Below are 72,089 nucleotides of genomic sequence, written 5' to 3' on the forward strand. Positions count from 1 at the left end.
ACTTCAACACCCTGTAGCAAAAAAAAAAAAAAAAAAAGAAAAAAATCCCAAACCTATAGTGTTCCCATGGGCAACAAAAGCTTGAAAAGAAGCAGCAACATGTTGGTAATAAAAAAAATAATTCAAAGGACCATATTTCAAGCTGTGGGAGTGCAAGGAATATCATTTCTTATGATAATGATAAAATGCACATCATCTCTTGTGAATGGCAGCTGAGGAGACTGCATATGCTCCTCTCCTACTTCATAGGAATTATCTAGCAGATACAAATGAAGGCAGTTTTGATAACTAACTTAATAAAATTCCAAAGAGTAGGGGTGGGCAGCTCAAGCTGACATTTTAAAATTTCATGAGGTAGGGTGATGGGTAAAAGAAGGAGGAATGTCAGTTTTGCTACAGACAGAAACTTAATTTCTTTAGTTTGGATGAATTCCAAGCAGAGTTACAACATTTTTACAATCCTTCTACCTCTTATACAAAGCAAACAGTTTTCTTCTGTTTATTTAAGCACACTGAGATGAAAAAAAAAAATCCAGAGGCTTACAAGACCACAGCTGTCTGCTCTTCAAATACTGGTTCAACACTTTGATGAAGGGTAGTGTTGTTTGCTTTCTGTGCACTGCAGGTTAAAATGAAGCGGGTTGTTCACAGGACATAATTTCTCTAGGGATGTTGCTTCCTGGTTGAATTAGAAGATAAATAAAAATTCATAGTTCATTTAATTTATTTTTCCCATATCCCAAATACTTTGATATTTAGTCTAAATCAGGGCTTGAGTCCAGAGACCTTTAAATCAGCCAATATGATTCTTCAAAATTATAAGTAATTAAGAGTAAATTTATGGCAGATTAAGGTCTTTTTTAATTTACCTTCCTCATATATTTTAAAGGCCTGGTGCTCTGAATCATTACTTTCATCACTTTTCATCATCCAAGTGTGTAGTCCTGACACAGATGGTCTTGATTCATGCCATCCTTTCCAGTGTTTTCATTGAGATTACTTGACCAATTAAAAGCTGGATAGGGATTATTATACCATCTTGTGTCACTCACCTTCCTGTTTCTTCCTTTTGCACTCTTTATTTTCCTTATCCACATGGAATTCTGTCTCAGTCAGCATAGGAAGGTTCTCAGCAGAGTTCTTTGCAGCCCTGTTTATTCACCTCTGCAGCCTAGGCTATGAAGAGGTGTAAGGGAGAGCTCTTTTACTACGAGGGTTACAAGACACTGGCACAGGTTGTGCAGAAAAGTGATGGGTGCCCTATTTTTGGGAGCATTCAAGGACAGGTTGGATGGGACTTTGAGAAACCTGATCTAATGAAAGGTGTTCCTGCTCATGGGGGCAGGATGGGATGGGGGAGGCATTGAAACCAGACGATTTTTAAGGTTCCTTCTAACCAAAACCATTTTGATTCTGTGTTTCTATTTGATTTGTGCAGCTCAGGACCCGAGCAAGAGTAATGTTACATGAGACAGGCCTGTCATTTGCATAGAATATAGTACTTAATCCCTAAAAATGAAGTGAAGAGACCAACATTTCCAAAATGGACCATGCTTGTGATCTTACATAAAATCTTATGTATGCCCAGGTGAAAAATGACAGCTTGAGGAGTAGAAGTAATTGTGTAAGTCCAACAAACCTTATTGAATTGGCACCCAACAAACACACTTAATTTTTCATTGTTCTCTGGGGTTCTCTGGAAAAACACTACTATCAACAGGGCTGTGCATAGTCTATACTTACCCTCTCCTCAGCTGAGACGTTTGGACACTTTGAATCTCAAGGCTTTGTGTTTATATATATTTTTGGTTTAAGAAGAGTAGAGGTGACACGAAAAATTTCTAATAGTGGAGTTTGGAAGCATTATCATTATGTTTGTTTAACACATGCACCTTACATCTTTAACTTTTAAGAAATCACAGGATCAAAGATATATATATATATATATATATACCTAAATATATACTAACCTACATAGATATTGGCATAAATATTGCTAGTATGAATTCAAGGAAAGTTCTTGTGATTGCACAAACTCTCATAAAGAAGAAGTTATGTAACAAATATTACACTTAGTTCTTTGTATGACTCATCAACAATTAATTTTTTGTTGGGGAATGTTGATTCTGAAATAGTCATCTGTACACTTAGGGAGACAATATTAAATTTGTGCTGGTTATAGGAATTGTACTTTCAAGTACAATTCAAGTTCAGCAACTATTCTTTTCTTCATACTAAAGGAAGAGAAAAAGTAAATCAAAGTATAGATTCAGCAGTCTCCTCAGGAATTCTGTTACTGATGTTCTCAGAACACATTACTGATGTCTCCCTTTTTTGTAGACTGGCAGGTGTGAAGGACATATTGTGGACCTTACTTGTAGAACAGTATTTACACCTAAAACTGCTGGGTAGACTGGATTGATGTGAAGAGAAAGACTTTCTGTGCTCTTCTAATATCATTATCTCTTCTGATTAGGTTATAATGCAAATATTATTGAAGACTCACAGCTTATCTGTAATATTGACATTCCCAACACTGACATTCTCAGGTCAATATACTAAAATTATAATACACTTCCTGTGAGTTAGGAATAAAATTATCCTGCTTTCTATACATAAAACTTAAAAAATTAAAAAAAGAAAAAGTATGAAAACTAATTCTTAATAAAGCATTACTTGAAAGTAAAACCTTGGATAACAGTGTTCTTCACACACCTGCAAAAAATTGGAGATATCAGGTTCCTTGTAGAACTAGAGGAAGAAGTGTATGGATATCTATGAGCCTTTTGGAAGAGAAGAGGAATGCAAGGGGAAGACAAATTTTATTTAATGTGGGAAAGTTTATGGTATTTTTCTGTAGGTGTTTTTAAACATATATAAGGCATACTTCTTCTGAATTAGTTATTTTTTAGTATATAAGGTGACTGACTATGTAGATGAGGAAAGCACTGGCTATCGTTTACCTTGTGTTAGGGGCATCTAGTCTGTCCCTTTTGGCACTAGGTCCCACAGTCAGGGAAGCAAATTGCATTCATGGGGTACAGCTGGTACAGGGTTATTGCCCTACTACTGCCACACCAATCTGGATCATCAATGGGGTCTGCAACCTCTTCTTTACCCCTCCTTCCCAGGTGTTTTGGCTTCCAGTGCTCAAGGCCAACTCTGATTTAATGCAGCAGTGGAATCTTGGATCGGATTTCTGGGAAAGATGTGGATGTCAGTTTTGAATGAAGCAAGGTTCTGGGCTCCGTTTGTTCGGAGCAGCATTGAAGGTTTCTCATCCAAGCTACATTGTTGATATATCTGTGCCTGACTCATGAACCCTGTTCATTCTGACCTGTAGACTTGATTTTCCAGCTTGACCTCAGATCTCCCTTGTCACCATGGACACATCTAGTGTTCCAGACACTTCCTGATTACCATCCTCTGTTCTGCTTTGCTATTCTTGTTCAGGTACTGTGCGACTGCCTTTGTTAGTGAGGGCACAGCCCTGCCAGTTTTCTTGCTTTATCTCTCAGTTCCCCATCCTACCTGGAGAATAACCAACCTTGCTTCTCTCAAACAGAACTCTCAGACAACCCAGTTAAATTATTTGCCCTTCAATATTCCCTTGTTTCTCCTTTTCCTCAACAAACAATCTGTCCTTTTTACTCTTTCTTTGCTCAACAGATTTTGCAAATTTTTCACCCTTATTTGGTCCTAGAATCTCAGTCTTTGGTTTTAGACACCCCAGTAAACCTGTGCTTTCCTGTCCTTTGACATCTTCCACCCAGAAGCAGTCCTAGAATCAGAGAATGGTTTGAGTTGGAAGGGACCTTAAAGATCATATAGCTCCTGCAATGCTGCCACAGGCTACCCTTGGCTACATCAAGTTGTTCAGACTCCCATCCACATTTCTATCACACTAATTGGATTTGAGACTAGAGTTTGCCCTCTGCCTGTGTACTTGAGCAACTTGCTTAAGAAATGTTTTCAACAAAGCTTCCAATGTGTTTTAGAGTCAGGTTTGTGAGATATAAAATACGTTGAAAATTTATTCTCTGTGCTCAAACTGTGGTGAACAGCCATAGAAAATTCTACTGTCATCTGGTTACTTAGTGGTGCTCTTTCCAGCAGATACTGAGGTCAATGTTGTTTAATATTTTTTAGTTAATAACAGGATGATGCAATACATTGCACTCCACATATTTCCAGACAATACCAAATTGGCTAATCATCAAAGAGTAGAGCTGAAATGAGGATGTAAGGCAGGAAAATGGGTTGACGGGAACCTCATGAATTTCAAATGGAATTGCCAAGATCTCCACTTGGGGAGAAATAACCCCATGGACTATCAGAGATAATGCTTCATTCTGATTATTCTGGCAGTATGCAATTTTTAGCAAAATATTGATTATAAAAATATGTGCATAGATAAGCATATATTATTCCATTGCAACATAGAATACTACATCTAAATCAATATGTGTTAAAACTTGAGCCAACAAATATTCATGCACTTTCATAATTTTTAGTCTTCCAGTTTACAACTTTTATAATAACAACCTTACCAAAAATGAGATTTTTTTTTTCCAGTTGAGAAGTTAGTGGCTTCTTAATTGCTGAGTACTTTCAACAGGATAGTAGTTAGGCAGAATTATGGCAGTGCATATATTGGCTTATGTGTAGTTCAATACCATTGCTTAACAGATGTCTGATTTAATTATAGGCACCTCATATACATTTTCATTGGTGTCATGAACCTACTTCTATGGTCTCAGCATTTCTAAGCAATATTGCAGCCAGCTAATGCAGTTGAACCACATAAAAGACCTGTTTTCTTCTGCACTCTCCTTTTATTTCTCCTTCCAGTTCCAAAAAGCAGTAACTCAATAACATGCCATTCTGTGTCAGCTAGCTGTACGTCCATCCTTGTAACCACACTTCAAAATGTTTTTGTTGTGTGGTAATAGGAAGCTCATGTTTGGTTGAAACACTGGTTGCATTTCACTATTTGACGAGTTGTTGCTAATATATTCAATTTCAGCTAAGTCACTACACAGATGAGGCTCTCAGTGATAATATTTTTTTTTCTAAGTCTTCAAGATGATGTACATCCAGAAGGAGTGAACTGGTTTTTCAGTGTTGTTCTGAGATCAGGGCACTAAGGCATGAATGGAGAAACTGAGGATCTGTGCTTTCTGTTCTACCTTGAAAAAGGGATGTCAGTGTCTCAGGCTCTCCGTTTTTGAAGTGAATACCATACACTTGCCTTTCTCCAAAATAAGCTTAGATTCTAATGTATTAATGTAAAAATGTAACATATCCTTAATTAAAATTAAAGTTAACTGGTAACTTAGAATACTTCAGTATCTGTTATTCTGAGATATACTTCAGTAGCTATTCTCATACTTCAGACCAGAATTTGATAGTTCAAAATGCTTCGGGAAGAGGAGAAAGGGACATGCTTCTGTAGGCATCAAGTTTAAGCATGAGAGAACTACTAAGAGAGTTTCCTGTAACAGAGAAAATGGAACTACTCATTACTCAGGGAAAAACCCAAAAGATGGTGGAGGATGAGAATGGGAAACCAAATCTTGGAAGTCCACTTTATTCAGTTCTGCTGTATAAGCAGATTGAGAGCCTCAGCAGTACATAAATCAGAGTGTTTTACTGAAAGAGTAGAAAGAAAAATAATAAGCAGAATAACTATCAGGAAATGTAGTATTTGCTACTATAAACTAGTATTTATTACATGTGTATTATTAGGAACCAAGAAATGTGAATCCCAGAATTTGAGTGGCGTGTCAATATAGTTGGTTCTTTTCCCTCCCTTCCTGTGTCCTCGTATTTAATCCTTTTTCTACCTATAGAACCGTAGAATTGTAGAATATCCTGACTTGGAAGGGACCCACAAGGATCATCATGTAGCCTGCACAGAATAGGCATTTTAATTGGATAAAGTGACTGCAGCATGAGATAATAAAAGGCTGAAGAGCAGGATGGTGCCATGTGTGAGGATTTCAAAGGCGCTGCCACTGTCTAAAGTGAATATGGACTGTGGTGCACAGGTATTGGAAGATAAAATGCTAATGCTGCAGTCTGCAGTTCTACACTGTCAGCCTGATTTTAGGTGGTGTTGGATTCTTAGAAAGCATCACCACTCCAACCACTTTCAGCTAGAGTGAATTGAAACTACACATAGCTGAAAAACCAAATAACACAAAGGCATGAAATTTAAAAATGAGATAGCAGAGATTCAAGTAAAGGTATTTACCTTGCCATATCTGCCACAAACTGTCTGTGAGTCAGGACAAGTTAACACAGATTCTCTGTTAAAAAAGCATCAAAGAACAAAACCACACAAATACTTTCCCCTGCTGTTTCTCTTCTATGTCCATATGAATCCTCCAGTCCAAGGTTATCTTATGTGGTCATCCATAGACCACTGGGTTAAAATAGAAATAATATAAAAATAGTATCTTGTGCCTGATATCAAGAAGCCAAAAATTTGCTTAATTGAATTTGTAGGTCAGACCCTCCTGCTCAAGTCAATTCCCCATTGATCACACTGAAGTGGGGGAGGGAGCGCTGGGAAACTTTCACATTTAGAGTTATGTGGAGACATTTTCACTCCGATTAAACTGGGGCTCAAAAGTGGCTATTTATATGCATGAGACCAACACAAAGTGCATATTATGCCTCAGGATTAAAGCATTTAGTTTTTCAAGAGGGAATAGTTCATTGATCAATGCTTTATGCCCACATTTCTCATGTTGATAGAGCTTTGCCCATGAACTCTCATTAGATGTCCTGATTCCATCTTAAAACTTAAATTTGATTTCAACATCAGCAGTAAAATGTTATGAAGGAAACAGATTGCTCCATATATTCATCTAAATACAGGTCAAAACTAGGTATAAATCAACAGCATTTCATCATCAATAACATGTGCCACCAAGATGAATTGATGCTGAAGGCTGCAATTTCTAATCACTAATAATAATGTTTGAAATTAATTGTATGTACAGCTAAGTGTATCTCAGTTTATTTGCTAAGGCAATTTTGCTTAACCAAGTAATTTTAATGCTAAATACAAACACTGGAAAAGTTATGCCTGTTAATATGACTAGTTTCACTTGTCTAATATATGGTCTCACAGTTAACCAGTCTGATAATTTAATTTCATGCTACAACTGCTTTTCACTGAATATTTGATATAAAACAGATTAAAAGTTTGATTTCCCCCAAATATATTTCAGTTTCCTGATCGTTTTCTGCCATAGGAGTACAAACTGGTATTTTACAGTAATTTTTTTCACAAAAAAAAAAAAACAAACAAGCAAAAAGAAACATGGAACACATTGGCTTCAGAGTTCCAAAATAGCTAAAAGGTTTTTTATCAGACAACACTCAGTGATTTAATGGCAATTGTGTGGCTAAATTTAGATATTGGTCTGAATTCACTCCTTACATTATATGCCCTTTTAACAAGTTTCTGCCAGAAATTATGTGAATAAGTTGTAGAGCTATGGCTCAGGAACTAATGCACACTTATTATTTTGATGAGTTCCAGTACATGGCATTTCACCCTTCAGAAGATGTGCATTTAGGTTAGTGCATTCTAGTCTAAATCCCAAACCTCTCACAAATAAACACTAAAATATGCTTAATGTACTCATTATGTATGTTTCTGCAGTTAGAGGCTCCCTGCCATATTCCAAAAGTATTGAACCTGGTACCAGACTAATACTTTCAATTCTGCTGTCAGTCACTACTGTGTGCTGCATCTGACCCATGAGCTGCTTCCAAGTTCTGTACCTGAGAGCCATGACATTTCACAGACAACAGCTCTGAAATCCCTCTGACTTAAGTTATTAATCTTGATTTATTTTAATATAAGGCACAGTGTTAGAAATAAGCTACCTTTGAACAATTTTGTAGAAGGTTAAATAGTGTAAATAGATCTGTAGTTTTAGGACAACAGCACTACATCATCAGAAACAAATCTGACAAATAAAAAGCTATTAGTCTACCAAAACTGTAATGAGATCATGATTGATAAACACCTCTGAAAGGTCTGCATCAAAGTCAAGGCTTTTCTGTGATAAATGTAAACATGCAGACCTTACTTTGCCAAAAGCTGTGTGTTCCAGTTATCCAGCTCTACTGATTGATTTGTTCATTAGACTAATAAATAATTTATCACCTTGAAGAGGACAATTTGTTATACAGATAGCATGAACAAGTAATTTTAAGCAGCCAAATCTTTAGAAGAATTAGCAGTGTTAAGAGTGCCATGAAGTCTGATGCCATGAAGATGAAGAATCCAAACCAGCATAAAAACAATGAAATTGTTATAAAAACAGGTAATTTCAGATAGCTTCTAAGCAATTGCCCATGGGAATTCACAGTGCAGCTCCATCAGAAATCTCATGTGTCATATTTTTAGGTTCTTTTACTCTATCCTGCCATAGACATTATGCTAAGCTATGAGCATTCTTAAAAACAGGCACAGAAATAAATTACAGTTTGTAATATACCCTATTTTCTAAATTAGGGATAAAGACTTTTAGATTTACAGTATTGATTATTTTATTCTATGATTTTCTTTCCTAAATGCCTTTAGGATTTTTTCTAGGAACAAGTGATAGAAAAAGATCATATGAATCAGACAGAGTGGGCCTTTTCTCCAAGTGTAGGAACCATCATTCCAAAAACTAACTGTAACCCATTCTCTAGAATTTCTTATGTATTTGAAGTAAAAAAAAAGGGAGATAAGGACAGTTGTATCATGTCAACACATTAGGGGATCAATTAGACACAATTACTCACCACACTTTCCCCTAATAGGAACACATGGGACTATTATTTTTATTACTATTATGTAAGTTTTATATATTTTCTTTTTGTAAACCTTTAAATGGATGTAATAGTCCCTTTGTTGAAGATGGAAAAAAGTCTACAAGTGTTTTTGTAATTAAACGTGTAACTTGTCTAAGAAAAAAGTTTGTTAAGCTTAATTCATAAAATTAATAGCACCACAGCCTAAAGCCATTTAGCCATGTTTTCTCCCTCAACCATGCATGAACAGAGATATTTTATTTTCCTTTTTTTTTGTTTGTTTTTTTTTACACTATTTAATTTTATTTCCCCCAGCAATAAAAATGGGCTGCAGCTGGGGTACTCTACTGCAAGAGAGGAAACTGGGAGCATTTAGAGAATGACCTGCTGTGTTTCATCCAGTGAAAGTCTTAGTTTTCTTGGGAATTAGTATCTACAACAGCAAGCATATCACCAGTCTTGGAAAACCAGCCTGGTCCCAGAAGTCTCGTTCAAAATTACAAACCAGACACATTTCCTGTCATCACTTACTCCTTTCCTGAATCTAACAGATATTTCCTCAAAGCAAAGTCTCTGTACAGCATTATATTGTGCTGCACGTTGCAACACCTGTAAGATTGTGATGATCAAAGATTATGCTCTTTGAGCCCCGATTTTTTTTCTTCTTTTTTTTCCCTTGAATCATGGATCTGGCTTGGGGAAGCAAAGGGTGGTGAATACTGCTCTTTCGGCTTTTTCTGTCACTATCCTAAAATTTGGTCTGCAGGTTCAAGTGCAGTGTTTTCCTCTCCCTAACTATAGTTGAAGCTGATGAGGTTGTTGTTGCATACTCACAACAGCAGCAGGATGACTCAAAACTGGGATACTTCATACAGGTGCTTCATAATGCCATTTATATGACTTCTACCTTCATTCAGGGGGACTCACAAAGGCAATGCCTCAAAAGAAGATGCTGTAGCAGTACAATTTGTACAGGATTCAGAAAAATAATATCAGGAGAAAGCCAGAGAAGCCAGGTGGTAGTGCAGAAGGTGATAGTCTCCTTCAGATCCAATGGAAACTTCAGGGAACTAAACCCTTGTCTTTTGCTGCAGGGTTAGGTTACTTGTGTCTGGTTGAATTATTCCAGAACCTTTATAACACAGGGAACCATTGTTAACCAAAACCAAAGCTAAGACACTTCCTCCTCTCATGTACCCTTGTGAAAAATGTGGCCTCCTGGGATGATGAATCCTATTTGCTCCTATGAGCCTTCACTGACTCAGTGAGTGTCACTAGGCAGATATGGTGCACTAGACAGGATAAGAAGGAAAACATATTTAGAATCGATATCGAAAAAAGAAACCCAAACACCTGTTGTATGACAGTATGTTGAATTTTGTCTGATGTGCTTTAATTAACTAAACATAAAAGTTAACATTTTTTCCATTATGAAAAAAAAACTTTTAATGAAACTGTGTCTGCCAGGTGGATGTCTTCCATAATGTTTTATTTCCATATACTACTCCTTAGTTATTACAGAAAGAGTGTGAGAGAGAGAGAGAACTTTATATGGAAGGGATATGACCATGGAATGAGCAGAACAAATTAAACTCTGAACAAAGGTTTCCTCAAATAAGCCACAGTGCAAGCAGTAACCAATAAGAAATGGGACACGAGCTGATAAGAAGAAAGCTTGCTTTATTGATTTTTTTCCTTTGTCCCAATTAGGTTAGGTAGCTCCTATTCATCTGCTGACTTAAATAGATATGAATGTGAACTCTCTAAGGTATTCCTAAGAAGTTTTCAGTAAAAAATGTTTCCATATCACTGCACTAAGAGGGTTTGGAGGTAGCAGACAGCTGCGGCTATATAAATTAAATGGAATATTATTGATGTATTTGAAAAAAACAAACAAAACACACACACGAAAAAAAAACAACCACCAAGCCAACACATTTTTTCATCAAGCTTTATCTTTCCAAAATAGTTCAATGGTGTAAAAGCAACATTGTTTCATATTTTATAGCTCCAGATTTATGACAACATGATTCTTTGTAACTCTGCAAAGTAAAATTATTTGCCTTTAGAGTGATCCACATATTGTGTTCGCAATATCTTAGCTACACAAGTGTCTCAAAACTTGTCTTTGCATGATTAGGGCTTTTTGTTTAAACTTGTGAACTTGTCCCTGAACCCAAGTGGGCAGCTGTTAATGACAAAATCGTTATGGCCAGCTCTAGAAAAAGGAGAACCTGACAAATGAGGTCCTGATCCTAAAAGGGATGGTTGAGAAGTATGAAGTATTTGTGCTTTTTGGAAAGTTTCTACAGAATGAGGTTTTAATTTTCTCATGTGGTAGGAAGCTAAATCGGAGCCAGGTCTCTTGGTGAAAATAGCAGAATTTGGTGCCTGGAGAAGTGCCACAATATCAAATGGCTTTTGCAGTGAGAAAGGATAAGTCACTTTTTCTGCTTGCAAGGTGATAGAAGCTTCAGATGCCTCTGAGCAGCAGAAAGAGGCAAAATCAGCCCTGCCAAATTGTGTGAAGGCAGCTCTGAGAGCTCTGGAGCTGGCTTGGTTGTCACTGAGAGAAGATGGTGAGCTGGGAAAGGAAGCCCAGTGAAACCCCATCATGGTCTGGAAGATGGATGCTTCATGCTCATCTGTGATTTCTTTGTGCAATAAGGCAGAGAGTGGAGGAGGGAGAGGTTTCTCCTGAGCCTCTCTGGTCATGATATTCAAAATGTAACTAAATTATGGAGGAAGAGAAAGGTCTGAACACTGTCCTTGGTTGGGACTGAAATGAAAATCCCACAGTGGAAGGGAGTATCCACCCTTGAAAAATGAAAGGGCAGCATCTTGGAAGTGCAGTCATGGGAACTTTGTCACCAGGGCTTAAGAGAAACTTCACTAGATTAAATTAACCCCTTGCATTCCACACAGGAGAGGGCAGGCTTGGTCAGAACTTCTCATTATCTCCTGAATTTCTCTGGAGAAAAGGGAGGGTAAGAAGAACCAGTGTGGGGAGCACCAGCCCTGACCTCTTAATCTACCAGCTTTCTCTGTTTTACATAACTGCATTGCTTCCTCTGAGGGACCTCTCATCTCTGCTCTTTCCAGGCTGTAGGGGTGGCTGAAATGCCATCTGTAACATGCACTGGTACTTGTTTTTCTATGTGATGAGTATTGAACCAAAAGAAGGCCTCTTCCGTTCTGCTCTATAATATCTTCTAATAACCTACTAATGGGAGCAGTGTGACAGCAATAGAAGCAGCATTTACCCTTTCACAGACAGAACAGCTAGCTACAACAACCTGATGGTCATTACAAACCATTCCAGCTTTCAAGAGACAGCTCTCGTGTTGTCATTTCACTGACACTGGTTGTGTAACTAATGTAACTTAAAATACTTGCGTGCTTACTTCACATCCACTTACACAGGCCAATGAGTGCTCTGTTAATCTATGTTGCAGGAATTTTTAACATTAAGAATAAAAGGGATTTTTCCTTTGGTTTGGGTCAGGCTTTGGGTCTTGAAAAGAGCTGTGCATTAATTCTGCATGCTTGCTAAATTAATTTTGAAAGCGAGGATATAGTATTATTGCAGCAAGTTTGCTGGTAAAATGTGATAAGGAGAATGCTGCTCTTCCAGATATCTGCCAAGGACTCTGGACAGTAAGAACATGCCTGATGCACTGTTGCAGAGGCTTAGCAAAAAAAAAAAAAAATTTTTTTTAGAAATATTTGTTTTAACTCAGTGGTTTACACAGCTTGTGGGAATGAAAGCACAAAGGTTACATTACTTGATGTTCTTACATCTCTAAAACATGCTCTAAGCTCCTTCTCTGTTCTTTTCTTAGGAGGCAGTAATAATAGACACCCAAAGAGTATCTCTCATAAGGAGAAAACAATAAATTTCATTTAACAAACTTAGTTAAATTTAGTTCTATAAGTGCCTTTTGTGGGTTTTTTGGGGGGTTTTTTTTGGGTTTTTTTTTTGCTATAGTGCAATCATGCCTATAAGAAATGGGTTGCACTGTAATTATGTTTAGATTTACCAACCAATTCCATTGAATAGGACACCATGGAGGTCACTGCACTGCAACCTCTGGGTATTGCAGACCTTTTAAACATCTGGCACTGCATTATCAGAACTGTCACACGGAATTAGAGAGCTTTGAATACCTATTATCATTCATGCAGGTTACGACTGATGAGATGAGATGTGAGTGGGTTTAGAGTGATGTTTCTCTTTTCTCTTTCCATTTTTTCTTTTCCTGAAAGAATACAGCACATAAACATTGTGTACTTTTCCTGTCAATAAAAATTTGAAATTAGACAGGCTTAGAACATGTTTGATCCCTTACTATAAATTGTACACCATGAGTTATTTGCTGGGCTTTTCTAAGCTGATTTAATAAATACCAAAAATGCATAAAGCATTTGGATTAAAACCAGATTTTCTTTCCTTTCTTGATTGCACAGATTTTCATACCCCCAAAAGATCCCTTTCCTACAGGGAGTATAGAAGCTTTCATATGTGTGTGCATATATATTTTCTTCTTCTTTGTGTGGTTTCTTCTTCATTTAATATATATTTTCCTCTTTTTATATTATATAAATTATTTTTTTAAGAAACTGATATGGACTCCACAGTATTTAATTACTGACTTAAAAATTACTTTTTAATTTGTAGTGACTACAAATTACTTTTTTGACTTAAAAACTGTTGCCAGCTTCAGGATTTTTGACTCTCTTTCAGAGGAGTTCTTAAAAATGTGTTTAATTTTATACCAGAATGTAGATTCCAAGCCTACTAATATAGCTCAGAGAACCTGCAAATAGCCCCTCAATTTGGGACTTTTAAGAGCAGCTAGAGAGAACAAAATCTTGAAAAGTGTTTATGGCCAATGTGAAGATCACAGATCTCTATTCCTAAGAGGAATAAATGGATGAAAATTGAATACTGAATACTAACACAATTTAATTAAAACAGTTTTCATTTAGCTTAGTCATGTTCTTCCATTAGAGACGTATTAGAACCAATTGTAATTCTGAAATTAATTTTTACTTATTTACTTTAGTTCTGGGAAAAACTCAACTTACATTTAGCCATAGGTTCCAGTCTTTATTTCAGGGCTCAGCTTTTCATGGAAGGATGTGTACAGTTTGGAGATAGTGGACATTTTATGACATTCTGCATAGGATAGTTTATTTGAGAATTTCTGGGGGAGAATTACCTCCCCAGAAATAAGGGATGGTGATATACACTTGGAAGATCAAGGAAAACAAAAGAAATGGAGAAGTAAGAGATAAAAATGATGGGAAAAAAATCATATCATAGAACTATAAAATTATTTGGATTGAAATAGACCTTAAAGACCATCTAGTTCCAACCCCACTGCTGTGAACAGGGACACCTTCCATTAGACCAGGTTGCTCAGAGCCCCATCCAACCTGGCCTTGTGTATCTATATTCAAAGAAAAGCATATCCGTCAATTTCTATGTGTTTTGAGGTTAATTTAATTTGTTTTGTTTTTTAAGAATATGTTTGCTGACATTTCTAGTTAGTCTGAACTCTTACTCTAAGTCTGAATGGTTTAGATACACACCACTGAAGACTGAGTTCAGTATAAAATACTGAATTTTTATGTCTTATCTTCAGACTTTGAAATCTTTCTAAACATATATTTTAATCAACATGAAATATGTCATAAAATGTCTCTAAGGGTTTTTTTGAGGGGTAAGTAGAGGTGAAAGAAAAGAAAGCAAACAAAACCCCTTGTCTAGCCCATACCATTCTCTCCTATTCATTAGAGAACACAACACAAAAAAATGCCCAACATTTTTTATAGTGGGAAAACAACACAAAACACCCATCAAAACAAACAAAAACCCAAAACAGACAAATGAACCCCTAAAAAACCCCAGAAACAAAACAAAACAAAACACATACCCAGGTTAAGCTATCTACAAGTTACAGATATTACAGAGCTACCTACCAGACCACAATGTGTCTTGGTGGATATTGTGCAAAGCTTGCACAGGCTTGTGACAGATAAAGGACCACAAGATCAAGGATGAATAAATTATTGCCAAATCCAGAAGAGAAAACCAGAAAACAGGAATATTTGAAAAATAGTCCTTTGTGTTATATCTGCAACAAATTATCTGCTATTTGGTCTTATTCACAGTTCAGTAAAATCAGTGGAATGGGGCTTGGAGTCAACACTGGTCTCTCTATGTAGTTTTCATATTATACTGAATCAAGAGATGGAAGACTGTTACTGAATGCAGCACAAGTTTGCTAGGCCAAGAAAAGATCTTTAATTTATGCAAGATTTAAAAAGCATATTTTCTGTTAAAATATCTCTGATGAGATTTCAAAAGTCAGCCCTCACTGGCTCACTTATTTCTTACAGAACAAATGGGATCATGAAAAGAGTAAACATGACCATGAAATGAACAGTCCATCCCCTGCCCGGTTGTGCAAGGGGATCAGAGAGTGCAGGAGCAGACAGAGCATGAGAGATGGGTAAAGCATCCTGGTAAAGAGAAGAAACTCATCATTAGGCATAGGTCATGCTGCAGAACTTCTTGATTCACAGAGCGGGGAGAAATTGTCAGATGGAATGTGCCTCTTGAGTGCTGTTAGCAAACAAAGTCTGTTATGTTGTAGTATTGAGCCCCTGTGAGGTGGTGTGTGGGTGCTCCTGGGGTTTTAAACTGTAAATTACAGGGGCATACTAAACTGGTGTGTGTCTACACAGGTAGTTTCACTTAATTTAACTGTCAATCTAAATCATTTTAACATCATCCCTGAAGTTAAACCATTCATTCTTGGCAGCCTGCCTTTAAGACCTAGTTTTGCAATGAGTCCCTGATGGATCCTGGTTGAAGCTAATGGGGCTGTATGTGGTTGTGGAATAGCAATTGCATCAAATTCATTAAAGGGCTGGGACTTATTTGGGTAAGCCCAACTCTGATACCTATGCTTATTGGGAGTTCTTTACACAATAATTGTTCCTCTTGACATCAGTGGGACTATTTATGGGTTAAAGTACAGCTCAGCAAGAATTTGGTTGCATGCAGGTAAAGATGTTTTTTACCTTACTAATATTTCTGATCCTCTGGAAATCAAGGTGACTATTAATGACTGTGGGTTACTGGAATGATGAAGAGTTTGCAGGAGGGAGATATTATTTTGCCATGGGAATATCAGACATTTGCTTTTAGATTCTCAGAAAGTCAACCAAAGGAAAAAGAAAACTTAGAGAGAGATTTTTAATTTTTTTTTAATGCTCCATCACGTACTTTGGCAATATTCCTGGAAAAACTGGGAATAATTACTTATGATCTTAATTTCTGGACTAGAGAAAACAGTTATTACTCTTCAGATAAAAAAAGCCCAAAAGAATAGCTCCTCTTCTAGTCATCTACACTTGCATTTTAGAGAGGAAGGTGCCACTGGTCACAAATATATACACACTTCATGACATAAATACCATACAAACTTCATAAAATTTAGATCTGGGCACAAGGGTTTATGCTTTCCTGTCCAGGTGCAAAGCAATACAGCTGAACTGATTATTTTAAATAACCCACTCATTTTAAGAGGTTAACACATTAAGCACAGCAGCACTATGAATGGAATTACTTATATAAGTGTTCTCTCATATAAAACTTGCAAAACTTAATCTTGCCATGATTTCTTCACTATCCTTGCTGTTCAGTGTAAACTGGTGAGTCAGGTCTGTCTCTAAGAGATACTAAAATATTCCAATGTGGAAAGAGAGGACTGCTGTCCATGGAGAAAAGGAGTGCTCTGCTTCAAATTATTTTGTTGTCACCCAGATTTCAGCTCAGCTGCTGTTCAGTTGGTTAAATCATATAAGAGATAGAAATTTTAAAAAAATATATAAGATGAAGACAAATAGCTATGAGAATATGCACTATTAGTGCATTTGTATTATACAACATTAGACACAGATACATTAAGTCTCTCACCTTTAAATTTTGCATATCAACTCCTCTTAGAAGTCAAGGATGTGAGAATTCACTTAAATGAGATATATTCTGCTCTCATTCATGATGGAAAGAAAAATCAGAGAAATCACATTGACTTCAGTGGAATTACTCTAGATTTGCCTTAAATAAGATAATTCTTCCCACACTCTACAAAGCACCGTGGATATAAGTGGACATCTTCATGACAGATCATCTAATCCTGGTGTCTGTGGAGGGTGTACAAAGAAGGTTGATCCAGGGATGAATAGCTCCAGAACTACAGATTTTTTGCCTTTAAGAAAGAGGAAGTAAATCCATGTACTTTAATCTCATTGAAGTTCATTCCTTGATTTTCCACTAGTTCATAAATGTACTGGAAAGCATCAGAATTTCTGTTCTGCATAAACCTGGAAAATTCTGTCTCTCGCAAATACTTTTACTTATCATCACACAAAGCCCGCTTAATGACATGAATGGCTGTAAGATTCCAAATCTTCAGGATTCTATAAGCTTTTATGTATATTAAACAAATCTTTCTGTCAAAGGATATGTTTTCATAACACAGTGAAAGATTTTAAGTATCTGGGCCCCAATAAGTCATTTAACACTTCAGAAAACTTACTCCTTCATCATGTAATGAAAATTAATCACAGCATCCATATTCAAATTGTGTCCTGAAGTTAGTTGATAATACAAAGGTAAAGGAAAGACAAAGGGGTGATCTTTGAATCCTGAATGCATTTACACAAGAAATTAAGATGATATTTCACAAACACCTTCACCTAATAAAACACACGTAGAGGAGAAATGATTAAACTGAAACAGTATCAGGCCTGAAGTAGGAGTATCAACACAGAAATTCATCATGGGAATTAATGTTGTTGTATGAAGAAACAGAAGGATGAAACATCAAATTGAATCGCCTACTCCTTTTCTTGGAAGAGCAGGGGAAGAGGGCAATGCATTATGTTCTGTGATTCAAGGCATCTCTGTTCTTTACCTCACCTCTGCTGCAGGCTTTCAGAAAAATCAATGATTTTGTCACTGGACTTCAATTCTGCACCTGTAAAATTATAATAATTGCCTATTTCTTGCCTAGTTGGGCTACACAGGTGTAAAAGGAAGGACAGTAAGGTTCTTATCTCCCTCAGACTTTTTAGTATTCCTGTAATAAAAATATGAAGAAACATTGTCATTCCCCCATTTTATCTGTGGAGAGGAAAAGAATTTCCAAACAGCTGTGCTGACATTATTTGTCGTGTTCTGATTGCCTATCTTTGCTAGACCACACACTTTGCTATTGGCTCTGTACAAACCTTCTGGTGTCTTTTTGCCCATTTGGACACATAAGCACCTCTTCTGTGTTTGATGTTAGTATTTTAACTTGATTCCATGTTAAGCCTGTTTATTCATCTTACACATCAAATGACAAAAAGCCAAAACCTTTAGCAGATGGAAGGTTTTCTTGTGTATTTTCTGACTTTCCAGGATGCTGATTTCTGAAAGCCAGGAAATACAGGATATCTGTCTTTCCTGGGGCAGTCCATCGCCAATGGGATTTATCTGCAAATGCTTCAGAGGTAAACACCTTGTTAGATACAGCTGTACTGAACTAGTACAGCTGTACTGAACCAAGGATTAGTTGGAACAGATTGACAGAGCTGTGCTTATGATAAAGAAAAAAAAACAAAATCTGGGAGGACTGCAGGAGGGAAGGTGAAGGGAAAAGTGAAAGAAAGGAGCATGTACACTCTCTGAAATACCTTATAGCCCTTATTTCATGCTCAGTTGAGTAGGCTGTGGCAGTAAAAAGGTAAGAAAGTTTTCCTGTGTGGGGAACTGTCTGAAGTTGTTTACCCATAATTCACAGGATGACAAAAACCTTGAGTCTGCATTTCCTATTTTCAGAGCTATTAATTTAGGTTACTTTCTGGAAATTCTTGAGTCTAATTGTACGGAAACTGAGGAGAATTCTGCATAAGTTTCCATGTAAAATGTACAACACATGCCCTCCAAATCTTACCATGTATCCAGGGGTTTGACAGCACTCAGATCCCACTAACGGAACAGTTACCTTGCCTTTGCCATACCCTGGATAACAAACTTGAAACAGCTTATAGCCTTTCTTAGACATATTCTATCCCATGGATCCTGGTATTCACTATGTAGCATGCATAACTCCAGCTACAGGCAGAAGGGTGAATGAAAGGTAATATCTATTTTTCCACCTTTAATCTAAATTAAAGTGTCCTCACTCCACTCTGAGTCCTCCCAATGTTTTTTTTCTTTCCCAGGCTGCTCACTTCCTTTTCAGCCAGCTCATGCTCAGGTAATTTGTTTTCTTTATAAAATTTGTTGGCCCTTTTCACTTCTGAATTTTACCCAACTGTCATCAGATGGCATTTTATTCTTCCTGTAGGCAGTAGCACAATGCACTTTTATCTTCAATGAATGCAGGGAAGCCAAAACTTCTGTGTGTCACTAACTAGAGATAAGTACATCTTCCCCCAAACCATCCTGGTGATATAAAGCACAGCATAGAAGTCCCTCCAATCTGCCTTTTCACAGCACAATTAGTCTGATGGGTAAGGTTAAGGGCTTGTGGTGTATCAAGCACAATCAACAGTAACAGTCTTGTCAGCATTCAGTAAATTCAGTTTTCAACTGCAGGGAAGAGTCCTTCATATATATGTCTCCTGAAGTTGGACTAAAGAAGAAATCTGCTAAAATTGTAATAGAATATGTGTCTGTCTAGCGGATATAGGACTTATATATTGTTTTGGGTTATAAGGTTTCTGACTAGGCTAATTGGTGCATATAGAAATTGGTTTTTAGTATTTACATTTTGGGATTTATTATTATTATTATTATTATTTGTTCAGTATGTGCAGTTTAACTCTCTTGTCTGTGCAACTAAAAAGCTTCTCATATTGTAAGTCAGTTTAAGTAAGTGTTGCATATTTTGTGTCTATTTTCCTCACTCTGATTTTCTTTTCTAATGAGAGCTGGTTAGAGATCTCAAGAAAGAATAGGAGGAGTAGGAGTATAAAAGAGAGAGAGAGAATGCTGATCCCTAACAGTATAATTACAAATGTCTTTTTGGAGGAGGAACCTGTCTTTCCTTTGATTTCACGGATGGTTGGGAATTTCCATTTGAGGTTATGGGAACAAATGTGCTGGCTTGTCCAAAAATGTCTATTTCTCTTGACAAGGGCTTTGTCCTAGAATGTGCTAAAAGGGCTTAAAAAAAAAAAAAATCCCAAGATTCTATTTTTGGCTGCTGTTTTAAGCCATTAAAGATGATCTATCTTGCACCTTTTATGCAGTATGGCTATTATTTATACATGAAAGAAAATTGTACAGGGCTTGCATGGAGCGGGGGGGGGGAACTTTAACTTTCTCTCTTCTTGTGCTTTAGGTCAGCTCTCTCAGCCTTTTCTCTAAAGTTCTTTGCTATTGTTGTTAAATCTTATGCCTTGACCCAGAGCCCACTGAAGTAGAGAAATTCATGGTACCAATACTTTGTTTTTTACCTAAGGATGTATGTTAGGTTAGGATGATTCTGTCATTTCTCCAAATCCTTGGTACTATGCACTATAGAGTAAAAATGCATCAATCCTTTCTTTCTCTGATGGGGCAAGTGTGTTTATTAAAAACTTTTCTTCTCTTTCCTGTCCATAATTAATTGCTTTTTCTTAGAGTGTAGGTGGCTTCAACTGATATTTTAGTGCAAGCTTATTAAAATTCCCAGAGGTGTTTAAATAACGGCTAGATCATTTCTAGAGGGAAGTTGCTTGGTAAAAATTTAATACTAGAAAACAGTCAAAATAGTCCTTTTCTTCTTCCTCTTTTAGACTTGCTTTCCAAAGGTTTGCAAATTGCAGGGAAGCTAAACAAAATGGAATCGAGAAGAATAGAATCTAGAAATGACTAGAGACTGTAATTAGCATTGACATTAGATGTTTTCTTGTATGCAAAAATTTTCAGCTCTAGTTTTTGCTCAGTTAGATACTGGCATTTACAAATTCCCCTTGCTTGTAGATGAAAGGAGACTGGAAGCTGATTGCAGAGTGTAAAATGTCCTATTTTGTTCAAACCTCCTGGGTAGTGTCACACTGGGACATTATCATAGCATATACAAATATCACTGTACAGAGATTCCCATTTTGTAGTTGTCTTCCTAGCTGTTGTTTCCTTGTTTCCAAAGAGTCCCTTTGGTTTAACTTCCATTATGATTTTTGTTACAACCTGCAAGAAAATTGTTCAGTAGTGAGAAGCCACTGGCTCTGCAGCTGAACATCTTCCCGCAAAATACCTAAAGTGATCCTCTGCTGAGTCACACAGAACAATGATTCAGGCCATCAAATGCTTGCAGGTTCCTCTTCATCCATACAAACAGCAGCATTTGCTTTAGGCAGCACTGTTAATGCCTTATTGCAGTAACCGCTGTGACTTCTTCAGTTTCAAATAAAAATAAAAAGGTTTGTTAGAACACTGTAAGAAATTACTCTGGTAGCTTCCAAGTTCTCAGCCTCTTTCTAGACCAGTTAATGTTTGTAGGCTGTATCATTTCAAACCAAAAAGTCCTTAAATTACATTTAAGACCAAAGCCAAGTACAAAACCAACCAATCAAACAAAACAACAACAAAAAATCCCAACGTTAAAATAAACCCCAAGAAAATAAACAGAATACAAAAGCCTAAATCATAAAAAGGCAAAAAAAATAAAATAATATTAAAAAAGATGCGAAAACTCTCAGAAACCAACAAGTAAAACCGCAAAAAACACAGCCATTTCTTTAGGTAGGCATTACATGTTCATATATGGTCAAAATCAGAGAAGAATTGATTATAAAGACACTTGAGAGAATTAGATCAGAGAGAAAATCCAGAGAATTTTAAAGACTTGTCCAAAACTATAAAGCACACCAGCAGAGTGAACTCTAGATTGAGAGTTAGAGTTAAAAAATATGTAATCACTCAGGGAATCATAGGTTTCTTAAGTAAAAAGACTGGCAGTAGGTCCAATGTTCTGCTGTTCTCTTTGTTGGTAATTCTTCCATGATAACATGACTGGAAGTTGTCCATTTGAAAATGCTGGGAGTACAGTTTTTGCTGTTTGTGTTTGTTTGTTTGTTTGTTTGTTTGTTTTATATCAGAACTATTGTACAAAAAGTCATAGCAAATCAGAGACTGAATCAGGAAAACAGTGTCACACACCTCTTATTTTTTTAATCCTGAATTACTTATATTGATTAACTGGATGTGTAGTGACTTGACAAGTTCACCTGTATATTTTTCAATAATTCCACAGAAGCAAGATTTTCAATATCTTCAGATTACAGTATTTCAGCTGTGACCAGAAAGAACTAGGGTTCTTTCCTTTCAGTTTGATCTTCAGCTGGGCTTTAACCTGAAGCTATCCCAACACTGACAAATGTGGTAGCAGATTCTGATGTGCAAATAATAGAATGAACACGGTTTAAGCAAAGTACACATTTTCCATCAGTCTCGTTCTTTGTAGGCTGGTGATGGATGTACAGCCATAGTATTGTCCACTGAACAGTCAACTATTTTACTAGTATATTTTTCCCCAATTTCTTGCTATGATATAAGCAATTTCATCTTTCTCTTAGCCATAAATTCTACTGTGGAGTTCATGTATAATTAACACACATGGCTTTTTTGTGTATTTCTCTCAAGTGACAATTACTTCTGTCCTGGATGCCTAATGTGTAATTCAGAGTCATCAAACTCTTTAAAAAGAAAAATACAAAACCAACAAGAATGATGCTGCTGCTTATGGTACTTCATACTGTCTGAAATGCTGCCCTGGATCTTTATCATTATTCCCATAGCTATGTTTTTCTACTGCTGTGTTATCTCAATTGTTCTGAGTGAAGGGGGAAGAGTCTCAACTATTTTGTAGGGAAAGAAATGGTCTGCCTGGTAATTGTATGTGTGTGTCAGACACAAGCTATAGGTGCTATCCATCCCCAACTCAGTCCATAGCCAATATGCATGAAATTAGCCCTAACACTTTTCAGCCAGTTTGAACTGAAGGAGGTTGCCAGGGTGCAGAATGAAATTACACAGTCTTCTTCAGCTTTGAGAAGGAAGAATAGGGCACACAGAATTTAACATGTATAAATCAGCAAGAATGATGAACCTGAAATGTGGCTTGAAAAGGGCAGCAGCCTCTTAAAAAGCTTTGGAAGCTAACTTTTACCTTTAAAGAGAGGTTTGGAAGTTGAAATTCAGCTTGTGGTATTATTAGGATGATTATTGTACCCATTATCTCTCTTTTTTTTCCTCTTGCGTATATAAAAGGCTCAATAACTCACCAGCAATGTGGCCAGTGTTGAGAATATTCCCCAAAGTTGAAGAAATGTACACATTCTTTACTATTAGGAGACTTTTTTATTCTTGAAGAGCCATTTTTTCATATTACATGTCCACAGATTTTACTTGAATTGGCATACACTTTGAAAAATGATCCTGTTTATCAAATTGTACAGTAAACCTGTAGCCTTATTTAAATTTCAACTGCAACACTGCACTGCACTGCACTGCACTGATTTTTTTCTTTTGTGAAAGCAGATGGTTCCCTCAAAACTAATAGGAATGATTTCTATGCAGTATCTTAGCAGTCGCTTAATGAAAATATAACCAGGAACTTGAATACAAAGCAAGTATTTAATGAGTTGGATATGACAAAGCATGTATTATTTTGCAATAGAAACATCTAGAGGTGTTGGCAGCCAGAAGCTACTTGGCTTGTAAAGTCCATGTAAAATGTATAATACAACTGAAATTGGCATTATGCATTTATTTTTAATGGAATTTATTTTCATTTTAAAAAACCTTCAAAATCCTACTTATATGAAGTTCTTTGAGATCTACTTTTTGACCTCAAATTGTACTAGACTTTTTCATTTAATTTAAAAAGAAAGAAGCTAGCTAAATGTGGTAAATTTTAGGGAGAAAAGTTGTTTTTTTTTTTTTTTTTTAAATTTAGGCCACACGCTTCAGATAATTTTTCTTCCTATTTCTTATTTCTGCCATCAGTTCAGTTTTGTTTACCTAGCTAATCATGGCTGCTAGAAAGAACTTCTTTAGATTTATAGATACCTGATAAGGTCTCAGTAGCCCTGATAGGCTCTGAAGCATTTTCCATTGGAAATTAACTAATATGTAAGAATAGCCTGTGAAGCTTGAATATTTCTCGCTGAATATATAATTCCAATTTAAAAAGGAAGCTAATGTGACTAAAGAGAATTGGTTAATTTATTAACATGGAAAGAATTAGTCATTGGACTAATTTACATCTTGAAGGCAACAAAGTTACTGCATTTATTTTAAGCCCATATTCCTATTATATAGATATAATAATAATAATATTAATTCCAATATTTCCATACTGCTTTTCCCAGAATGTTATAGATAAAGAAGTTTTAAGTCAATAAAGGCACATGTACGGTGTATATGTATGTTCTGCACACACATTTTCTAGCTATCATCTAATTGTAATTGTTAGCATCCCTGTATAAATACCACTCACTACCTGCCTGCATTCGTAGACAGCAAATGAGTAAACAGGATGTTGCATTATTTGTTACCCAAAGCTACAAGACAAGTGTTTTGAAGATGAAAAATAGTATCAGAATGGTTAACTTTTATGTCAAATCATGGCCTAGGCTTGCATTAAGCAAAGGGCAAAGGATGAGTTCAGCTTTTAAGCATTAGCTTAAGCCCCCTCCTTATGAAAAAACAGCTAATTAAGGCTCTCAGGACCCCAGAATTGTGTTATTTAGTCATACACAGAGGGTTAAGCATTTACTTGAATGATCTGACTAGCCTGGGATCTTAGGAAAGACTGCACAACAAACCTATATGTAATCTGTCCTGCCTGTTCAGCTATGGTTCTGTTCATACTGTACTATGATTCAAAGGAATTTTAATGTTTCTTTATCATCTTTCACATCTTCCATACTTCATTAATAAGTCCAGACCTTTCCTATGATTCTTTAAATGAAGCTTTGCAGTAAATCACGGTGCAACCTACAACGTATCCCCAACTGCTAGCTTGATTCCTTAGCAAAAGCATCCAATCAGTTAATCCTAGAAGATTAATTTTACTTTCCTCTTAGAATGCAAGATTCATTAATGACTTAGAAACTTTCGGTTAATTAGTTGAATGATGGTCATCCATATCTATCGCCAGTGGCAGACAGCTGGAGTAGTTAAGTCCAAGAAAATAAATTCACTCAACACCAAAGTATTAATCAGCTCAGGAAAGCTTGTGGAGGTCATACCACATGGGTGTGAAATAGAAACATCCTACAGTTTGTCTAATTGATGGTTTGATATACAAAATGGAATTCATAGCTTTAATTATGGGCCGTAATCTCACGTGACAATATTATTTCTGGTTTTCTTCAGCATTTACCTACTTATTTTAAGGTGATGGAAAAAAGGATGTGTATGCCGATACTTTTACAGTCTTCTGCCTACAGAGAGTCACATTTCAGAAGAACACACTCTGCCTATGGATGAGTGTTCCCCATAGCAGTACACACACAAGCAGAGAATGGGGATTTATGCACAGAAATGTCACTAAGAACAGCAGGAAAACTCAATGAGGAAACTCTGCAAAACATACCTTTTTGGAAAATTTCCTACTTATATGCCAATTTCTTATTTATTCCTTTTGTTTATTCCAAAGGTTTTTAAGAGCTGAAGAATCCTCAGCCAAGTATTTGGTAGACCTGAGAGCAAACATTGTTAATTAAAATTTTTCTGAGATATAAAACCTTGATAGATTTAATGATGATCAGAATGACCAAGATTCAATCACTTTTAAATTTTAAACAAATTTATCGATCTTTTCACAGCTTTCCATAATAGCTTTATTCTTGTGAGCAGAAGCTTATCAATGTGGTTATTAAATTACTTTTCTTGATGTGTATATGACGATACAACTACTTTCACAAAGACTTTAGTGACCACAAATTTAACATAATCTATAAATTTAGTTTAATCTTCAGCCACAAACTATGCTTACCTGAGAAAGAAGACATGTGGGTGAACTACTTCTTAAAATTAGCATCTCATTCTTGTGAAGCAAAAAACAAACTGATATCTATGAAGGATAATTAGACCTAGGAGTATATCTTATGTAAGTCCACTTATTTGAACAAATTAAAATGATTGAAACATGAAATCTCTTCTTCTTCTGGCATGTTTACTAGGAAAATACAATAAATTCTTAAACGAGCACTATTTCTTCATGCACCTTACCATGTTCCATTGTGAGCCCTATTAGCTATTTTTACTGGAAATTGAAAAAGTAGCATGGTAACGTGGCAAACAAATAAGATTAGATGTATTTTTTGTTTTTACCATGAAGTATTTAACAGTCCACCTAAATATTTAAATGGTCTGGCTATCAAACACATTGTATTAGACAGTGTGAATACTCTATTAAAATCAAGCTTGCTAGTTTGCCAGCAGAAATAAACTTTGTTTTTCACACAACAATGATTCATAACAACGCAAGACTAAGAAATAATTTAACCCCTTCAGAACAGGAAGAAGAAATAAAATTACAAGTATTTCTCATCATACCCTCAGGAAATTAATATTTATTATTAAATTTTGTGAGCAATTTTTGTGGTTAAATTTATTTGAGCATAAATACATAAAGATAATCCAAAATTGACTCTTAATTCTATGTTTTACTAATGATAAATAATCATATATCTTCATGGATTTGGAATGTAGGAACCCAGTAAGATAATTGTTTGCTGACTGTAAACCAGAGACAATTCAGAAATTTTCATAATGCATTTCATTTCACTCCTGAACATGAAAATGCATAATTTCAGAAGTGTAAGTGCATTACCACAATGATAAATGCTTTTCTCCACTGTGGTATGTAGGAATTATATTTAGACTCTTTTTAATGTCTATAGTTAATAAAGTTCTTGGATTAACTCTATCACACTTATTATTTGCATTATAGTTGTAGAAATAGTTCTGAGTGACTTATATCTGAGAAAATTTTAGGACAATTTTCTCCATATTTTTACAGTTTTACTTTTGAATAGAACTGGAAGATATGTTTAAGGAAATATTTTTAATTCAGACTTTGTCTGCTTGCAAGGGAGTATTCACCATGATTATACTTCAAGCAACAATTCAAGGCAAATAATATTTTCATTCAGAAAATTTACAGAATTGTTCTGTGCCTTTGGTGAGGACTATAGTGAGCACTGGCTGCAAATATAGCCAGGAAAGCAAGTCCCACTGCAAGCACAGAAACATGCTGGTGATTAGCTAAGCAGCACTGACAGCTACTAATTCGCTCTTGCACATCCCAGTCAAATTTGTCTTTATATCAAACCCTTTATGCACCACATTGGGTATCAAAAATGACTGTCATGGTTAAACCACAGCCAGCAGCCAATCCCCACACAGCCACTATCACTCCCCCACCAGTGGGAGTTCAGAGAGAGAATTGGAAGGGTAAAAAGTAGAAAAGTCATGGGTTGAGATAAAAAGAATTTAATAGGGAAAACAAAAACCACTCAGGCTTCCCATGGCTGGGTAAGAGTTTGGCCATTACCAGAAGAGTAGGGCCCCATCACATGTAACGGCGACTTGTAATGACAAACAGCATCACTCCAAATGTCCTCCCTTGCCCTCCTTCTTCTCTGTGCTTTATCTACCAAGCATGATGTTTTATGGTCTGGAATATCACCTTAGTCAGTCTGAGTCACCTGTCTCCACTGTGTCTCCTGACAACCTCCCAAGCACTCCCAGTCTCCACACCAGTGTGGTAGAACAAAATGCAAAAAAGGTCTTGCCTTTGTGTAAGCTGTGCACTATTTTCCACAGAATTCCAAAGTATAGACCCACACTAGTCACTTTGGAGAAAATTAACTCTACCCAGTCAAAACCAGCACAGTAATATTTTTTAAAGTCTGTTCCAAAGCCAAGAAGGCTGTGTTAGATTCAGTGGGCTTTGGTCAAGTTTGGTTTTGAAAGTAAAAAAGTTATTCCAAGACAGAAAGAAAACCCACAGTTTTTACCACTGAATTCTAAATCTGTACTTGTTCAACCATACCTCAGCTGTCTGCATCAATTTTTTAATTTTTTTTTTTAATGGCTTGCTGAGAACACAGTCTTCATGCTGTTACCATGTATTAAATACAGACTGGAAGCATTTGCCCTGCAAATTTATATATTATTATAATCTCTATTTGTTGTAGGTAATCTTTTTGGCATATAATTTGTCATCTGGAAAATCTGAAACGTTAATCTTTCCGTGATACTAATTACTTTAACCATCTTGCCAAAATTAAAGTCTATATATATGTATGTTTTTGGAATTGATAAATTCCCTAAAGACAATAGATTTATTCAGTTACAAATGGGTTTCCACTACACATCTTAGTAATGTAATTAGTCTGACTCATAATCAAATAACTGATTAATCATTACATCTTTTTTCCAAAGTTAATAAGTTATTGTAGATTCATTTTTTATATATCTTTCAAAATAATTGCTTTTTCTATAAAATTTCACCAAGCAGCTTGATAAAGATGATGATATTCATATATATTTTTTTCTAAGTTTATTGAAAACAGAGTTCACAATAGGTATTCAAGTCAGGCAAATGATTTGTTGCTTTTAAACTTATTCCATGTACTTCGCAAGAGCATTGAACATATTATTTTTTGAGTAATAATTCAATGCGCAGACAGCGGGAGTATTTGACTCCTAGAGGTTCTAAAGGAATAGTATAATTGCTTTCACTTGTGTCTTAAGAAATGAAGTAGTCTGTGTAAGCCCTTTATTATTCTTTTTCTACTTAATCAAAGCAATTAAACATATGCTTTAATCATTTACTTGGGTGCTTTGTTTGTAAAGAATTGATATGTCAATATTTTATTGTCTTAAAATGAATGCCTTGATAGACAGCTGTGTTTGTTGCATTCCTGGCCTAGGTAGCTATCATGTGTAAGAGGTAGAATGCACGTAATATACTTGTACATACACACTTACATATTCAGTCCATATAAAATTTACACACCATTTTCGTCTCTGTTCTGAAAGCAATTTAAGTCAAGCCCTAATTCAGTTCATTTAGACATGGTTCAACATTCTGTGTTTGAAATGGCCTGGGACACTGTGGAGTTCAGTGATGATACCTAACCCAAATGCTTCATTGTTTCTTCCAGAAAAGTATAAAGGTGAGTAGAATACATCCAGTGAATTCTCTTTTTAAATTTTTTTTATGGATATGCAAACATTTTTCTTTTTTTCTTTATTTTATGCAAGTAACAGGTTCTTGTTCATAATTATATACAACTATATTTTCCCTCTAATTGTGCATTTATGTGTGTGCAAATGATACATAAAATGAAAAGATGGGTGGAGGGATAAATGAATAGACTAATTAAAATGATATTTCACTATAGACTCCTTGTGTGTTCTTTGAAGTAAGGAGAAGGTTTACAATTAAGTTACTCTTTTTTTGGCAGAAAAAAGCAGTAGGTTTTGCTAGGATTTGAACTTAATACTTTACATCTATGTCTTAAAGTAGTAAAATCCATGCCTCAGTACAACTTCCGCCTTCCATTTGGACTCCCATCTTTCCTATCTGGTTGTCTGGGTCCTCCTATAATGAAGTAATGGAATCCCAAAATGAAGTAAATGGAATTCTAAACTGAGGTAAATGAGGATAATAATGGTTCTTTTGATGTCCCTTCCCTGTGATGTTTGGGGGACATGAGAAGAGAATTCTTACCCTAGGAGTTTGTTTCAGCAAGTGTAGAATCAAATTCCATTTTCTAGACAAGCTGAAATGACTTGCTAATAATAGAAATTAATTATAAATTAGAAAGACTCCCAAGGCTGATTTCAGACATACTGAATTAACAAAAGAAAAAGGGAAAAGGGGAAAATGAAACAAGACCTTGAAAATTATAATCTGCATGGCTCTGTGTAACTTTAAATACTCGATTGAGGGTATGCACTCATGGCTTCCTTCTGGGTATCTGATAAAATCTTGCTCTAACAAAGCACTTACGATTTCTTTTCCCTCGAATTAAAATATGACTTTTAGAGGAATTACTTGTGGTTGAGGGCAAGCATTTCTTCTGTTTCCTTCAGTTAGTGTGTAATCATACAAATTGTGAGTTCTAGTCCGTTTAGCAGTTGTGCTGGACATATTTAAAATACCTTGATGCTGACGGAAAAGAACTTCTTAACTTTATGTCTTGTTTTTTTGGTTTTGTTTATTTTTTTCTAACCAAAACAAAGTTATTTATAAAAGACCATGAACATAGAAAACACAATCGATGCCTTTCTATATCATGTTTTTCAAAATTTCATTTTTATTCATCCCAGAGCACAATCAACATCAGTGCAATTCCTATTAAACAGATATTTCTTAAAAAGCAGTGACAGAGAATAGAATGTTTTAGTGTTTAAAAATGTCATTTGTAAAAATTTTTATCTGACAAACACAGATTTTGATACCATATATTGTAGCCTATTTACAGTAAATACCATAGGAGATGAAACTTGAATTTAAAATTCCCATTTTTTCATCATTAGACAAGGGATTCTTTCTAGAGAAAAATCCACTCAGAGGCCTTTTAAGTTGAAATCCCAAACAACCAAGTGAAACCAAAGCACAAAACCCAAGAAAATCTGCAGACAGGTACATATTAATATTTTTGTTAAGAGAAAAGGAAAAATAACTCAGCAAACTTTCATTGTTTTACTAATGTGCCTTTTCACTATATTGAGTCATTATTTTTTCAACAGGTATAATGGAATTAAAAAAAATAAATTTAATCTATCTTAATCTACTACTAATCTAATATTATCAGTCTTAATCATTACTTACAGTAATATTGAAACATCTTAAAAATGTTTCAAAATTAGTTTACATATATATTAATTATTTCATGGCATAAGATTATTACAGAATTCTACATATGTGTAATCTAGACACAATACACTTTATTTATTAGTGGTAATGTCATACTAGAAAACAAGACTTAAAAATTTAAATTTTCTGTAGAAAACATTGATTTAAAGTCTTTCATTAAAAAAACAGATTAAATGTATTGAGCAGAAAACACTGTGTTTGGCTTAAAAATATGTGTTCCTGGCCTTTTTTTTTTTCTTTGTTAAGGCAATTCACCTTACCACATTTAGTTTAAATGGGGTTCATTATACTGTTCAGCTCCGTAAAATGCTTTGCAGTCTACCAAGAATTTTTTGGGCTCTGAGATTTTCTGTGCAGTTGCAGAATTTCTCCTGTGCTATAATCCAGGTTCTTCTCATCTGCTCCATTCTTTTGATGAAATTTCTTGATAACATTCAGTATTATGGTATGCATAGGTGTTACTATGTTCTTCTGTTGTAATTCAGACTAAGTCTTATGAAATACTTCCACAGTGTTTTATAGTCTAGAGTTTGTTTCTGATTTGTTACATGTGTAACATTATTTATACTACCATGTAAAATTCCAGTCATTCATACTTGAGAAGCAGAATGAATGAAGAGAATAAGAAGTGCAGAGAAGAAATATCATACACATACGGAAATAACCAATTAGATAAAAGATGAATCTTGCAGATGAAATGAGAAGAGTTTCTTTTTTCTTTTTTCTTTAAACCGAACAAAATAAATTCTGAAAGAAAAATGACTGCTGTTTGCAAATGCATCTGGCTTGAGTTCATAAAAGAATAAGAAGAGCTATTTCATAAAACACTCAACTGACAGAAGAAAAATATCTGAGGAAACTGTAGTAAGGAAAGTAAAGTAGGTGGTCTTTAAGAAGGTACAATTTTAGTTTTTAAAGAGATAATATGGTAGGCCTGCATGCAAGTGAAAAGATTCAAAGACCTAGGAGGCTCCTTCCACTTGTGTACTGCTGGAATTTCAAACTATAAGACTACTTCTGGGTGAAAGTTATGCTTTTCAAGTAATTCTAGTGAAAACAGTTTTAGGATAGAGAAGTTTTGAACTGTTTCCTCCTTAACAGAAGAAATAATTTTTCAAACAGGTGACTTTGTAAAGAGAAAAGCCTCAAATTTTAAAGCTTCAGCATTTCTTTTCAAACCTTTAACATAAAATTTCAGCAAGAAAATATGTAAACAATCTGTATTATTCCAATAATAATTTTGACACAGTTTGCACAAAGTTGCAAAAGGACCACAGATGGATGAAGTAATAAATGAGTTACTTAATGCGTAAGGAAAAATGGAATACCTGATTGTGTTTTGTCACGTAAAAATAGGTTAAATTCATCAGGCAAGTTATTGCTTGTGAATTATTCACAATGTTCTACTGGATGTAATTTTTTTTGCATTTAATTACAAGGGGCTACAGATTACTTAGAGGTCTTGTAATGCATGTGCATGACTGCCAAGACCACTAATGGAAATTGCATACCATTGCTGAGAGAAAAGTATACACTTCAGTAATTACATGTGGTACTCTAAATGCAGATGCAAAAGCAATTATCATAAACTGGTGCTCTGCATATTGGAATGCTGTATTGGCTCAATACATTAGCTTTCACTTCCGAAGATCATCAGGACTCAATGTGTAGTTAGTTCTCTCATGAAATATAATTGAAGGTCTCCAAGTAGCTTCCTTTTGTTCTTGTGCTCTCTGAGTAGTTCCATAGGGCGTGCTACAGGCATTATTGCAAGGCTGAAAAGAGTGATATTGGCTAGCACTTAAGTATTTTGGTAGAATTTTAAAGAAAAAATCATATGACACTTGGCTTTAGCTACTCTTATTTTTCACATTTTCTCTACCACTAAAATTTATATAGCAGAGCAAGGTCACTTAAATTCTCAAGAGGTTTATTCTTCTGAAATTCCAGTAATGGTGAAGCCTTGAAACTCTGACCTTGTGAAGAGATGAGCAAACGAAAAATACATAAAGGGAAAAAATTATGTGTCAGAGGTAGGATTGGATATCCAACAGGGCTATGACCTGCAGGACTCGGTGATTCCTCGCTGTAAAATAGTTTTAATTTATGACCTTTGATGGTGGCAATGCTCTAAACATGACTGAAACCCAGAAATTTCAGCATTTCTCCAAAATATAGGATGAAAATGAATATGTTCAAAGATATATTCTTTCTGTCTAGTTGCACACAGTTAGTGCATTTCCTGGTATATATATGCTAGCACCTTTATTGCTGCATGGAGCTAGCCTGCCTTTTTTCCCTTCATTTTGGTCTTTTGACACTGTCTTGAATCTCAGATTAACTCTTGACTTTTCTCAACTCACCTCATCCCTAAAATAACTTCAAAGAGATACTTCAAACTTATGAAATATGGTTCACATTAATGTCTCAGATCACTCCTAGATCCATGAGGTAAGAAGATTGTTTTGTGCATATGGATGTTTCCAGTATTTGGGCTTTGCCTGGGTCTGTGAAAGTTTATGATCTTTCTTTTCTCCTCATCTTCTTGCAGTTTTTCCTGAAGGCTCACTTAAATATTGACTATTTGCCAGTTTCTTCTCCTTCTGATCTGCAGCTTACATATAGTTACCTCTGATCTGCCTTCCCAGCTTTCTGTACTGATTACTTTTATAACTATACATCCTGATAGGCCTAAGTTCAAGACCCCAAGTTTCATCAGTCTACTGTATTCCCACGGATTCTTGAATCACCATCTTCTGGCTTGTTGCCCTGAAAACTCAGCTTTTTGAGCTTGCTGACATAGTTTTCTAAAGACTTTCCCAGAACAGTAACTGTAAATATAAATGTGTGTACATTCTTTCTGTTACACGTCTTTGATGGACATCTCTCACAGCCAGAGAGGTTGGGAAGGTGTTATCCTGACCATCCAATCCCTGGCTGTGGTCAGAAACCTATAAATTGTGAGAGAAGAAATAAAGCTCTCTCTTCCTTTAACCACATCTCGAGCTGTGTCTGTGTGACTCATTTTGTGTCCAGCTTCAACAATGGCTGATGTCAAAATACTGCAGCTATATTTCTGACTTCCAAATTTCAAGTCAGGGCCAAAAAAAAAGTTAAAGGTTTCTAATTTGTTGCAGTTCTGTATAAGACTTCTAGAAGTTCTGCTCTTCATGAGGTTACACCTTTCCTCAAACTCTTCACTCAGAGTCATCTTCTCATCTTTACTTATTTGCATGTTGTTAAAAAGTGATAACAAGACACATTGCAATAACTGGGAAAATAGCATTTTTGTCCCTCTCTTATTAAACTGAGTTAGTTTCTCTATATATCTCATATTTTATCTTAAATGTTTTAGTTTTGCTGTTAATAAAGGCTGAAAAGGGTATTCAGTAGGATGCAGGTTGCTAGGAAGCTACATACATGCCTGAAATTAGATGGAAGTTTTACTGAAATGCAGTCAGCTGCAGCATACTTCATCTGACCAAAACGCATGACTGTTTATACAGAGGTCTACATAGAATTCCAGAGCCTCCCATGAGAATCAGTGAGAAGGCCCAGAAAGAGCAATCCTGGCATTAAGCAATCGGAAAATGCAAGCAAATACTTATTCTCATGCATCAGCAATCAGAGTGGCTGGTGTATATTTTTATACAAATACTGGTATTTGTATAAAGCATTGCTTACCAGCATCAGGAACTGTTTAAGTAAGTATCCTATTCATGTCAAATATTAAAATGAAGGTGTTTTCTGTAAGGGTTACTTATGATTATTTACCATCTGCTCACAAGTAAATTCATTGCCATGAAGATTTAGCCAAATAAAGAAGTTAACCTGTTACAAGTGATGTACTACTATAATTAGCTGTGTCTGAAATACAAAATTAGAGAGAACATTTTGTTTACCTAATAGCTGTTAAACTGGCTGAAGAAGTGATTGTTTTGCATGATCCATGTGACTAAAAGAAATTGTATCAAACTGATTCAGAGATTAAGTGTGTTGAGGGAATGGAAGTGCATTGTGTACATGTTGTGTCAGGCACCGTCATGTAGGTAGTGCAAAACCACAGAGCCTACAGATATATTTATATAAATGCACTAGGTGTTTTCCACTCCTATCAGTGAAAATTGACAGGCTAAGAATGTAAAAAGGAAAGGTAAATTTGTGCATGCAGCAAATTAACAATGAAAATTTACTGTTCTTAACACTATTAAGTATTTTGCATGATCCTCTCTTTATCTTAGGAAACAGTAACACCAAGCATTTGTTCCTGGTTTTAACCATATTAACAGACTTCTATCTACATAGTTTTTAGTTAATAATTTTGGCTGAAGAATTTCTTCACAATTATTCCATCAGCTTCCTTGGGTTTCAATGACATAATTGATTATCGATGAAATTATTTTTAGAACATTAAAATGTGTTTTCAGTGAAAAGGACACAAAATGAAAACAGTAGCTTCTCTTTAGAGCTATGCATAAAGTGCATTAGCAGCACTGATATATAAGAAAAAGGGTCTTAAGAGTAAGGACAGGATAGACAGAGTTAAGGTGACAGCAAGCATGTACTCTTATGTAAGCATCTTCTGAAGTGTCAGACCTGTACTGTAGCTGGAGCACCAGACTGAAATTCATAAGCCCTTCTTCTGCTTAAGGAAAATCTCTGAGTATCTGAAGCTGAACAAAGAATGAAATAAGACCATTACAACTGGAGAAGTTGCAGACGAGAACCCATATTCACATCTTTTACACATCTACATATTAGATATGCTCTGCAAAAATCTTAAAACTTTGATTCTTAAAAAAAGAAAAAATATATAAAAAAGAAGAAAGTATCACCCATTCTGGAGCATATACATTAAAATGAAGAGTTTTCTCTAATTAAAGCTAGCAGCATTGGTGACCATTTCTCCATTTTCTCCTTCCAAGGAATATCAGATGGAGGAGAGGTTAACTGGGCTGTACCGATGTCTTCTGGAAGCTCAGTGATGTCCACATAAACACTAAAGCTCTTAGGCTTGTCTTAGGATTTTGTTTCTTAGTGTTGGCTTTAGGACAACTGTCCATGCTTTGAGGCTGCTTCAAATCAATGGTGCTGGAACAGGATGAAAAATGAAGTGATTTACAAAGGAGAATACCAACATTTTTGCTGTTATGTCAAATCTTGCACTGAGTTGTTTTGGGATGTTTTTTTCTTTTTACCCCTTAACCTTTTGGCATAAATGACAATGTCACTTGCAGTTAAAGCAGAGCACTTTGACATAGCTGACATCAAGTTTCCTTAATGCTTGATCAGCCTGGAAAGTATACAGAAACTGGCATGTCTGGGAAAGTGTATGACTGCTGAGGGATACTATTCCCTGGATACTTGTTACAGAGTGCTAATGTCAGTGTCAGCAAGGAAGCTTTTAAATATCAGAATTACACAAAAATAAAATGTGAATTATGTCTTAGGACAGATAGTTTGGACAGAATATCACTAATGGTTGTGTCTTTTCTTTTTTCCTTAGGCACCTTAGTCACCTCAAAATTATAATTTGTTTAGATTTCAGATAAATTACATAGCTTTATTAGAATAACCATTAATTATTTTTTATTTTTTTTTTAACACAGCAAGTTATTTATTTTTTTAATATTTTTCTACTGTGTAGCTTAATTTGGCTACCAACAGCTGAGAGTTAAATCAATATATTCCAGGTAGGAATTCTGGTTCCATTAACAGACATGATTAATAAATGGTAATATGAAAAGAAGAATGTGAAATTATGTAGCTGAGGCACATAATTTTACACAGCAACATTTTAAATATTGTTTGAAAAACAGGAATTCATAGATTAGGTGTGATAAAATATTCTTTTCAAGTATGATTAAATAAATTTTTGTATGCATTCATATGTTCTTTTCCGTACAGAGTAATAGATTAGGATGTATCTAAGTATGCATGCAAACAAGAGTAAATGAGTCTTCAGATCTGTCAAACACTTTTTCCTTGTTGCTTCAGGATTCTTTTTGTATGTTACCCTTTGTACTTTGAGTTAAGGTAGTTGGGAGTGCCAGCTTTTGTGGGGGTATTGGGGGAGCAGAATATTTATCAGAATAGAATATCAATTATTCTGAAACTTCCCTTGAAGTGGATATTGTCACCAATAAATTATTTGAAACAATCAGATTTTATATCTTAATGATAGTGTCTTTTTTCAGAATATTATGAGAAATGAACATAACCTTTAGCATACAAAATTATCTTCTGAATGAAATATGCTGTAACAAAAATTAAATCAAAATTAAGCCACTTTAGTTTTTTTCTTGAAACATAGAGCAACTTCTAGTACAAGTAATTTCATTTTCTGTTACAAATAATGTTTATAAGCATTATCAGACCCCATGTATGGGTCATTGACCGATTTTCATCTTCTAGAATGTTTGCATGGAGATGTTCATTTTGGTCTTACTCAAAGGCATTCTTCTCATCTAGTTTCAGATGACTTCCATATGAAAATCTACATGTGATCAAATTACTTAGTCTCTCTGTAAAGGAAGAGAAGAGAACATTCCTCTCCAGTGCACTTCATCTCACAACATGTAAAATGAAGTTTACCTTAAAACCTTTCTGTTTGTCTCTACTGACTGGCGTGTAGGTGTCCAGGTGTTGATGGGGGGACAGTGGTGGGGTTTGGGATGGGAAGGGTGTGATGTGCCTGTAGGGATGGCCTCTGTGACAAGAGGGACCAGGGCAGCCAGCCAGCTCCACAAGGGTCCCACCACAGAGAACAGCTGAGTCCATCAGCCATTTTCCCATACCTGGCAGGATGAAAATTTTATTTTATTTGGCTTTCTTATTATGTTTTCTGTAGTTCACAAATCACTTACTACCAGTGGTGTTTGTAGTATTATTCAGCATTCTTACTATATTTGTATATCTGTTATATTGTTATGTTTTAGATTTCTAATAAATATATAATTTATATATTTGTATATTTTTACTATATACTAGAGGAAATGTAAAACTGAAAAAATGTGGAGTTGTTCAGTTGTGAGTTTATATGCCTCATGAACTAGTTTAGCTAAAAGATTATCTCTATAATTTGAATTGGAATGAACTTTTGCTTTCCTATGTTCCTCTACAATACAAATGCAGAGTGACGAAGCTTACACCCCAATTATGTTTTACAATGTTGACCGTGAAAACTTCATTGTAATTGTAATGTCAGATAATTTCCAAGAACATGGTTCTGATTCAAAACAATGTGACCAGCTGCAGAAAGGCAGGACTCTGCCAAAACCTGTCACTTTTCATTTGGTCACTACTTCCAACAGAGCTGTTCCTCGTTTTATCTCTGTTTAGGGTTTTCCTTCATGAAATTTGGCTTCTTGCAGTGTGAAAGCTCCATGAAGTATCTGCATGTCAGCAGATCCAGCAGAGGATTGTGCCTTTCCACATAGTCTGTTACCAAAACTGTGTGAGTGAAGACACGATCAAACGTCTTTTTCTGGAGAGGTTAACACAACTCTGCATAAAATTGTGAGTTATGACCCACAACTGGAGGTTTGGACAACTTCATTTCAGCTGGTCCACATGGCAATTTGTAGGTGGCTCCAGATCAAATTGTCTGACCAGTGCGCTGATCAGGAAAGGACACGCTCCTGGGTTCCAGGCCTATAGCTCTACTGCCATAAGGGCAGTCATTTCCAGTAGAAAGTGGTAACAAACAGTATTTAAAAATAGCATCAGAAATAATATTACTTATAATTTAACATAATAACATTAAATTATTTATTATATTGTTAATTATATTCTAATAAAATAGTTATGTTTAATATAATAATTTAATTTCAAGAAATATTTGCTGAATGAACACATACCTGAACTTCTGAAATTTTTTATTAAACTCAGAAATGAAACATCTATCTCACTTTTCTTTTGACAATTTTTTCACTTACTTTTGAATTTCCTTTGCTGCTTGCAGGAGTAAAACCCCAAAGCAGGTTAGTCTGAATTTCTCCAGTTTCATTACAAAAGTTTTGTGCAGATCTAGCTAAAATCTTTGGTTTAGAACTATAATGATTAATGTCTTGAGCCACAGAGAGTGGAGATCTGAGCCAGAAAGAGAAGAGAATGGAAAACTCAGAAACAAATGGGACACACAAAATTGAATACAATTCCTGACCCCAAACCTGCTGAAAGAGTCTTTTTCAATATCATTTGATATTTCATATTCCTTCTCCCTTTCTTAAAACTTTAGAAACCAATAGTACTTAATTTTCCCGACAATGGAAAACTCTTCCTTCATCTCATATAATCTCAGATATTAGTGAGTGAAGGAGAATTGGTCTGGTTTTTTTTTATTTCTCTGCATTGTTTTTCTTACACTCTCACACTTATAATATATTGCCAGCTATAATAGAATTCTTAAATGTATTAAATTAGAGTTGGGTATGAAGCATCTTATTTTTGAATTATTTGAATTAAATGTCTCGTTTCAGAATGCATACCATCACCATATCTTTTCACATATTAGTGCCGGAAAGTAAATGGATTTAAAACTGTGTTAGAGAAATGCAAATAAATTCATCTTGGCTGATATCTTGCTTGTTTTACAATCAATATGTTTACTGACTTATAAAATTATCTCAAGAAACAAGCAAAACTACAGGATATCTAGATGATAGATCTAATACAAGCCAAGCAAAACTCTCTGGCCTAAATATCTCTGTCATTAGTGAGATTAAACTGCATGCCAAAGAAAAAGATACAATGGTTGTATGTTGTTTTCAGTTTTGAGAAAGAAATTATCTGCATCGCATCTGCAATTAAATCAAAATAAATAATTATTGAAAGAACTAAAGACCACCATCTGCTCCCAGTACAAGTAGTGTACAGATCTACAATCAGTTCATAGGTACATACTGAAGCTGCTTGTGAAAAAGTCGTATTTTTCTTTAGGTACTATCAGCTTTGGATTCTGTGGGTATTTGCTATATGGGTGTAGTAAATAGAGCAGGAAGAAGTGACTAATATTTTTATTCAATAGACATTATATTAATAAAAAACAATTTAAATAAAATTTAAATATATTACTTTATTGTAATGACATTTGAAAAAAACACAAGTCTGTTTTAGGCTAATATCATTTTTAAAAGCTGAAACAGGAAAGTTGGCTGCTTGTAATAAAAGCCAATGAAACAAAATGTAATATTTCAGGAAGAGGAAGTCTTTTTTCCATGAGGTGATCAAAGTCATTATCCAGGATGTAACTGAGTCAGTGAGGATTTTCTCTTCTGCTTGAGATGACAGAAACCCTCAAGACTCCTCTTTAACCTTTCCACTCCTCCTGCCTCAATTGCCACTCTATTCGCTGAACTGAGCAAAGGTTGGTCTCGGTTCTGCCGATGCACCTCTATTTGATTAGGAGGGTTCAAAAGCTGAGTGGCTTATTTAAGAGAGACTGGATTCTGCAGCTGGATGCAGACAATACCTTTCTGGAAGGTCAGAGAATTAGTTTCCTGTGACTGCTCCAAATCAAGCTGAAAGTGTGTCTGACCGGTCTTCTCCTACCTCTGAGGAGATTGCTCACCCATCAGGCAACGCAGTAAGCAAACAGCCAAGGAATAACTTTAAACATTGCACAGCAAGGATTTAGCAAAAGATGCCTCTGTGAAAATAACCTATTGATATTAAAGTTAATAGGATTAAAGAAATACTAATCCTCCTATCTGGCATGATGGATGACCCTTGGATGATGTTTCAAAGCAAGAAGGGACTGTAGGAGAACATTGGTCAGACTGAGGAACAAGGCTGCAATCCACTCAAGCATTACTGCAGAGGAAAATTAAAATCTGCCCAGAATGAATAGAAAAAGTTACAGAAAACAGAAATCTTCTTGTCTGTGTCCAGAAAGGTGTACTACAGCAATTTCTATTTTGCAGTTTTATTTATATTTACATTTGCTAAGTGGATCTTAGTTTTGGCAGGCCATGTAAGGGAAAATGAGACTAGCCATAGTAGTAAAGTTACATGCACCTCATGTGAACTCCTGCATAAAGAAAAAGACCTTGAAGAAGGAAATCTTTGAAAACAGAACCTTATTTTTTTATAATATGTTGTGAATGAAAATTGGAAATATATTTAGCAACTCATGCACAGTACTTTCTGTGGTGTCCAGACTGGGGGGGAAAAAAAGGCTATAGATAACAGCAATATAGAATTAATCTATTCTTTAAGCTACCTATGTGATCAATTACAGTGCAACCTGCTCAGTTAGCTTTTCAATTACCAAGAGGGCTGTTTTTCCTAGCTTGCCATGTCGCTTGAATGATTTATTTCCAATATACCACATTGATTTCCAATAAATTTGTCCTTTGAATTAATTTGAAACATAAAATAATGGCAATAGTTTCTGCTTTCTTAGGTGTTTTGAGGCTTTATTTGTGAGTATTTGTATTGTATTCATATATTAAGAAAGGGAAATATCAGAAAGAGGAAGGTGATTGTGAAAGAGATTTAAGTAGAGAGATGGAGACATTAAGGAAGAAGGTTAAAGCCATGTGGTGAGAAGACAGAAAGAAAAGGAAATATATTAGTGGTGTGACACGGTGATCACACACATAAGGCAGGGCCTGCCAGGGCTGTGTGTACATGGCTCAGGAATAGCAGTCTCCAGAGTCTGAGCCCAGCTGGCTTCTGCCTCTTGTCCACACATTTTTCTGCCTGAGTGCCTGGTGCTTGCAGAGGAAGTGCCCAAACACTACACAGAGACAGACACAGCCTGTCCCATGGCGAGCAAGCCCACCTGCACCTACAGATATTGAATCCTGCATGCTCTGGAAAGGGAGCCAGCCAAAACTGAGCACCTTCTGTACTGTGCTGTGCACAGTGGATAAAGCATCTTCAGCAGGTGCTGGGAGCACCAGGGAGTTCCTTCCTGCATCCACATTTGTGGTGAAATCACAGACCTGCAACATCCTTGGACTGGTGCTTATAGTTCACACATGATGTGCAAAAGGTAGTTTCTTCTCTAGAATTATTTTTGTAGAGAGCATGTGTGGTTTACATTTCTGCTATTTTTCCCCCTGCCTTTCTGACATATACAGTACATCTACCTTGGTGCTTGTTTCTCAGCAACAGCACACTAAGAGGATTGTACTTGCCACTTACAGTTTACTCCCTCTTCAAGAAGTAGAGTTCCCTCTAAAGTGGACCATGATAGCAGTGTTCCTTCTTCTACTTTACATATTTTTTCTTGCAATCAAACTAAACACTGAAAAATTGTCTTTGAGGACCTGAGATATGCAGGATATTTCAGTTAGCTAATTTTTTTTCATGCACAAAAGTACAACAAATACACTTCTATTGATTAAGTTGGTTTGATTTTTACAGACTTGTATTTTGTAGAACATTGTGAAGAAGATAAATTAGTTGGACATTTATTACTCACACAAATTTATTCATAAAGGGAAGAATATTGCACTTTTCATTTTTGCAGTGTAGAAAATAGGCAAAGATTTTTATATATTGCATCTCAGAAAGATGAATTCTGCTTTTAATGTCCTTCCTTCCTTCCTTCCTTCCTTCCTTCCTTCCTTCCTTCCTTCCTTCCTTCCTTCCTTCCTTCCTTCCTTCCTTCCTTCCTTCCTTCCTTCCCTCCTTCCCTCCTTCCCTCCTTCCCTCCTTCCCTCCTTCCCTCCTTCCTTCCTTCCTTCCTTCCTTCCTTCCTTCCTTCCTTCCTTCCTTCCTTCCTTCCTTCCTTCCTGCCTTCCTGCCTTCCTGCCTTCCTGCCTTCCTGCCTTCCTGCCTTCCTGCCTTCCTTCCTGCCTTCCTTCCTGCCTTCCTTCCTGCCTTCCTGCCTTCCTTCCTGCCTTCCTTCCTGCCTGCCTTCCTTCCTGCCTGCCTTCCTGCCTGCCTTCCTGCCTGCCTTCCTGCCTGCCTTCCTGCCTTCCTGCCTTCTTTCCTGCCTTCCTGCCTTCCTGCCTTCCTTCCTGCCTGCCTTCCTGCCTTCCTGCCTTCCTGCTTTCCTTCCTTCCTGCCTTCCTGCCTTCCTGCCTTCCTGCCTTCCTGCCTTCCTGCCTTCCTGCCTGCCTTCCTGCCTGCCTTCCTGCCTTCCTGTCTTCCTGCCTTCCTTCCTGCCTGCCTCCCTCCCTCCCTTCCCCTCCACCCTTCCCCCCCACCCTGTCTCCTGTACCCAGAACTCCAATACAGCTGGATTTTGTCTGTATTTTTACTCTGTTACTGATCTATTGTTATAAAAGTATCTTGCTGTCTATGTAAACACCAATTCTATTCTCAACAGCTGCAGAACATGCTCTCATTTGAGAAAGCATCACATGTAAAGACCAAGTATGTTACACGTGCGCACTCCACAAGGGAGATTTCTGGAACCGCCTTGTCTTGAATTCTGTTGTTTCCTTATATTGATAATGATACATGAACCTTGTTTTTCAAAATTTATCTTAAATTCAGAATTCTGTAATTATGCATTTTATAGATTAATCTCCATTTGTTCAGTTTCCTTACAGGGCATTATGTCCAGTGGAAATAACAAGTAAATGGAGATTGCCATGCAGAGTATAGAAAATGTCAAAATTGAATGGATCACTTAGTCTTTGTCATTTCCTGCAATTTGGAGATTTTGTTACTTTATTTTTTTAAAGATAGATTTCTAATATATATTACCCCAATAAAAAGGAAAAGACAACTAACAAATACCCTCAAATGCATTAGGAAAATTGATTTAGTAGAAGCCCTAGAACATATGTCTCTAGCCAGACATAGATTATCTTCATTCATATCTTAAAGGCCAATTGAAAAACAAAATGCTCTATCATGAATGCCTGAATACCACTTTCAAGCAAAAAATTGCTGTTGAATCTGTTTGTCCTTTATTTTGGTATGTTAATCTATTTTCCTTTTTTTTGAACAGAAAAAATATCTTAAATGCTTTGGTAAAAGCTGAAATGCTTTGAATTTAAGCTGAACTGATATTTTGGTCTGGATATACTAGTGCGCCAGGACATAGAATCAGAGAATGATAATCATATTTTGGTTGAAAAGGACCTTAAAGATCATCTAGTTCTGATCCTGCTCAATCCAGATACTTCACACCCCAGTCCTTATTACATTATACATTAGTAGTACAGAACCCCAAGCTTGACTTCATCTATTAAGTGGTAACATCCTAGACACCCACACCTACAAAAGACTCCTCTATCCCTGTAATAAGGAGCTAGGGTGAGAAGTTGGTCCAACACAAGTCACCATATTCTGGATCAGAAGCCATTTTTTGTGGCCATTGTCTGAAAGGCAAGCTTCCTCTCCATCTTATTGTAAATTAACTTTTGAATTACTTTAATTTCCCTGGGATGGATGTCTCCTACACAATCAAAAATTCATAATGACCATGCTATGTAGCACTAGCATGAAAATAAGGATGTCTTAGTCTTACCTCTATCACTGTATTAGATGAGAAAAGATGTCTGGTTCTAAGCTCTCATGAACAGCATTTGCACCTGTGCTCTGTATTTTTGAGTATAGAAAAATGATAGGTGGCCTTTAATTGCAACCTGCTCAGAACAGCAAGTAACACAGTAAGGTCAAAGCCCTCATTTTTCTTTTGCTCTGTGGACATCCACAGGGTAAACAGCAGAGAGGATTCCCATCACTTTGTCAGCTTCCTTGTTGCCAGCCAGCCCAACTGGCGAACACTTTGTAGGAAACAAGCAGGAGGCTAAACTATTTCACAGCTCATTCACTACTCACTTCTTACTAGAAAATATGATGATGATGGTCATTTTGAAAGCCATGATATTCAACATATTTCATATTTATTCTTTTATGTGAGTACAGGTCTTCTCTCCTGGTGAGCCAGCAGACAAGAGTTGGGTACAAAACATAAAATGAATGAAGCTGTGTCTAAAGTGTTGTCTGTCAATCATTGCTCAGCCTGGGCTGAACTGATATTTCTGATATTCTAGTCTTGATTTGACCTTCAAACACTGCTTTGAGCCACTGTAGAGGGAGATTTTAAGGTTTTGGTTTTATGTTAAGCCATTTCCCACCACCCCTTTTATTTCAATCTTTCTTTTTTTTACTCTTTCCTGTCCTTGTCTCATGTACCACCAGAAACCTCTAGCAGGAGGCTCTGTGGAGACGGGAAGGGAGTTCTGTAAGCATGGCTTTGACAGCAGATACTATTTCCACGTGGAACCCTGATGTCAATACTGAGTGTGCAGCACTCAGGCTGCACTGAGTGACAGAAGAAGGTACCACATTAAAAAAGATATTACTTCATTTACAGATAAATGGCTCTTTTTCTCTGACAAATTTTGGTATTGTATTGTTCTTACAGGCGTCTGATTTGTTACGATCTTATGCAAGATATTGTTTATTAACTGTCTTTTCTTCACAGTTTCTAATATTTAATATAATGAGCTTTTGCCCAGAGACACTGATTCATGGTTGTCTATGCACTTTATTACTAAATACTTTCTTACAATCAAATATAGGTAAAGAAAGAGCACTTAAAAAAAAAATAAAAAAAAAAATATCCAAGCCTCAACTATGACAGGCAGATAAATGATGGAGACAGACTCAACATATTAAATTCCAAAGAGTCACAATTTTTCAAATATAAAAGAGACCTCCTCAGAATTTAGGATGAAAGCTTTAATCTCTTATATTTCTTCCTGTAGAGAGGTGTGCTGAAAGCTGGAATAGGAAGCAGAACAGAAGAGCTCTGGGTGTCTGTGGGGCCTGTGGTGCAGGATATAGCATAAGGGCATCTTTTAGCATGTAGGTCAAAGGCAATTTCTTCCAGAGGGAATGAAGCACAAATATTTTTTAATCTCCCTAGACTGTCAACCTTCCATAGGGTGGAATCTGAATATGAGAATTATTTATTTTCATATTTTTTTCCCAGAAATTCTGAAGGCTCGGGCTCACCATCACATTTTTCCATGTGTTGACTTCTGTATTGGTTGAAGGAAAAACCTCTGGACTCAAAAGCCAGAGCTTCCACTTAAAAGTCAGATTCCAAAAACATTTTCTGATGCCACGTTGAAATCATATTTGTAGTGCATAAAAGTATTGAAAAGTCTGCATAATTTCACAGGAAAAAAATATTATGGCACTATTATTTGTGTGTTCAGATATAGATGCTTGTAGTTGACGTTCTGAGGTATTTTTGTGCCCACTGATATCACTATATGGGATTTTAAATGCCATGGCTAGAGAAATGTTTTGAAATTTCACAATAAAACGTAACTCATTAAATTCCATACACTATATTTTAACCCTACATTTAAATGGATTTAAAAATTATTCATAATTATAAGCCTTCATAATAAAATGCTGACAGCTGACAAAGAGAAATGACATTTTAAGTGGAATCATGAAAATGCTGTACTAAGCACATTTAGATTCAGTGTGGAAGGAGAAAGACCTATTGGTGCTTGGCCCTATGATATCAAAGAACTTCCTGTAGTAAATACCTGACACCACAAAATTAATCAGTGCTTATTACACCATAAGAAGTAGAAAGTAATCTTAAGTCTGTCTAAATTCACACTGTAATTGTCTACTCAGCCCCAACAATTATGTTTGACATCATCACCATAATTAATGTGTTTATACTTTTTTGCCTGCCTTTTGTTTTCTTTCTAAACTCTCATATGAACACTTAGGTTTTAATTAAGAAAAGAGGTTCAAAGTTCAAATGCTAAGTTGAATTACAGATAAAACTTCAAAATATAAGCTTCAATATGGAATTGAATAGTAAGCTTGGAAGTACTGGACTTTAAGAAATTTATTTTTTTTCTATTTAGTTCTCATTAAATATTTTTCTAAATTACTTTGAAACATCAGAAATCAGTGAAAAAAGGGTTAGGAATCTCAAATTTGGGACAAATGTCAGTGGCAGGTAAAGTACTAACACTTGCAAAAGCTTCCTGTCATATTTATCTCTTAGTACCAACACCAAAATTCTTGTATGAAGGTGTGTGTGTGTGCTTGTATATGCTGAAATTAAGGTATGCATAACTTTCATGGGTTTGGATCAAGCCTTACACAGGATTACAGTGAACTGCAAGTTTAATGAAGTCATGGTATCTAAAATTAGAAGATTGCTCAAGGAAATGTATTGTAAGAAATTTTGGCTACAATTTTCAACATCACTGGAAAATTAACATATAAATTAATAACAGAGCTACTGCCAGAAGCCCTTATGAGGGCAGCTTGTTGGATTAGGCAGTAACACGTAATTAGACATAGCTATTACCAAGGATATCTAGACTTAGCAGCACCTGAGAGAAATGGGAACTTGTTTGCCCTCCTCATCTAGTATTCTTTAAAATCTAAGATAACTTCTACATGTAAGGCATTGTTGTATTTAACTTAAAGCTGCAGGCTTAGCTAAGAAATTATATGTGCTGAAGGGAGAAATGATGGCTTTACAGTTAAAAATATTTATTCAGAACCAAATCCTGAAACTCAAAATCAGCAGTGTTTGTAAACCACTGAACAAAATAAGGATCTAAAGTCAGATTCTGCATATGGAAAATATCAGAGAAACTCAGATTCTGTATTTTAGGTAAATCCATCTGCAAATGTCTATGAAAGTATATATTTCTTCCATGGGTCATTTATGCTGTCTTGACATGAGAAAGATTGTACACACCACCACTGTCAGCATTATAAATGCACACTGGAAGACTGACAGCCTCTCCTTAGTACAGCTGCTTTGAGGTGCTGTAGCTACCTGTGCTATTCAAGAGTCCTGAGATTTAATTTTCTCCGTATATATGTCCATGGAGACGGCTCATATATAACAGCAGAGAGGTCAAAGCTCTGAAGCAAAGAAGGGATGTGGCTGGACATGAGTAAGACAAAATTCTGTTCATAAGAGCCACTAATTACTTCTGTCTCTGGTCCAAAGATTGATTGCTTTTAAGCAGTGAAATAGCTCTCACAGAAAGATGAAGTAGAAGACTCAGTAGCTCAGGTGATCACCAGGGATTTTGTGCTCCTGGTAGAGTGAGATTTCTGTACTAAGCTTGCTTTCTTTAAAGTAGAGATTTAAATTTGAATTTTCCCAGTGAAAAGTTACCAGGTAGGCCGGGATTTTCTGAACTTGAATGAAACAAAATCTCATTATGTGAAGAAGCTACCCAGACTTCTGATCAGAGAAGACAACAGGCTATATAACCTCTTGAGCTATTACAGTTTACCACTGGCACTTAGTTCACATCTTGATTCATTGGCAATAAGCATGTGGATAAAAAAGTGAGGAGCATATATTCAAAATGAAAAATCATTTACATTGAATCAAATATAAATGCTAATGCAGTAGTCAAAATTGCAAAACAGTCTTGTGTTCCATTTAGTGCTTGCAATTAACTGTAATGATGCTTACTGAAGAAGAAACATACCCAATGTAAAATTAGATTCCTTTTTTTTTTGTTTTCCCCTAGCAGATTACTCTGCATCTACTATGCCACTGTATAGGAATAGAAATAGGAAGAGAAATAAAAAACTAAAGTAAAACAACAACAAAATTTATTATTATTATTATTATTATTATTATTATTATTATTATTATTACTACTACTACAATAACTGTAATAATAGATGTTGGTTTCTTAAAAATGCTCTCTTCAGGACTTGGAGATTGCTTAATTTCCCTTCCTTTTTATAGTTTTATAGATAGTATTCTGGAGTCTTCATGTAACATTGACATATTACTTGGACTACAGCTTTCAAAGTCTTAGAATTTAATTTAATATTTTTCCCCTTACACAGCAAGTGTAGATTACAAGAGTTTTAGGATTGTTTTTTTCATCTTCTCCTCTCAATCTTAACTCTGCAAATAGACACTTCATATTTTAAGTAAAAATAGTAAAGTTTGTTCAAGAATAATTCATATGACTTGGGATGTGAATGTCACATTTATCAGTGTTATAGGGTATGCAGAACGTCATAAATCCTCATCAGCTGTAGATTTTCTGAAAGTGTTAACAACAGCTGCTTCTAACACTAACACATGTAGTATTTAAATACTCCAGAACATTTGAAGGCTTCAGCTGTTTTTTAAGTCAGGTGTCTACCTGAAGCTTTAGCTGTACTAATAAGAACCAGTGTTGTCTAGAAATTAGGCAAGAATTCTCACAGATTTAAGGGATAAAGGAATCACTGAAGTGTTCAAATGTCCTTGAGGGTAAAGGCGATGAAGGATTCACTTGCAGTGACAGCATCAGGAACTGCTCAGTTAGGTAAGCACCTGAAGATTTGCAATTTGTCCTTATTCTCCACATGTGAACAGAAACAATGTTTCATCTTTCATCTATTACCATTGCATGAGATTAATTTAATGCCTGGAGTACATGAAATTGTTCTGTTGAAAAAGCTACCTCCCCTTTTTATTTCATTCATCCCTGTCAAGTCCTGTCTGACTGTGAGCTGTTGAGGTCTTCTGCTGAATAAATTACTAATGGGGGGAGGGAGTGAAAAGAACTACTGCTGAAAACTTTGTCAATATAAATTGTATGTTAATCTAAGTCAGCACTAATCTGAACAGGTTCAGTTGTCCAAATGTCATAAATATATTTTCCATAGGTCATCATTTCATAATACTTGGCTATTCATCTAGCATATTCCAATGAATACTCCACCTGAAACCAAATGACTCTGCAGGCTAAGAAGAGGACAGCCTCACTCTCAAACTGTGCCTCATAAGTTTTGTAGATACAAATTCCTGGAACCCTTGGCTCTGGAAACTCAAGTGTGAAGTCCAGCAAATCTTCCAAGGATAATACAATCACAGTGGCAGCACAGCAAGTAATCACATAGCTTCCTTTCTAAAAACAACCATGCACATAAAACATCCTCATCTTTTGGTTAGGAAAATATCAATTTTCAGCTACGGATCTTAATCCAATTTTAAATAGAGAGTAGAAAATGCATATATATATATATATATATATATATATATATATATACACACACACACACACATTTGTGAAAGTGGAGGTCTGAAATAACGTATCTACTGAAAGATCACTGGTAGAGAGAGAAAAACAGGTGCCCTGGTCTAATGATCTAGCTGTAATAACTCACACAAACTACTGAATCTCAAGCAGCTGAAAGTACTGATAATTTGTAATGAGCATTTGAGCAAACTATGACAAAGCAGAGTTCTTGAATTTATTTGCAATATCTTTGCATTAATTGATATGTGCACTTCTATTAATAATTATTTTATGGCTATTTCTCTGAATCAGGACAATGCAGATGTGGAAGAACTGAATGGAAAAATGTAGACATGTCACAAACCTAGAAAAAACAAAGCAGTGAGCACTTGAGAAAATGGGCAAATAAGAGGTCAATACAGTAATCCTCAATGTTCAAGGAATGGTACTAAGATAGAAGAAATATCTCTACTGCCTTGTCACCAAAAATTGGGAAGAGCCTTGGAGCACTGAATTGCATCAGTATTTGGACATTTTCATTAGTGGACATTTTTAAGACTAGACAGAAACTACTCAAAATTGTTTAGGACATGTAGGAACAAACGTGAGATACTCATTTCACAAATTTCCATCCCATCATGTGTTCTATGTAAATCTTGGCTGATGGTGAAAACTTTTCCTCCATGAAATTTTTCTAGCACACAAAGTGAATGTGAAGTAATTGCTGGGAGGTACTTTGTGTGCTGGGGATGATTCTACAAAGTACATTTTTCTGTGACTCCCTGTTTTCTGGTCCTGGCTCCTACTTTTTGAACTCAAGAACAAATGAGGAGCAATGAGTGGTCACAGAAACAATTTCTGTCAGGAGGAACTGTTTTCTGTTTACTTGCATCAGACTTTTATTTATCTTTTAACACTAGAGACCTAAACATTGTACAGAAAAATGGCTCTGAAAATCATCTAATTTTGAAGTGTAGCTTCTTGGCCAAATGTTTTTACTCCACCAGCACACACCTACCAGACACTATCTGCAGCAGAATTGGAATCATACTAGTAGTGGATACATCTCCAATTCCTTCTGAAAGATAGAGGTTCAGGGCTTTGGTGATTTTTGATTTATTTACTCTTGGTACTGTGACAGCATAACAAGAACTGAGAATGTAGTAAAACAGCAAGGCTTTTTAAAAAGTAAACCTTATCCATTCCTTCACCATGTTGCAACAGATTTAAAGAAGTAATGCATGTGGAATAAAGATGATGGAACCATCAAAACAACCTTTTGATGAAAAAAAAAGTAGCCTATGTGAAAAACATGGCAACGGTGTTTCATCATTTTTTGAAAGAAATTGTTTGGGTGGTGTTTTCCATATAGAGAAATGGGGAGATTAAAGATTTAACTTAATCCTTTCAGATGACAATTCACTTGTCATTTCCTATTAAAAAACACAGGATTCTGTTTTCCTGCTTGAATTTGTAGAAGGTTTTAATATTCACAGTTATGATTGTTCTTGAGACTTAAGTTTTTCTGTCCAGCAGGGTTTAGTATTTTCTCAAGATAAATTCTATTGAATAACTCTTTCTTTTTATATTAGAAATAAAATAGCAGTGGAAAAACTTGAATTACATGAATAGCTTATGTCTCCTGTAAATATAAATCTGTGAGAGTATTAGGTTTATTTCCACACTTTTTTTTAAAGGTTTTTCCTTTTCTTTTCTTTTTTTTTTTTTTTTTTTTTTTTTATTTCAATCATCGGAGATAGAAATATTCTGTATACATTTGATAAATCTTAAATTTCATGTCTTTAAGGAGTATGACCCACAGTTCCCTGTAGCTATCACCAATATATATCCCTTTATCCGGAAAAAGATGCACATGCACCTGTAAAGGCTTGGTTGACAACAGTACAGTATAAAGCCAACTTTTTCCTTCCCTTTACTTTCCCCACTACTTCTTACAGAGAAGTGATGTTTATTAGGAATGTAAATTTACTACTAGAATTAAGCTTTTTCCTGACATAAAATAATATGAGAGCAGGGACATAAACTGTGCTCACTTCTAACATGAGTCCTGTAAGCTAGAAGACACATTTCTAGTGTTTTAAGATGAAGATACATCATGCAAACATAAAAGTCCCTCTTGATATTTAAATTTGAATATGTTAGTAGGTACACAACATGAGTCAAATCTGACAGATTTTCAGCATAGCTGTATTAATTCATAGATGTATTAATAGTTTTCTGCTAATAATCTACAAAATCACCCCTCAGGGGACCTAAGAGCCATCTCAGCATTTTGTCCTTTTTACATTATTGTCATAAATATCATCATGATGGGTTCAAACAAATCTCTCCTTCAATGGATAAAAGTCAATATATTAATCACATAAAATGTGATTAATATATGTGCTAACTAATGTGCTAAAAATGAATTACAGAGAAAAAACCACATTCAACCTAAAATTTACACTTAAAGCAATTGATTATAAGTGTACATAGTTACTATATTGCAAAAGGTAATCAACCATTAAGATGGACTTTGATGGAGAAAGATTTTCTTGAAGCACAGATTATTGTTATAAGGAATAGAGATTCTTAACTAATGTACACTGCATTCATTTAAAGCCACAGAACTATGATGATTTTCTTCATCTGAGTATGTAATCTCTCCTATTTCAATGAAGAGATTGAATTCAAGTCCCTCATGAAATAAAAACTTATATATTTAGAGAGCATTGCTGTTGTCCAAGCCAGCAACAGCTGCATTATACTGCTCTATGGGTGTGTATTTTCTACTTATGTTTGCTGAATAGAGCTAAACCCCTATTATCTAGCTGACTCAAGGGTCCTTTGAAAAATTCAGGCAATTAAAGTTCATGGTAAGCAAAATGTGTTTCTCTTTGAGTTTTGAAATTGGAACGGACCAATATGTTCAATTTTCAACAAGCTGACTATTGGATAATCAAAGCTAAAACAATTGAGATTAGCATTTATCTCCAAGTTGTGTTAAGCCTGTTTGCTTCCTTGCTTGTTTGTTTGAAAAAGCACTGAGCTTCATTATTTCTCTTGTCTTTTGGACCGGGATTTATTTCCTGGCTCTTTGTTCTCTTGAAACAGGACAACAGAGTATTGCGAACTCCTCACTGCATTTCCTCCTATGACAATCTACTTTAAACAGTCAAAAAAATCTAAGGCAAATCTGGTATGATTTGCAGGTATTTGCTGATAAAATTTGTTTATTTAATTTTTCTGTTTGCATTTTTATAGCAATGGTGTAACATCTCTCCATGCTGTTTCAAATTATTCTCTAGTAATATTTTTCCAAGGTAACTGCTCACCTCAACAGATACTTGTAAATGAGTTAGAACTTAACAAATCATATAACTGCAATTTTTAATGTAATTTTCTGCTACATTTTAATGTTGTGATGGCTTTTAATTTGCTTAATTTGATCAACTTTCATCTAAAAACCAGAGTGCTTTCAATGAACTGTAGTTTCAACTATATCTCCTTCTATTAGGATGTTACAATATAAGAATATCTTTTGCTGAAATCTAATTAGTGTTGCTTAAGATTATGACTGGTTGAAGTTTCCTTGCAGGTGAAAAGAAATAATCTTCACTAGTTCTGAGAAATGCAAAATATACTGCATATACATGCAGATAGATAGATAGATAGATAGATAGATAGATAGATAGATAAATAGATAGATAGACAATATCTTTGTGACAATACAGAGCACAACTTAGTCACAACCTTTCTTGTTCTCCTGTCTGAGTCTGGACTTTCCAGACTCATGAAGAACCTATCTCGTCTATGTGGATCTTGCCCTGTCCCTTCCTGCCTTCCACGAGAACTGTGCCAATGGAAGCACAGGGTAATTATTTTTGGAGCAGGTATGAGGAAATGAGGAGTTTTGTCCAGCAGCCAAACATTTGTCAGAGGTGCCTAAATTTCAGGCAACTACCATGACTTTCTGGGTTGCACCATCTGCTCTCTGATGTTGCATTCTGCCCTAAATTCCCCAAGAAAGCATCCAAATGCCCTCCTGACCTTGCCAAGGGCAGCATCCTCCTGGTTCCTGTATGCAGGAATCCATTTTTATGGAATTGTCCACAATCACTACCAGATTCTGCCTCCAGAAATAACTCCTTTCTTCTAACCTCAACCCTCCCACTGCAGATGTTTAAAATAACTGTTTTCATGCAATGTGCTAAGGTTGATCTTGTACTGGTCTTCTGAAGCAATGCTTTGCAGAGTAATCAGAGATGGCAATTAATAGAATTAAATACTGTAAAACACACCAAAATGTACAAGGTAGATGTCAAGCAGGATTAGAGCAGCCACTTCTAGTCTTCCACCTGAAAAGGCTTTGTTGCTTTTTAATCCCTTTAATTTTCTTTGTTTTTTCTCCCAGGATGAAAAAGCTTTTTAACACATTTTTGAGTTATTTTAAAGGCCCAAAGAAGGATTCTGTGTCTAGATGACAGTAGCAGTTACTGAAGAACAGTATTTTGATTAGAATACTGACATTTGAGGACAAAAGGGAATGGGAAAAAGTCAGTGTTTCAAAGAGTCGTGTACTTGTCAGCCCTAACAGATGCCTCCCTTACCACCTCTTATCAGTGGACAGTATGTGGTTACTTCTGAAAACAAAATGTAGGCATTAATGAGAAAAATGCTTCATAAAATTCATATTTTTCTTTCTTATACCTAGTATTTCAGTTACTGCTCTGGAGCCAGCACACGTAAAACTTTGTATTTTATTCCGATTAATAAACCTATCATAAGGACATAAAAGATTGTTGGTCAGGAAAAGGCCACATGCCTCGGTAAGATTGCATCCTTTAGATTTATTTTAACCTCACCTCTCTGCTTTGTAACTATATCATTTAACCCCTTTGTCTATAAAAATGTCTTTCCTGGCTCTTAAACACATTTATTCTGATTGCCATCTTATTTCATATGTTGCCAAGTAACAAAGACCACTGAAGCTAAGTAGGTCACCTCAAAGTCTTCCCTTTTCCAAAGAGAATAAATTTAACCTTTTCTTTTTTTTTTTTTTTCTTTCCCTCATAAGAACAAATACTGTGAAAGTCCAAACCCTTTTTGACTGCTCTCTCTTCCATATTCTCTGGAGCAGAGATATTTTGGGAATGGAAATAGAATCAGATTTGCTAAAAGACATTAACTAGCGCTTCTTTTGCATGGAATATCTGCCTGTCTGCATGCCAGTTTTCCCCTTCTTTTTTCTTTATTTTATGTGATTATCTATCTGCTTGTTTCATGTTATGCTTTGATTTGTGATCTTTTTTTCAGAAGTGTTTTTCTTTTTAGTTTTGATGGGGGTTAGGGATTTTTTAGGGTTTTTTTTTCCAAATGAAATATATCTCATGGCCAAGAACTTCATGATGATAATAAATGTAGCCTCTTTTTATGGTCATTGCTAATTTCAGAGAAGAAAAAGTTATAGAATTCTATTTTTTAAATTTAATTATTGACATTGAGGAAAAATGTATAGGCAAGACTACCTGCCTGTTGCCCTTGCTTTGGCATTAGCCCGAGGGAAAAACATTTGACATTTCTCTTAAGTTTGGTTAAGGCAGGGAGAAGAGAAGATTTGACAGCAACCAATTGTTATGATTTGTCCCTGGCAAAGGCTCCTGAGATCATTAGTGTCACTCTTTTCAGTGACTGTGGCTGTTTGTAGGACCCTGTTTGCCCTGAGGAAAGAAGCCATACAGGGATTGTACAGACAGTGGGCAGCAAGTTGAATTAGTTGTTCTGGACGTAGTTATTGTTCCACAGGAAGGAGTTAAAGAGTGTGTGAGGAGGATGTGGCAGCCAGAAAGCAGATGTAAGAATTATTCTGGTGGTGTTAGCCCAACTACAACTGCCCACTCATCTGGGGGTGTTGATGAGTAGGTAATGGGTGGCAGATGGAGAAAGTCCAGCATGGCCACAGTCCTTCTGGCCTGCCCCATGTGCTGAGCTGGATGGTCCATGGAGCCCATGCCACAGTAATGAAGAGGTGCTGTATCCTGCAACCATCCCCTATGCTGGCAGATCTCAAGGGACCTTCTTACTCATCATTGCTGCGAGGCCAACTTGTGACACCCATGTTTTGCCATCTCCTCTTTATACTGTTCAATCATCCTGGACTCTAGTCTGGATGGCACAATCATTCTACCTTTAAGAAAAAAATAAATTAAAAAGTAGTTCACTTGGTACTATTTAGCTGCATCTCCAAAAGCCTTTAACAACATAGGACAGTGTACTGCATTGAAATGAACATCCCAAATTACCTGACCTCCTTTGCTACTTAATGCTCGTTAACATCTTTCCAGTCATCTAATGAGAGTGGGCAGTTTTGCATATGGAAATTTTAAGCTTAGGCTTTTAAAGATGTCTTTTGTTAATATTAGTTGAACATGGAGTTATTTAAAATCAGAAGACAGAGGCAAGTGCAGTGGCTGTTAGAAAAGATCCTCTTTACTACCTCTATTTGTTGTCTTATTTCTGGATGTATTTTCATGGTCTAATAGAACTAAATCTATCATTAATAATTTAGATTATAAATGTGGTTTAATGAGTAAATAAATGTTAATCCTGGAGGTAGTTTCTTTGAGTAATTTTACAAAGTCCTCTGTACAACTACATGAAGGAAGGTTGTAGTGCAGTGTCTTTCAGTCTCTTCTCCCAAGTAACAAGCTGCATGACAAGAAGAAATGGCTTCAAGTTGCACCAGGGAAGCTTTATTTTGGATACTAGGAAAAATTTCTTCACCCAAAGGGTTGTCAAGCACAGGAACAGGATGCCCAGGGAAGTGCTTGAGTCACCATCTCTGGAGGTGACTCTGTAAGAGTCAAAAAAGACATTGTAGATGTGGAACTTAGGGACATGTTTAGTCATGGACTTGGCAGTTTTAAGTTTATGGTTAGACTCAATAACTTCTTCCATCCTAAATGTTTCTGTGATTCTATTAATGCAAAGAGAATTTCAAACATGGTGCTTTTCAAATAAAAATGTGTTTATACCATTCTGTTGGTAAGATTATGGGTTTTAGATTACTTTGAGGGATACAGATTTATGGAAAGGAAATAGCTAAAAGTCTCTAGTTTTTCATAGCTTTTATAAGTAAGTGAACAGGAGAATCCTATGTTGGTGATGTGTGCTAATGGGAAAGACAAAATAAAAGAGCTAATACAAGGTCCAATAAATTGAAGGATAGGTAGGAGTTTTTAGTTACTGAATTTAATAAATCTTTAAATTAATAAATTATTTTTGCTGCTTCCCTCTCCTATCCCTCAAACTGATCAGAAACCACAGAATATTGTCAGCTAAGTAACAGAAATAATGAATTGCATCTCTTTTGTGTCCTGTGTTTTGCTCTGTTCCTTCTGTTATTCCTAGCCTATGCTGGCCAAAGAATTAGTGAGGTGATGACTAGCATGTAACAGGGAGGACCCAGGGGCTTACCTGAAATGATATTTATCTCACTGTTTTTAGCTGATTAGTTTTCAACTAGAAAGAATCCATTCAAATATATTTAGTTCTCTTGTTATTTGAAGACCAAGGTCTCATTTGCTGATTTTTTTTTTGCTGCCACACTATGATATGCCTTTTTGTTATGCTAATTATTTCCTTCCAGCTGTTACAAGAGCAGCTGTTGTACATTGTACACAGAAAGTACCAGTAAAGGTGAAGCCTTTCTCATTATCTTCTGCTGATGTTTCTACTACCTCCAGGCCTAAGTTCCATTTCTGACATCCCAGTAGGACCTGCTAAAAATGGATACAACAAGGAGAAAAATTAAGGTAAGCATAAAAGCTACCCTTCACCAGCTTTTATGCAGCACTTGCCAAAACAGTTTGACAGTGTGATGCAACTTGCCTTTGGTACAAAAAGAGAGGAACAAATTAATCATTTTAGATTTATATTTTGCCAAGGATCTTTCTCTGGCTCTGTGTAGAGGCTATCATAGAGGTGTAATAGCTACAGGCTGCTTTTGAGAATAGTCTTCATGGCAGCAGTCCTAGGCTGCCTGACCCACGTATTGCCATGCACGATCCTGTATTTGAACAGTGGGATCCGTAGCATTCACTCTGCACTTCAGCCAGGATAATGTTACCAATGACCAGGATCCCACCTTCTTCTGCCAAAGCAGCCCCTGGCAGCCTTGCCAGTATCATAACTCAGCCCTTCAGCACCCTCACCTATTTTGGTACTTTATTCATAGCTCGTATTTTTTGACACAAGGTGAATGAGGAGAAGGTTCATGAAGCTGGCACAGAGATTTGGCAGATCCCCCAATGTGGAAGCTGCAGTTTTTGGACCCACACTTGTGATCCTATGCAAAAGACATCTCTGAGTTCACCACTAAAACCATGTCACTGTGACTGACACAGTCGGGTCATTCTCCTGGTCACTATTACACTAAGAGTATGACGAAGTCGCTACTGTTTGATACAAGCTAAAACAGCCTCTCCCTAAAGTAAGACAGCCCCATGGCTATTAAGGGAAAGAATCCACAGCACTTAACTGTGGGATAGTGTGGATTTTTAGAAGACACATAGAAGTGGGCAGATAATGTGAGAAAAAAGGATGAACATGCATGACAATTCATGTCTCTACCGTGTATCAGCATCATGTATTTAAGAGAGTATCCATCCTGGCACAGAAAAAAAGAGGGGGTCAAATGGTCATATTTGGCTATTATAAGTTATTGATCCAATTTTTTGACAAGGGCTGTTAAACTACTAATGGAATTGTGGATCAATCTTTGCCTAGACGGCAGCCCTTGACATGTCCAAAAGCATCTGTTGCGCTGTGTTGGGGTCCATCCCAATCTTTTGGTAGAAGATCTGGCTTAGTTGTTATGCAGAGAGGAAGTATGTGATGTTCTGGGAGCAGTTGTCTGGAAAGACACCACAGTGCTTTTAATGCAGATCAGCACTGGTATAAGAGGCAGCCATGTGTCACAGCTCAGATGTCCACACGGATAAACCAACCCTTGCTTCATAGCTCCATGTTGAATTTTCAAACAGTTTGTAAACGTTGGAAAATACTGATCTTGGGTTTCTGTCTTCTTTGTAGATAAGCAGAGTAAGAATCTTAGAAATTTTTTCTCATAATCTTCAGGATGTACCACAAACATGGACATGCATTCAGCAGGTAGTCAAACACAGAAGCATGGACCATGTAAGTATGATGGTAATTTAGGGTTTTGGGATTTTTTAATATCCTTTTCTCTCCCTCATGCCAGAACTCCCCTTGCTTTCCAAAACCAGAAGAATTTAATAGAGGGATTTGTCTATATCCAAGCTTGACCATACTCTTGAATGTATAAGCTATTTTAAATGAAGAAATACCAAGAAAAGGGTATTTTATGAGATTATATTATATAAAGGTGATGAGAAAATTAATTTCAAAGTACACACTATAACATGAGTTCTTTCATGTTTTCAACCTGTGTCACAAGACATCTCAAGTTATCATGAGATCATGTAACAGTTTTAGCAGCATACAATAATACATTTTGCTTTAATTAAACTCTTAAACTGATATCCATGGCTTACCACTGCTTTTTGCCGACATAAAGTCTTTCATCTGAAAGCCTTTCAACAGCATGGGTGATGATGATATGCTTTTTCTATAGAATACAGAAATTATATGTAGAGAGGTTAAGAAACTTATCTGATAGACTTAGAGGTAATTCCGGCAATAGAACTCACACCTTCAAGCAGCACGCCCTAATTGGGTTTCGAGCGTCTATACAAGAGTCATTTTGAGAAAGGTTTTACTTGAGGCTTGTCTCCTAATCCCACATGTATCTAGAAAGCTTCAGCACTTTATATGGATCAAGCCTTTCATACTAATCTAGCAGCTTTAAAAATTTAATTTGTAAGCAAGATCAACTTTATCACTTCAGCGTGCTCAAGCAGCTCAAATCAGAGTGAGCACGAGTTTTACCGTAAAGTCCCTAGCAACGCAAGTTTAAAGCTTGTAATGTTAAATAATTCATGTTTAAATTAAGCCCTCAGAATTCTTATGTCACTTCACTCTTTCCTGTAAGTATTCTGCCTGTGGTATAGTGACAGACCTACCCTGTTTTAAACTGATATTTTCCATTCACTTCTATTAGATAGTATCAGAGCTACTGAACTGTAACTATAATCTCTGCATCATTAGTTAGAAGAAATCTCTTTTACTTTAACAATTTGGGAGATCCAGCAAGGTTGATGCATGGGATTCTGGTCTTTACAATGCTCTGAATCTTAAAGAAAGCACAATATACACAGTTATGACAAGTAAAACCAGTAATGTACCCTGAAATGTATTGATTTGCATTGACAACAGACATACATTATAAGTAGGTTAAGTACCTCTCTCAATGGCAAGGATAAGTATTTAAAAATCATCCTAATTTTTTTTTTAAATTTATGTGTTGTCCTAATAGGCTGAAATGGATATTTTCAGTTTGTGGCTCATTTGCAGAACACGTTCCTTTGATGTGCATGCAAAGTAATCAAAGTGTAAGGCATTACCACCAATTCCAGATGGACATTCCAGCACAACTCAGAGAATAACTTAAAATCTTATGAGACATGTCCATTCTTCATAGGAGACTTTTCAGCAATATCCTGTCACAGGATATTTCAAGTTATTGAACATAGGTATATTCTACTCTTTCTGTATAAATTTTCTTACAGTATCAGGTTTCATAGGAGTCATAGGTTGAATCATGTATCTGTGAAATACTCATTAATGTTTGCATTAATTCTCATTTTTGACCAATTGACATGCACTATTTTCCTGGGTGACTTCATATTTGATACACAGCATATTCTGTATTTAGTAAATTCAGCTGATAAGTAAGCACATGAACAGACATCACTGATATTGTATTCTGTCTGCAGAAGAGTCTTCTGCAATTCACTTTTGGATATTTTTGACTTCTATCACAACGATGAAAGCTGAGTGACAGAGGTGACTTATCTTGACAAGAGATACTGCTGGTTTGCAGAGGACCACAAAGAGGACAAACAAAAGAATCAAGACAGAAGACTTGATTTACATCTTGTTTTACATACAGTGAATCTAGAATGATATTTTCCTTTGAAGACTGCTTCAAGCACAGAACTGACAATGAGATATAATTTATCCACCAGAGAAATGGCAGGGTCAGCATTTCAAAGTAAAACTTAATGTAAGTGTTGAGTAAAATAGCAATAACTGGGCTAGTCATTCATTAGTCTTATCATTCATTACAGAATACATAATATTATATAAATATATTCTATATTTATATAAATATAGACATATAAGTAACATATAAATATATTCTATATTTAGTATCTAGTCATTATATATTATATTCAGTCTCCCTGGCCATTGTACTTGCTTACTTTTTCCAAAATCCCAGGCAGTCTTGGATACTTTGGTTTTCTGCATTTGGAGTGAGACTGCACAATACAGCACAATAAAATCCCCATGGCATTATTTCTTTAGTGTATATTGCACAGAAGTCAATAGGTACATTTAATAAAGTAAGATCCAATCCATGGAAAAAAAAAAGGATTATTTCTTTATAAAAATTATTCCTATAATGGTCATTGATTTCCGTTGTCTTAATTTCCAGGAAGATTCTATACACTCTGATCTACACTCTGCAACCCTACTTGCCTTATATTAAACTTCCAAATGAGACCTTTCTTTCAATAGTCAGGACAATATCCTACAGACCAGTATTAAAAAAGAAAGACAAAACAACATTTTTCCTAGCCCGTGGGTTCCTTTTTTTTTCATTAGCTGAACAAAACAAAAAGAAATTTCTAGTATTACAAAGAAGGTTTAAGTTAAATTGCATTAGAATTGAGCATTTTAAAGCAATATGTAGCTCATGGACAAAACTAAATAATTTAGTAAATTAATTTTGAGCTCAGGACTCTAAAGTAACAATTTGACTTTAAAAAAAATAATATTCATTTGAGCTTCTTCTTTAAAACATTTCTCTCACAGTGTAAAAGGTAATCTTAGGTCCACTTAACACCTAAAAGACAAGTAGTTTTAATTATGCATATGATGCAGAAGAATCAATTAAGCAAGAGAGTAATTGTAATATTACTAAGGTCAAATACGCAAGACAGTGGAGGAATAAGGAATAGAACTCTTTTTCCTTCTGTAGCTACTATACATAAATGAGATGGAAATTAAAAAGTAATTAGGAGAAATATATTGAATTTGTATTCCTAATAGACTACAGGATTTTGGCTTTCTCTTCTATGCTCTGGCAGAACCCAGGGGACTGATACACATTTGCTGGTAGGTGCAGGAGATAGCTCAGCTGCAATGCATTGATCTGTGTACCACAGGTTGCAACTGTTCTGTAATTATGCATTTTATTCTGAAAGCATGGCTCATCATACCTTAGCATATTGAGACACACATTTGTGATTTGGTGGAAGCAAATGTGCTCTACAGTATACAATATGTATGCAAATAAACAACAATTTCACGTGCGAAAAAACATCACACAGCTTTAAAACTAGCCTATGGTTTTCCTTGTCTTATTCTTCACCAACATATAATAACCTCAACAAATGAAACTTTGCACTTAATATCACTTTTTTTTTCTTTTTCTTTAATCGTGAGGTTAAAGCAGGGCTTAAGTTTAAGTGTTCTCATCTTTCTCATTTAATGGACCAAATTCATCTAAAATGTCCATTACATTTTTGTATTTCCAAAAAAATATGCAGCGCTAATCTACTTGGAGCTACTTTGTATACTTATAACAATAGCATTTCTATATATAGTTTAGTATACATAAATAGATTTTAGCATAATATCACAGTCATATTCTTGATTACAGATGATGCATCGTAACTTCTACCAGGTGTTTTTCGTTACACCTACTTTAGATTTCAGGCAGATAATCTGCTTTCAGGCAGGAATGGCAATGAATACTGAGCATTGTCAGCTTTCCTGTTCTTTTCTGGTTTAAGATGCTGTGATAAGAGATTCTGGGCCGTGTTATGACCATCCACACTGTAGATATCACCTTTCCCTGCCCCTTTGCCCCCTGCCACTTTAATTCTTTTGGAAAAACCAGTTGCCTTCAATTCAGTGTACTGAAGGAAACAAGGCAAAGGAGAAAATGTGAAAAGAGCTACTTTCCATATTTTTTGGTTTCCAGATAGGATAATCCAGAATGCAAGGTCTTTTAAAAAATAGAAAAAGGTTGCATAGAGAATTGTTTTTTACACTATTATTTTTCCTTTGTTTTTCTTTAGTGAAATGAAGAAAAAGAAGATAAACTAGAAAACTGAACTCTAAATAAAAGGGGTTTTTTTATTCTTTGCAATTGAAAAGAATTGTGTTGTGTTCTAAAAATATTATTCAAACTGAAATGCTCATTTCAAACAGTCTAAATAGAAATGTATACAATTTCATAAATCACTTCTGCACATGGAAAACTTCAGTGTATGTTAGGGATTAACATTTAAGCCTCTAGTCTGGATATGGGCTGGTGTCTGGATCTGCTAGAGGCTCCATTGAAGAATTGTTTTCTTTGGGTGGGAACTGCTGCATTTTCTGCCTGTGGAACATCATGTGCATTCACATGCTTGCAGGAGAGTAGAAAACTTTTCCCATCCCTTTACAACTGTTTTGTGAGCAGAACCCTGCATGTCCAAATAAAATGAAATTATGAACAGGTACAAAATAACACAATTTAACCATGTTTGCCTCAGGGGAAAAGTAAGAAAGAAATAAGTCTGCAAGCACTAAACTTCAAATTCATAAAGAATTTACCAAAGGAAAAAAAAATAACAAGATTATTATAATTTGTGTGGTAACAAAGTTCATATTGTCATGATATGAAAGGAGTATCTTTGGAGGAGATTCAATATCTTGCATGAAAAACAGCTATGTCATCCAGTATGACACAGCTGTGACATCACCATGACCTAGACATATTGTAGATCATCCACAATATAGGATGCTGCAATTTTCTGAAGTTTTTTAATTAAAATGTATTTATCTTGTTATTTAAAGGATTCTAGTGTCAAAGACCTTAGAAAGTGAAAAACTGCGATAAACTTATAAAATGTGCTGTTAGAAGGGGAGATAATCCTTAGCAGATAAAATTTTAAGTCTGAAATATTAACACATTATTGAATATGATTATTGTATTATTTGAAAAGTGGAAGATTGGTTTAGAGATTACAAGATGAAGGATAATATTTTAGAACTCTTTCCTTTGCTAGCATGTGATAGAAGAAAATTATCTGTTGCTTTCCATGTGCTGAAATACTATGAAATGCCACAAAATGTGGAAAATTTCAGCTCAGAAAAAGTAGACTAAACTAAGCATAAATGTCGAACGGTGTCCAGTACAGAAACTAATTTTCTTGCCTCTCTATTTCTGATTGTAATGCTTTCTAACATCCAAGTGCCAATAATACATTTTTTTTTAGTACTTCTTCTAAATGGAGAGGGTCCAAATATATAAATTTTCATCTCGTAAGCACAGAGCAGTGTGCAGACTAGTTTTGGTCAATTTATACTGCATTTGCTTGTGGAAGTAATAGACAGGTGGCCATTAGTCTTTGCAATCTAATGTTTTGTTCCATTTGAGAGGAATGCATAGGTAAAGTCAATACTTTAAAAACTCAAGGAATGAAACTATTAACATTAAGAAAAATAATGGTGACCAAGAGATACCAAGGAATTTGTCAATGTGTCAAATTTTTCCAATGGATTTTGATTGTGCAAAGTGTCTTTTGTTGTTTTAATAATTTTTTTTTTTTTTTTTGGTATCTGGAATTAGATGTCTGTAGAGAGAATTTAGAATTAAGGCTTATGATTAGCAAAAGAACCCTTGGTACAATTTTGAAAAGTTAATGGTGCTAGTAGGGAAGAAAAAGTGTCATGGAACAAGGATATAGATACATGCTGTGATAATTGTTATGGGGCTAGTTCTCATTCAAAAGAATTTGGCCACTCCAAAGGAGACTGATATGGATGAAACATCTATTTAAATCAACCAGAGTGTTTCTAGTCACCCAATGGGAATTAAGCAAGTCTGTGGGAAGCCAAGCAAGTAGATATGGATGTTTTGATGTGTGCTGCAAACTCATATTGAAATCTCCAGAAATCTCTAACATTGAAGTAAGGCAGAAAATCATGTTTAATACAAGATTTGAACTGCAGTTTGTGAAAGCCTGACTTTCTTCTTTTTATTTTTTTTTTTCTGGGCACAGAAAAGAATATCTATTTTCTCAGAGGTAAGGTGCATGAAAATCCTTCTATAACTCATTTTCAGCACTTACTGCGCTGAAATAGACATGGGGATATTCAAATACCAAAGCTGTATTATTATTATTATTATTATTATTATTATTATTATTATTATTATTATTATATTTTATTATTATTTTATTATTATTATTTTATTATTATTAACGTTTGATTATTTTATTTATTTCCTTAAAAAAATATTAAACTACTGGTACTGACATGCCCAAATGTCACAGTCATGACCAAAGTCAATTATGTCACTTGAGGTGAGTGTTGCTGCGAGTCCTGCACCCTTGGCTTCCTTTGCCACATGGTGCAGATGCTGTGACTGCCATTGGCATGGTGGTCCCAAGTGTTAGTGCAGACAAGGTGACACTACGGGGTCATGGAGAAGCTGTCCACAGATCAGTTTAAGCCACCCATAAAATGGTGGCAGAAGTAAAAGGTAGGAAATATGACTGATAAAAAGGGTTGTCTGAGATCTTTGTGGAGAGAGCAGTTTCAGTTATATGAGTGCAGCAGAGTGTGAGACCTCTCAGAGCAGGTATAACTCCTACAGGAATACAGACATTAGGTGTCCCTTTGGAAAGGAACCCTTTGGTTCCTTTCACATTGCTGTCTTTATACAGCCTGTGCTTAGGAGAGACACTGGCTGCATGGTGGTAGGTGTGCTGGTAGGGTGCAGCCAGCAGAGATACTGTGAAGAGCAGCCCAAGCAGTGCCTGCTCCCTGTTCCATCCTCAGCAATGTGAAGCTATGAACTGTTTTTCAGAGACCAGACATTAGGTCAGTGATTGGCTGAGGTGAAAACACTGTCAAGACAATTCAGTGTAAAATGTGTATACCCACAGTATACTGTTTGTACAGAAACCTTCACAGCAATGTATAAAACAACTCAGTGTAATGTCAAACATGTATCTGTAACTTTGGTGTGATCTTAGGGTTTTTCTTGTGTATCGTTAAGTTAATAATTTGCTGTGCTTTGCATGTGTATGAACAATTATTTTTGCTCCAGCTTCATAATTACACCATTCTTTCTATTATGTTATCCAGCACTGTGAATTTAATTACTCCTCATCTTGAAGTAATTTCTGATTTATCCTGTTAGCTTTGCTCCAGGGTGGTCCCTCATGAGCATAAAAGTGCATGGATTCAACTGTCTCCATAGTATCACTCCAATGCCACATCAAGCAATTCAGTAGTAATGTTTGACTATAGAACACAGATGCATATTTAAAGAATAATATTAATTCAATACTTTTTGTTGCTGTGTGAGGAATTTGTATTTCCCCTCTATCTAAATGAATTCAGAGAAATTTTTATTACTATTTTTGTTTAATAGCATGCAAATCCAGTTGGTACTCAGTATTCATTCCAGGAAAAAAAAATGAGGCAGTGAACTGGATTGAATAGGAAAGGAGCAAGCATGTGTTATGTGCACGTTGGGATACCAGAGGTTCATTCCCTCAAGACAATATGAATTCTCTTGCTTTTCAGTGAGTCAACACAGCAATTGTACACTGCCCTCAGGGTATGCAACGCTCTGCTCATTGGGCCAGAAATAATTTTTTTCATTCATGTTATTCTTAGCAGCCCTCTTTGTTATCCTCTCAAAGGGAGTCATCCCTGGGTATCACTGGGGACAGGACTATACAGCTGGATGAATACTGTTCTACCAAACACAAGAAATAGCAGCACTTGTTCCAAAAATAATAGGGTATCTAAAAAGAGTGTAAAACAGAAAATCTTTTCTAAAATATTGTGACTCCAGAAGCTGGGTCAGCATGATGCACAGAGACAGTGATTTGCAGAACTGTAAAAACCTCAGTGAAATCACAGAAATTGCTATTCCTCACTCTTGTGGGGTGGCCACTGGAGGACTCATAAACCAACTCCCAATCTGATGTGCTTTTGCCTAGGATTTCAGATTCTGCCTCCGATTATCATCTTCCTGTCCCGTTGCTTGTGGTTGCCTAAGCAGCCTGAAAGTCTTTGTTTCATGAAGCATGAAACTCCATTTGTAAGCGGTAAAGTCCAAAGGGAAAAAGTGATAGATAACTAAAAATGCTGTGTGTAGTCTGCTGGAAAAAAACACCTATGCAGCAATTTTTTAATGAAATAATTTTTGATTAGACTAGGGCTATGCAGTGCATGCCATGCACTTTTCTATGAAGCTAGAAAAACAGCTTTAAAAAGGTTCTGAAAGTTAATATCCTCAGCTGGGCATGAATGAAGGTTTGATGGTGGGGTTTTTTTGTTGATGTTTTTGTCCTTTTATGAATAATTGCACAGAAGAAGGACCGTAGTAAATTGAGCTTTGGAGATAGAATTGGATTTAATTGGATTTGAATCTTGAAAATATAATTTTTTCATCTTTCTCTACTTTCTGTCTTTTAACTATTTGAAATCCTATATAGCTAAAAAGAATTAGTTTCACTGGGGGAGATTACAGAGTGAGGGTAGGAAAAAGAACAATGACACAATGAGACAAATATAGCATCTGTCCCAGAACCATGAGTTTCCAAGTTTAGTAGTTCTCTCTAAGGGTGTGTCCTTTCCACTCCCAGCACCTCAGCATCTCTTAAGCTTCATCCATTTTTGTAGCTGTACCCCTGAAGTCATGTGCCCACACCATTTCCATCTTCTATTAGTCACTTGCAAATATGTGGGGATCTCGCAATTGAAGGCCAATGTTTATATTCTAAGTTTAAAAGTACGTCCCTCATTATCTCCATTTGTAGGGGGGAAGAGATTTTTTTGGTCACAGAGCTAAAGTTGCCCATTCAAATGTGGGTTTGGAAAGGAATCACAGAAACTTGAAGGCCTGGATGGGTCACTCGTTGTCCTGTTTATTCAAGAGCCATGTATGGTTTTCAGTCAGAAAAAGGAAATAAGCTAGGGGTTTTTAGGCCTGGACCTGTAATGATTCATTTTTATACTTTGCTACTGCAGGGGTCTTAATTTAGGAACATCTTAACAAAATCTTGGAGCTTAGTTCCACCATGTGCCAGGCCTACTCCCAGCTGGTGTGTTCAGAAAGCTGGCAACAAACTGTGAACTGCAACTGAAGCAATGCTTGTTGCAAAAAATATCAAGAGATTTGCAGGAGGGTTCAAGGGTTTGGGGAAAGCATATCCAGCTCTACAAGGCACTTGCACTTCCCTGTGCACAAGCAGCTGACTATACTGCAAAATGGTTCATATGCTCTGACAAAGTATGGAAAGGGTACCACACTGGTACCCTGCCCTGCACACATCCAGTTGTATTCATATTGCACTGTTATGTGTTAAACTTATATGCAAAAATTTGATTATGCCATTTTGAAATCCATTTAATTATTTGCACCTCTTTTTCTGTCCAACCATCTTGGTTAGATAAGTGATTTCCCACTTTAAAGGTTTTCTGATTCAATCCTCCAAAAATAACACTTTAACTAGAAAAAAAACCAAAAAACGACACCCCACAAACCCCCCAAAAATATTGTGGAAATGTGGTGTGAAATCAGGAATAAGTTGAATAAGTTAGAAATCAGCAAGGTCTTCTGTTAGACACAAAGCCTTACTGAACATCCTGCTCAGCTCTTCAGGTTTTCAGTAAATAGAAATAGACTTGTCTGGGCTCTGGTGTATTTTCTTCATCCAAAAAGATGAAGAGATGCCTTGGAAGCCATTTTTTTGACATGAATCTGGCTTTTCTTTTACTCTGATTTTCAAATAAATGACAAATTACTACAGGGCAATGAAACTAATTTCAAGTGAAAAAATGAAATCTAGAGGATATAAATAGATGCTCATTCCTTATTGATGATTCCTGAACATGCCATATTTTCTTAATAATGTGATAGCTTTTTTTGACTCAGATTTATTCTGAGTAGGTATTAGCTTCCTTAGTCTAATATTTTTCATGTTGTTCTCCTTACTACCATACTTCTTTCCAAACCTTTCAAATACCAATTTAAAAATAATGACAAAAAAAATAAAAAATAAAAAGGAATAGCTGAATAGCTACCAGGTGGTTTCACTTGAGAAGAAGAAGGGAAAAATCTCTTAAACTGGCTATTACTAGCTTCTTCAGTTAATTGGAAGATGTTAAAATTCATGCAATTTGGCTCTTGAAATGCAAGTGAAATAGTTACCAGAATGGTGTAAATATTTATAATTGCATTTTCTGAAAGTGGCTAGAGTAAGAACAGCAAATTTTATGAATTCTGAGTAAAAAAATATTTGAATAAGTATATGGAACATGTGGATTCAAGGACATTAATAGAAATTTCATTCTGCTGTTAAAAACTAAGATTCATGTCAAAAATCTGTTCTTTCCCTTTTTTATGGTTGAATAAAAAGAGGGTTTTTTATTTCATTCCCATCTTATTTAAGTAACTTTTAATTTGAAAAATTGTATTTTAAGGTCCACGGAATATTTGTAAATCTCTTTGTGCTTTAAAATCCTCGCTTAAAAGGTGTTTTGTTTTCATCTATCATTTATAGATATTTATTTTCCAAAACAAATCTTAGTATACATAACACAGAAAGAAATCAACATGTATGCTCTAAAGCATATCCTATATACTTGTACAGAAACAAACTGTGGTAAAAACAAAGATTTAAAACATATCTGTATAATCTTATGGCTGATATGAATAAACAAATCCCTCAGTTTTATGCATATACAGCAATTTTCTATACAGGAGTACCTATTCAATACAAATTCATGGATTCTATGAACAGTTATAGATCCATTTGTTTAGTTTATTTCCACTGCTATTTTTTTATCCCAGATGGGAAGATAAAAGTAATGTAGTTTGTAGCCTATTCTGAGGAGAGATAGGACCAGCTAGGAACATGTCACTGGTCTCATTTTCCTTGGTAGGCCCAGTTCACAGTGTGATTTTAATATGTTTGCTCATCTTATTTTTACACATTTTTTAAACCAAAAATATAACATTATGAAAGCTAAAAATCTGTGTTTTAAGGAATCCAAATGTTTTTTCACTGCATAAATGACAAAAAGCCCCCCCAAAAAACACCAAAACAAACAAAACCAAAACCAAACAAAAAACAAGCAAACATAAAAAACACCAACAAAACAAAAACCAACCAAACCAAACTCTGCATACAAGCTTTAGTTTAATAAAGATTTTTGCATTTTAGTAAAATTATACACTTTCAATGAACATCTAGAGAACAGAAAATATGATGAGGGAAGTGGAGGTGTGTTAAGCACTAATTTTCAGTTTTAACAACAATCAGCCATGCCTGTATGGTGCAATTTATCTGTTATTATCTTATATTTTTACACAGCAAGGTGTCTAAGTTTTTTCTACTTTTTTCTAAGTGTTTTTATTAAAAATCATTGGTATGTCATTGTGAAGTACATGTATACATATATTTCAACCCAAATCATGTTGCAAACTTGACAAAAACAGTGAAACCATTGGATTGATGTTATAGCTCTTGAGCTGCTTCTACCTTGAGCCACTCTGGCATACTCATACATCTGGCATTCTGCTTGAGACAGATTCTCAGCTTCTGCTCTGTTGAAAAAACACACTCAAATGAGTTTTAGAGAAATGAGAGATTAGAATCAGCAGTATATGGAGTTCTGTGCATTTTAAGATAAATCAGCCCACCATGACAGTGCTTCAAAGCCAAAACTTCAGTATTTTACAATAAATCTGTGTAGATTATTTATCAAGCCTTTTGGGGGAAAAAAAAAGAGTAAAACAGCCTATCCTGAAAACTGGGATTAATGTCCACAATTATAAACAGTCACAGCTTGATAATATACTAGTTCTGCATTTTCAATTTAATTACTCATTGACAAAAGAGTAAATTATACCAATTTTCTTTGTCACCGAACATTCTTATTTTGGGAAAAAAAAGCCGCCTACCAAAAAATTAGATTTCAAACTTAGGTAAATATATATATACTAGAGGCAAATACTCTTCCAATATAAAGTTATTCCACCCATGAAAATTTATTTTAAAAAAACAAAATCAGTAGAAATGTAAAAAAGTGTAAGAAGGAACATTCAGGACATATATGCACACATTTGCTAAGTAATAAGTGATATTTTAAGGTGGATACCTACACATGTCAATAAATGATTGTAAGGTATATGGGTACAGAACATAATATTGCTTCTACTTTTTTAGAAGAGAGTAGTAAGTTCTTTTATTAAAAAAGTAATTAATGTTAGTTGTCGTTAATGACACTCAAAGGAGAAAAGTGAAACTTAACACTAAAAATCAATATGCAGGTGATATTTAACTGTTCTCCTGTTGGAAACAGTATAAAATATTATATATATAATATATATTATATATTCTATTATCTATAATATATACACATATAATATGCATAATATAATATATATATTATATACAGTATAAATATATATATAGTTTCTTGCACATATAGTGCAAGAAACTATAAAAAAAGCATTTCTGATAAAATGTGATTGTCTTACAATCTATTTTTCTTGCAGAGATAGGAGAAAATTAACTTTGTAGCAATATGAAGGTAAAACTGTCAGAAACATGAAATTTTTAATACATTTCAGTGCAATTATTTATAAATATGTTTAAAAGTACATAAAGAAGATCAATACAGGAAGTCCTTTGTGCAAGCAACAATTTCTACTGTTCAGATGACTCCAAACACAGGCTATTTTTGCAGAAGTGGAATCAAAAATTAACTGACTCTACACAGCTTTCAAAAATTCTACACCAGAACTGGCTACATTGTTTGTTTCTAGAAGCCTCTTTTTTCTTGTTTGACTCACATTTTCAGGTTGAGGTAGTATCACATGTGAGCAGAATGCTTCCAAATAAGCATTCTGAAATCCAGGCCTGTCTTTGCCCAGCTTTGCCTCAGAATTCAAGGAGATTGAAATTCCACTAGAACTTTGGCTTTGCTTCTGTGAGAAAGTGCCAAACTATGAATATTATAATTTTATTTACAATTTCAGATATAATAGATATAATTCATACTTCAATGGGTGCCAGGAAAATCCATGATCAGTCCAGCCTCATTGATTTTTGAATTTTGATTAAATTCACAA

Source organism: Cyanistes caeruleus, chromosome 1, assembly GCF_971803275.1.
Source record: "Cyanistes caeruleus chromosome 1, bCyaCae1.hap1.1, whole genome shotgun sequence".
Classification (NCBI taxonomy): domain Eukaryota; kingdom Metazoa; phylum Chordata; class Aves; order Passeriformes; family Paridae; genus Cyanistes; species Cyanistes caeruleus.